At 45.3% G+C, this 72,089-nt stretch overlaps 1 protein-coding gene and 1 long non-coding RNA gene across 3 annotated transcripts; one reads left to right on the plus strand and one right to left on the minus strand.

The window, feature by feature from the left end:
• Positions 1-13,653: 13,653 nt before the first annotated feature.
• LOC125541628 (F-box/LRR-repeat protein 14-like) lies at positions 13,654-17,067 on the plus strand. 2 transcript variants are annotated; one of them, XM_087543449.1, is made up of 2 exons: positions 13,654-13,993; positions 15,297-17,049. In XM_087543449.1, the coding sequence occupies exons 1-2, from the start codon at positions 13,958-13,960 to the stop codon at positions 16,767-16,769; spliced, it is 1,509 nt and encodes a 502-aa protein (XP_087399575.1). In that variant the 5' UTR covers positions 13,654-13,957; the 3' UTR covers positions 16,770-17,049. The 2 variants fall into 2 exon arrangements, with proteins under 2 accessions (XP_087399575.1, XP_087399576.1); XM_087543450.1 differs by lacking the exon at positions 13,654-13,993 and adding an exon at positions 13,997-14,044 and having other exon boundaries at positions 15,297-17,067.
• A 958-nt stretch (positions 17,068-18,025) lies between these two features.
• LOC147988198 (uncharacterized) lies at positions 18,026-20,602 on the minus strand. The gene is made up of 2 exons (XR_015601050.1): positions 19,219-20,602; positions 18,026-18,684 (listed from the first exon to the last, which is right to left on the minus strand). It is a non-coding gene; the product is annotated as an uncharacterized LOC147988198 (long non-coding RNA).
• Positions 20,603-72,089: the final 51,487 nt, after the last annotated feature.

Raw genomic sequence — 72,089 nt, forward strand, 5'->3', positions numbered from 1 at the left:
GAGCCGAGCTTTCCAAGAAGGAGATTTGGTCCTCCGAGTGGATCAACAGAAACCGCACAAGCTTGCTCCTACTTGGGAAGGCCCCTTCATCGTCACCAGAGTCCTCCACAATGGAGTGTATCACCTTTACAATGTCGATCGCCAGATCGATGAGCCACGAGCTTGGAATGCGGAACTACTCCGCCCCTTTTACACCTGAATTCTCACTCGGATGAGATGTAATAAGAAAAACTTCTGTAGTTTATCTATCAAAGATAAGAGTGTTACAATTTTTCCTATAATTGCTGTCACTTTTGTTTGCGCGTGAAATCCCCCAGTGGGTGGCTTAGCTGCGAATCCGTTTCGCCTAAGTTTGTAAAAAAAATCCTACCGAGTGGTGAGCCAGCCTTCCACTCGGGGGCTTAGCTGCAGCCCAGTGCTCGCCTAAGTGTTTGAAATCCTACCGAGTGGGGAGCCAGCCTTCCACTCGGGGGCTTAGCTGCAGCCCAGTGCTCGCCTAAGTGTTTGAAATCCTACCGAGTGGTGAGCCAGACTCCCACTCAGGGGCTTAGCTGCAGCCCAGTGCTCGCCTAAGTGTTTGAAATCCTACCGAGTGCTGAGCCAGCCTTCCACTCGGGGGCTTAGCTGCAGCCCAGTGCTCGCCTAAGTGTTTGAAATCCTACCGAGTGGGGAGCCAGCCTTCCACTCGGGGGCTTAGCTGCAGCCCAGTGCTCGCCTAAGTGTTTGAAATCCTACCGAGTGGTGAGCCAGCCTTCCACTCGGGGGCTTAGCTGCAGCCCAGTGCTCGCCTAAGTGTTTGAAATCCTACCGAGTGGTGAGCCAGACTCCCACTCGGAGGCTTAGCTGCAGCCCAGTGCTCGCCTAAGTGTTTGAAATCCTACCGAGTGGTGAGCCAGACTCCCACTCGGAGGCTTAGCTGCAGCCCAGTGCTCGCCTAAGTGTTTGAAATCCTACCGAGTGGTGAGCCAGCCTTCCACTCGGAGGCTTAGCTGCAGCCCAGTGCTCGCCTAAGTGTTTGAAATCCTACCGAGTGGTGAGCCAGCCTTCCACTCCGGGGCTTAGCTGCAGCCCAGTGCTCGCCTAAGTGTTTGAAATCCTACCGAGTGGTGAGCAAACCCCCCACTCGGGGGCTTAGCTGCAGCCCAGTGCTCGCCTAAGTTTGAAAAAATCCTACCAAGTGGAGAGAAAACCTCCCACTCGGAGGCTTAGCTGCAGCCCAGTGCTCGCCTATGTGTTTAAAAATCCTACCAAGTGGAGAGCAAACCTCCCACTCGAAAGCTTAGCTGCAGCCCAGTGCTCGCCTAAGTGTTTAAAAATCCTACCGAGTGGAGAGCAAACCTCCCACTCGGAGGCTTAGCTGCAGCCCAGTGCTCGCCTAAGTGTTTAAAAATCCTACCGAGTGGAGAGCAAACCTCCCACTCGGAGGCTTAGCTGCAGCCAAGTGCTCGCCTAAGTATTTAAAAATCCTACCGAGTGGAGAGCAAACCTCCCACTCGGAGGCTTAGCTGCAGCCCAGTGCTCGCCTAAGTGTTTAAAAATCCTACCGAGTGGAGAGCAAACCTCCTACTCGGAGGCTTAGCTGCAGCCCAGTGCTCGCCTAAGTGTTTAAAAATCCTACCGAGTGGAGAGCAAACCTCCCACTCGGAGGCTTAGCTGCAGCCCAGTGCTCGCCTAAGTGTTTAAAAATCCTACCGAGTGGAGCGCAAACCTCCCACTCGGAGGCTTAGCTGCAGCCCAGTGCTCGCCTAAGTGTTTAAAAATCCTACTGAGTGGAGAGCAAACCTCCCATTCGGAGGCTTAGCTGCAGCCCAGTGCTCGCCTAAGTACGGAACACATCCCAATCCGCAAGGACGAGAGGGTGTGAATCGACTGCCACCTTCTCCTTCGGAGCTGCACTATAAATACGAAGTTATTCCGAGTGAAGATCAAGTTCCACTCGATAGATAATCCATGAAGATATTCAACGATAAATCAAGTTCGGATAAGATCCAAAGGTCCCAGACCACAGACTAAAGTACTCGAGCCTCCAGCTCGACAGAGTTTAACGGTTACAAAATCCACTCGGCATTCCGAGGCAAATTTAAAGTGAAGCATAAAAGTTTTCCATTCCTCGGGCGGAGGACTGGAAGGGGCGACGAACTCATCCAAGTCGATCCCGTCTGCAATACAGGTGGCAGCAGCGATGAAAGTCTCCATGAAGTCTTGAAAGCTATGCTTCCTGGTATTGGCGACTTGGATGGCGGCCAACTTTTCCTCTCGCGCCTCCTTGCAGTGGACGCGGACCAGAGACAGAGCAACGTCAGCGCCACATCTAGCAGAGGATTTCTTCCATTCTGCCACTCAACCTGGGACTTCATTCAATCGAGTCATCAGGGACTCGAGATCATTCTGAAGCATCGTCCTAGGCCAGAGTGATGTGTCGATCCGCGACATCGCAACCTTCAGCCGAGCAAGATAGTCAACAACGTTGGCAACACGAGACTCCAGCCGGAGCACGTTCATAGCAGCCTCGTCCTTCACGAGAGAATTGGCGGGGTCCAAGCCTGGCTCCACTCGACTGGTCTCCTCTTCGAAGTTCTGGCAGAATTCTGTAAACACGATTCAAGAATAAGACAGTGGCTCTACACGAGTTTGGTAACTGCAAGACAGTCGGGCTAGAGTAATTACCCTCAAGCATGACGAACAGCTTCTTGGCGAGTCCTCCGAGATAAGCTTCCAGATCGTTCCTCTTCCCCGCCAGCTCACCTGCCTTGTCATTCAGAGCTATCTTGTCGTTCTTCAGTCGGCTGACCTCTTGGTTAGCCGCGTCAAGAGCAGTTTTCAGTCTGGAGTTCTCCTGTTCAAGAGTACCGACTGAAGCCAGCTTATCTTCAGCAAGCTTCGTTTTGTTCAGAGCCTCCTTCTGTGCCTCGGCAAGATCTTGGTCCTTCTTCTTCAAAGCTTCCTCCAGTTTATCTACATAACGTCGAGTGAGATCAACATCAAGAATGGACAAAGAAGAAAAGTCACTCGTCAAGAATGGAGAACCTCACCAGCCATACCTTTTGCTTCTTCTCGCGCCTTCTGCAAGTTCTGTTGAGCAAGCTTCAAGTCAAGGTTGAGCTGGATCTGTTTGTTCTCCAACTCGGTGTAGCGAGCCACAAGTTCGCAGGATTTCTGCAAAAAATCAGTCGACAGACGTCCAAGATAAGTTTCTTCCGAGTAACCAGGAGACAATGATGGCGTTTCTAAGACTACAGCCGAATCAAAAACATTTGACAGTAGTCTCGGGGACTACACCCAGTGGGTGCACTCAGCGTGCCCCCACTGGTTTGAAAAAAAAAAGTCGACTGCCCGCAGTCGATAGGATACAGTTCCATTCGACATGGCCTGACCAAACCGAGTGAAGAAGTACAACTACAGAAACACAATATAAAGACTACAGTCGACTGCCAGCAGTCCACCGTAGTCTCGGGGACTACACCCAGTGGGTGCACTTAGCGTGCCCCCACTCATCCAAGACGTAACAGACACACCCAGTGGGTGTACAGATATAAAGATCTTCGGAAAAGAGATTCTTCAGACAGCATATCCTAACAGAACAAGTGGTGAGTCGACTGACCTGGACGTTGCTCTGAAGAGCTGAACTCGCGTCGTAAGCTGCTTGGCTGGCTTCCCGGACCACCTTGACCTGCTCCATCATGATCCCTGCCTGGCGTATAGCTTCCTTAGCTTCACCCACTTGGTCCTCAGGGACGTGGTGTGTGGCGAAGAGTGAAGGCGGATTTGCAGTCGACGCCGAGGGCCGCACGCTCGTCAGAGGAACGGCGAAAGTCACAGAAGCCCGAGTGGTATCACCACCGTCCCGAGCTACGGCCTCAGGCGTCGGAGTAGATTGTGGGGTCTTGCCAGCCGACACCTTCCTGTTCCTTCTCACTCTCAGCGGCACTTCGTCGTCGTCATCAGGGAGGTTAATAACATGAGGAGGAGCTACAAGAAAAATTCAATCGACCAGAGTTATAAGAAATCGTCAGTCGGCTCAAGGCAGAGCATCAGTGATCGTACCAGGGTTGGAGGTAACAGCGTCTTCCATCTCTTGATCATCGTCCTTAGTGGAGATCTCCGAGGTAGCAGCACTACAAATTTTGAAAGTCAGTCGGCTCGCTCGATGATTCGACCAAGAATCTGTCACGATCAACAAAGGAAAGCAAATCCTACTATTACCCAGAAATGGTGGGGACAGTCATCTTCATCTTGGGCAGAGCCTTGGGCGGTTTGGACGACGTCGCACGTGGGTGATTGGGAGCTTTTTCAGTCGGCGCTGGAGAAGAGGTCCGAGGGCGCTTCGACGACTGCCCAACAGGAGCAGTCGCCTTACCACGTTCCCGCGCAGGGTCATGTGTAAGCTTGGATCGCCTTTTCGAGCGGGGAGGTTCAGCTTCCTCCTCCTCCTCCTCTTCGCTGGAGTCGAAATCGTCGTCTCCCTCTCCTTCGCCGTCAGATTCCCACTCTCCTTGTTCGTCTCCACTTTCGCCTCCGCTCGCCTCCCCTTCCTCGGCCTGCTCCTGTGCTCCATTGGGTGTCGAGTACATCGCAGTAATTGCCTGGAGAACAGCAGACAAGACGAAAGTCAATCGACCGATTCAAAGAGAACAAATGAAGAAAGCAAGATCTCAGTCGGAAACACAAGGTCAAACCTGGTCCACTTCATATGTGTTGTCAAGTGGGGGAATCCTCCTGGCTCCTCGGGGGTTGTCTTTGTTCCCTGTGATGCTCGACAGCCACCCTTACAGCATCTCGTCGGTGACCTCCTCCGGATGAATCCGGGTGGTGTCGTCGAGACCCGAATACATCCACATCGGGTGATCACGAGCCTGAAGCAGTTGAATGCGCCTCCGAAGGAAGACTTCCAGCAAGTCCATGCCAGTCACGCCCTCGCGTACAAGCTGAACCACTCGATCAACCAGCACCTTGACTTGTGCCTTTTCCTCCGGTGCCACTTTCAGAGAGGCAGGTTTTTGCGCTCGGTCCAGAGAGAAAGGGGGAAGCCCAGTCGACTGCCCTGGGGTCACCTGGTCTTGACAGTAAAACCAGGTCGACTGCCAACCACGGACTGACTCGGGAAAAGTGATAGACGGAAAAGAACTCTTTCCCCTCATCTAGATCGCCAGGCCCCCGCCCAGCTGGATCACCTGCGTCCGTTCGTCACTCGACTTGACCTTCTTGACCGACTGGGAGCGACAGGTGAAGATGTGCTTGAAGAGTCCCCAATGGGGGCGGCAACCCAAGAAGTTTTCACACAAGGAAACGAAAGCAGCAAGATACACGATGGAATTGGGAGTGACGTGATGGAGCTGCGCTCCGAAGTTCAAAAAGCTCCGGAAAAAAGGATGAGGAGGTAGAGAAAATTCGCGATCGATATGGGTGGCGAGGAGGACGCACTCACCGTCAAGAGGCTGGGGTTCGACTTCTTTCCCCGGGAGACGCGCAGCTTCATGGGGAATGACTCCCCCCTCGACCATATCATCAAGATCTTCCTGCCGAATCACCGACGGCATCCAGTCGCCCTGGATCCAATCCTTGGGCAGAGCAGTCCTCGAGGAAGATCCGCCTCGAGCGGACTTCTTCCCCTTCCCCTGCACCGCCGCCTTCTTCGCGCGCTCCAGAGCCGAAGTCTTATCCTTCACCATTGTCGCCGGCGAAGCTTGAGCAGACCTACGTCACCAAGGTGGAAGCGGAGGTGGCGGAAGATCTTACGAAGAGAGGGAGAAAAATGAAGGCGCACTGTTAGGGGGTCCCGAGCCGGTGGCTTATAAGAGGCCGCTTCCGAGTGGCTGACTGGTAGGCCCAGGCAATCCCGTCAAATCCCGCAACAGGCGCGCGCGGTACGTGGCGAAAAAGGTGGCGCGGGAATCGAGGAGCTTCCGTCCTATCCCATCCGACTACTGCGGCCGCTCCCGTCCCGCGCGCTTCCCGAAATTCAAATCCCGCAAAATCCGCGGGCTGCAGAACAACTCGTCGAACAGAAGATCCCGTTCACGCCGTCACTCGGAACTTCACAAGTAAAGAAATTCACTCGACAAGAGACCAACAATGGATCAAGGCGACTGAAAGAAGTTGACAACGTCATCCGTGACAATTGATCTAGTACAAGACGTTCATATAACACGAAGAACCAGTCGGAAGGGTCCCCAACTCCTTCCCCACTCAAGCCTCGATCCATTCGGGGGCTAATGATGAAGCTATGTACCTAGGGTAGGGGCATGGACCTGTCCTAAGTGCCCTACCCGAGGACATCCCTAGAAGAAGTCACCTTTAAATCGACTTGAAGATATCCCACTCGACGGATTCAAGACACTCGACCATGAAGCTATCACTCGACCGTAAAGCCAACCACTCGACGGCCAGGAGACCTATAGCCACTCCGCACACAAACGGTCGGTCATTAAGTAGCTTTTATGGTCATCATAGCACTTTATTAGAGGCATTACCAGTAACGCCCAGCCTTAATGTACTTTAAACCCTGTATTACTGAGGGCAGGAGGGGCCAGGCGAACTCTATATAAGCCACCCCCTCCTCAGTATCAAGGGTTCGCACCCCTGTTATTCACACACATATAATCCAATCGACCGCCTCCGGGCACCGAGACGTAGGGCTATTACTTCCTCCGAGAAGGGCCTGAACTCGTAATCCTTGTGTGTTTACAACTGCTCCATAGCTAAGATCTAGCCTCTCCATACATACCCCCTACATTACTGTCAGAGTTAGAACCACGACAGGCGGGGCAGGGCAGGGGCGGCTGGGCGGCACACGGTGCCAGCGCAGGGCAGGGGCGGCGCACGGCAGCCGCGCAGGGCAGGGGCGGCGGCGCGGCGGCCGCGCAGGAGAGGGGCGCGCAGGGGCGCGGGACGGGAGGGGGCGTGCTCACAGGGGGCGGCGGCGACAGCGAAGGCGATCAGCCTGACGGCGTCGGTGGCGGCAGCGACGGCGAAGGCGAGCAGCCTGACGGCGTCGGTGGCGATGGCGACGAGGAGGAGCAGGGGCGTCGGGCGGCGACGGCGACGAGGAGGAGCAGGGGGCGTCGGGGGAGAAGTGCGTGATTTGGTCGAAAACTGCTTAGTGTTTGCTTATATAGAAAAGGCTTTGGTCCCGGTTCATGGCAAAAACTGGGACTAATGACCCCCTTCAGTCACGGTTGGTGCCACCAACCGGGACCAAAGGTCACTTTTCAGCAGCCCAAAGGGCGGGAAGCGGCGGCCTTTGGTCCCGATTGGTGGCACCAACCGGGACTAAAGGGTGGCATTAGTCCCGGGTCGTAGCACCAACCGGGACTAATGCCCCCCTTTAGCACCGGTTGGAGCCACCAACCGGGACCAAAGGCCTGTGTTGCCCCGAACCCAAATATTAGTCCCACCTCGCTAGTTGAGAGGGAGGCGCACCTGTTTATAAGGTGCGGTGCGCCATCCCTCTCGAGCTCCTCTCTAAAGCAGGCTTTTGGGCCTAACACTGCAATCTATGCTTGTGGGCCTACTGGGCCTACCGCGGGCCTGAATCCTGGCCCATGGTAGGGTTTCTAGTCGTATTCAGGCCATGGGGGCCCAGTAGGTGGCACTTTTTTTTGTTTTTTTTGTTTCTACTTAGAACTAAATACTTATTGTTGCTATATTTAATTTTTTTTCCAGTTTTTTTGTTTTGTTTTCTGCATTATTTATTTTCTTTTGTTTCTTGCTTTATTTTTTAATTCTTTTAGCTTTTAGTTTTAGAAAAATTATAAACTTTTTGTTAGTGCCATTAGTTTTCAAATTTGAAAACACTTTTTTAGTTTTTTTGTTTTCTTTGTTGCTTTATTTATTTTATTTTGTTTCTTGCTTTATTTTTTAATTCTTTTTGCTTTTAGGTCAGCAAAATTATTAACTTTCTGTTAGTGCCATTAGTTTTAGAAAAAAGTTGGCATAGCATACTCGTCTGAAAAAGTTTTCAAATGAACTCTGAAAAAGTTGGCATAGCATACTCGTCTGTTACAAATTTGGCATAGTATCATCATAATAGTTGCGGGAGAAAGTCTTCACTTTTTCTTCGCTTGTGTCATTTGCTTATTGCGCCGTAACCATGGATAATCTTCATCGTTTATTAGGATGCTTGGGTCAGCCTTGACATTGAAGGGAGGAATTTCATGAAACCTTTCATAATCTTCAGACATGTCTGTCTTGCCCTCCACTCCCAGGATGTCCCTTTTTCCTGAAAGAACTATGTGGCGCTTTGGCTCATCGTATGATGTATTCATTTCCTTATCTTTTCTTTTTCTCGGTCTGATAGACATGTCCTTCACATAGATAACCTGTGCCACATCATTGGCTAGGACGAACGGTTCGTCAGTGTACCCAAGATTTTTCAGATCGACTGTTGTCATTCCGTACTGTGGGTCTACATGTACCCTGCCTCCTGACAGATTGACCCATTTGCACTTAAACAAAGGGACCTTAAAATCTTGTCCGTAATCAAGTTCCCATATGTCCACTATGTAACCATAATATGTGTCCTTTCCCTTCTCGGTTGTTGCATCAAAGCGGACACCGCTGTTTTTGGTTGGTGCTTTTTTGATCTTGGTCAATCATGTAAAATGTATTCCCATTTATCTCATATCCTTTGTAAATCAATACAGTCAAAGATAGTCCCCTGGACAACAAGTACAACTCATCACAAACAGTGTTGTCACCTCTGAGACGTGCTTCCAACCAACTGCTGAAAGTCCTAATGTGTTCACATGTAATCCATTCGTCGCACTGCTCCGGGTGTTTGGAGCGCAGACTGTTCTTGTGTTCATCGACATACGGGGTCACCAAGGTAGAGTTCTGTAGAACTGTGTAGTGTGCTTGAGACCAAGAATGCCCGTCCCTGCATATTATTGAGTCCGCTCCTAGCGTGCCTTTTCCAGTCAGTCTCCCCTCATACCGCGATTTAGGGAGACCTATCTTCTTAAGGCCAGGAATGAAGTCAACACAAAACCCGATGACATCCTCTGTTTGATGGCCCATGGAGATGCTTCCTTCTGGCCTAGCGTGGTTACGGACATATTTCTTTAGGACTCCCATGAACCTCTCAAAGGGGAACATATTGTGTAGAAATACGGGCCCCAGAACGACAATCTCGTCGACTAGATGAACTAGGACATGCGTCATGATGTTGAAGAAGGATGGTGGGAACACCAGCTCGAAACTGACAAGACATTGCGCCACATCACTCCTTAGCCTTGGTACCATTTCTGGATCGATCACCTTCTGAGAGATTGCATTGAGAAATGCACATAGCTTCACAATGGCTAATCGGACGTTTTCCGGTAGAAGCCCCCTCAATGCAACCGGAAGCAGTTGCGTCATAATCACGTGGCAGTCATGAGACTTTAGGTTCTGGAACTTTTTCTCTGGGATATTTATTATTCCCTTTACATTCGACGAGAAGCCAATCGGGACCTTCATACTGAGCAGGCATTCAAAGAAGATTTCTTTCTCATCTTTCGTAAGAGCGTAGCTGGCAGGACCTTCATACTGCTTCTGAGGCATGCCGTCCTTTTCGTGCAAACGTTGCAGGTCCTCCCATGCCTCAGGTGTATCTTTTGTCTTTCCATACACGCCCAAGAAGCCTAGCAGGTTCACGCAAAGGTTCTTCGTCACGTGCATCACGTCGATTGAAGAGCGGACCTCTAGGTCTTTCCAGTAGGGTAGGTCCCAAATTATAGATTTCTTCTTCCACATGGGTGCGTGTCCCTCAGCGTCATTCGGAACAGCTACTGCGCCGGGACCCTTTCCAAAGATTACGTGTAAATCATTGACCATAGCAAGTACGTGATCACTGGTACGCATGGCGGGCTTCTTCCGGTGATCTGCCTCGCCTTTGAAATGCTTGCCTTTCTTTCGACATTGATGGTTGGTCGGAAGAAATCGACGATGGCCCAGGTACACATTCTTCCTGCATTTGTCCAGGTATATACTTTCAGTGTCATCTAAACAGTGTGTGCATGCGTGGTATCCTTTGTTTGTCTGTCCTGAAAGGTTACTGAGAGCGGGCCAATCGTTGATGGTCACGAACAGCAACGCCTTTAGGTTAAATTCCTCCTGTCCATGCTCATCCCACGTACGTACACCGTTTCCATTCCACAACTGTAAAAGTTCTTCAACTAATGGCCTTAGGTACACATCAATGTCGTTGCCGGGTTGCTTAGGGCCTTGGATGAGAATTGGCATCATAATGAACTTCCGCTTCATGCACATCCAAGGAGGAAGGTTATACATACATAGAGTGACCGGCCAGGTGCTGTGATTGCTGCTCTGCTCCCCGAAAGGATTAATGCCATCCGCGCTTAAAGCAAACCATACGTTTCTTGGGTCCTTTGCAAACTCATCCCAGTACTTTCTCACGATTTTTCTCCACTGCGACCCGTCAGCGGGTGCTCTCAACTTCCCGTCTTTCTTACGGTCCTCACTGTGCCATCGCATCGACTTGGCATGCTTTCCGTTTCTAAACAGACGTTTCAACCGTGGTATTATAGGAGCATACCACATCACCTTCGCAGGAACCCTCTTCCTGTGGGGCTCGCCGTGAACATCACCAGGGGCATCTCGTCTGATCTTATACCGCAATGCACCGCATACGGGGCATGCGTTCAGATCCTTATATGCACCGCGGTATAGGATGCAGTCATTAGGGCATGCATGTATCTTCTCCACCTCCAATCCTAGAGGGCATACGACCTTCTTTGCTGCGTATGTACTGTCGGGCAATTCATTATCCTTTGGAAGCTTCTTCTTCAATATTTTCAGTAGCTTCTCAAATCCTTTGTCAGGCACAGCATTCTCTGCCTTCCACTGCAGCAATTCCAGTACGGTACTGAGCTTTGTGTTGCCATCTTCGCAATTGGGGTACAACCCTTTTTTGTGATCCTCTATCATGCGATCGAACTTCAGCTTCTCCTTTTGACTTTCGCATTGCGTCCTTGCATCGACAATGACCCGGCGGAGATCATCATCATCGGGCACATCGTCTGGTTCCCCTTGATCTTCAGCACCTTCACCCGTTGCAGCATCATTGGGCACATCGTCTGGTTCCTCTTGATCTTCACCAGCTCCCCCCATTGCAGCATCACGGTATTCAGGGGGCACGTAGTTGTCATCGTACTCTTCTTCTTCGTCGTCTTCCATCATAACCCCTATTTCTCCGTGCCTCGTCCAAACATTATAGTGTGGCATAAAACCCTTGTAAAGCAGGTGGGTGTGAAGGATTTTCCGGTCAGAGTAAGACTTCGTATTCCCACAATCAGGGCATGGACAACACATAAAACCATTCTGCTTGTTTGCCTCAGCTGCATCGAGAAACTCATGCACGCCCTTAATGTACTCGGAGGTGTGTCTGTCACCGTACATCCATTGCCGGTTCATCTGCGTGCATTATAAATAATTAAGTGTCCAAATTAATAGAAGTTCATCATCACATTAAAAGCAAAGTACATACATAGTTCTCATCTAACAACATATAGCTCTCCAGAGCATCTAATTAATTAAACCATACATTGAAACTATGTAAAACATTTTAATGCGAAAACAAAGGCGATCATAATCGCAACCAAGGTAACAATTGATCCAACGGCATAATGATACCAAGCCTCGGTATGAATGGCATATTTTCTAATCTTTCTAATCTTCAAGCGCATTGCATCCATCTTGATCTTGTGATCATCGATGACATCCGCAACATGCAACTCCAATATCATCTTCTCCTCCTCATTTTTTTTTATTTTTTCCTTCAAGAAATTGTTTTCTTCTTCAACTAAATTTAACCTCTCGACAATAGGGTCGGTTGGAATTTCCGGTTCACATACATCCTAGATAAATAAAATCTATGTCACGTTGGTCCGCATAATTTTCATAAACAATAAATGAACCAATAGTTATAAAGATTAATATATATATACCACATCCGAATCATAGACAGGACGAGGGCCGACGGGGGCGGATACCAAAACCATCGCACTATATAAGATGCAATACTAAAAGTAAGAAAATGATACAAGTATCTATCTAAACATACAAGTAACAATATTTTTCCTTTCAGAAAGAAGATAAGAACAAGAGGCTCACCACGGTGGTGTCGGTGATGAGATCGGTGCGGGTGATCGACGGCGGTGAAGACGGGGGTGGGGCATGACGGACCGCTAAATCTAGACAAATCTCGAGGAAAATGGAGCTTTGAGGTCGAGCTTCGAGAGGAGAAAGCTTAACTAGTGTGGCTCGGGCATTTCATCGAACACCTCATGTGCATAGGAGGTGAGCTAGAGCACCACAAACCCCTCCCCTCGCCGGGCAAGAAAAACAGAGCACTGGAGTGCTCTGCTCGCGGGCGAGGGTATATATAGGCAGCACTATTGGTCCCTGTTCGTGGCATAAACCGGGACTAAAGGGGAGCCTTTGGTCCCGGTTCAGGCCACCAACCGGGACCAATGGTGGTGGGCCAGGAGCCAGGCCCATTGGTCCCGGTTCGTCCCACCAACCGGGACCAAAAGGTCCTGATGAACCGGGACCAATGGCCCACGTGGCCCGGCCGGCCCCCTGGGCTCGCGAACCGGGTCCAATGCCCCCATTGGTCCCGGTTCTAGACTAAACCGGGACTAATGGGCTGACCCGGCCTGAACCATTGCCCCCTTTTCTACTAGTGATTAGAAAAGCTTTAGCATACGAACTACACGATCTTTGTGCTAGGCTTAGGATTGCGTCTTGTCCATCACATGATTCTCCTAATGATGTGATCCCGTTATCAACGACATCCAATGTCCATGGTCAGGAAACCGTAACCATCTATTGATCAACGAGCTAGTCAACTAGAGGCTTACTAGGGACATGGTGTTGTCTATGTATCCACACATGTATCTGAGTTTCCTATCAATACAATTCTAGCATGGATAATAAACGATTATCATGAACAAGGAAATATAATAATAACCAACTTGTTATTGCCTCTAGAGCATATTTCGAACAATGTTTTACTTCTTTCTGTTTCCTTCACATCACCACTTATCCTATGTGACACTCCTAAGATAGCACCATTATTCTACACGCCCTAATATCCTGCAATTACTGTTCATACAATCGCTCGCTTCTCCACCGCACACAAAACATGTCTGCTCAGCGAACCACTCCTAATCCATTTCCCTTCTCTATGCGATATATGGGTCATTTCAGCAACTGGCAGGGCGCGATAACTATGACCATGTTATTTTTTCCTTATTCTTTTATTATTTTTATTTCTAGATTTCTATTCTCTTATACTCATCTTCACTTTTGTTTTTCATCCTTCATATTTTCTGTTTAGTTTTCTTGTTATTATTTTCCTAGGTAAATAATGAGTATTTGTATGAGATACATGAGCACTTCTTTTTGAACACGTGCCAAAGCATGAGCATCTCTTTAAGATATATGAAAATTTCCTTCACATGTGAGAATCCTTCCGAAATACTCTTATGGATCTACATGAGCATTTATTTTTAAATACAAGAGCATGTATGAAAATATACATGCCCACTTTTTCATAAAGTCAAACATTTATTTTATTTTGATACATGTGAACATTTTTCATCACACATGAACATTTTAAAAAATTGCTACGCATTTTAAAAAGTAGATGGAAATTTGTTTCGTGGACATGGACATATTTTACAATGCCTTAAAAATTTACTCATTTACTGAAACGATTGTATGAACATTCTATATATTTTTTCTTACTTTCAGATTTTTCTGTGTTCATAAAGGCAAAAATGTGTAGAAGGCCGAACATAGCCCTCGTCGGCCCGCAGCCCATTCCGGGTGTAGAAAGCCCATGTGAGTGAGGCCCACATCTTCCTCCGCTCCTCCGCTGGAAATTACAGAGACGAGCGAGGCTAGGGTTTACACTCTGCTCTCTTCCTCCGAATCAAAGAAGCGGGCGGCGGCGATGTCCTCCTCTCCCGGTCGGTCGTGCTCAAAGAAGGTACCCCTCCCTCCCTCTGCGTTGCGTTGCGTTGGTTCCCCGACTTGACATGTACATGACCGCCGTTTTTCGATTCACTTTCTTGTTCTTGACAGGGGTAGTATCATCCCCATCCATCCATAAACTTAGTTAATCTTGTAAAGCCTTTCTCCTAGGTACTACTAGTAGAAAGTAGTAAGCATTTTGCCTAGGGTTGCAGCCAGTAAATACTAGTATTATTTCTAGTTGATGAACAGATATTAGATTGGCCCTGTGAACTCAACTCATCGGCTGTGGCTGGCAAAATGATTGATTGATTTCCCTACTTTCTTTCTTCCCCAACCAAGACCTACAAGTACGTATTAACTAATTTGCATATATGCTCTGCTTTTCGTGTTCAGATTCAGCAATTAGTACTAGTAATTCTTCTTGCAAAATTGCTTGCGTCAATTCCAGAACGTTTCTTTGTGTTCTCTTACAGTACTTAGTTCATTATTCAGGCTCTGCTTGCTTCTTAATTATGGTGGTAGCTTGTTTAATTTAATGATGATGTGGCCCGCCTGTAGCGTCATTTTTTCTTCTTCCTAACAATCCAGACACAGATAAGGTGCTATCTATCTACTTTAATAAATCTCCCTGCGTGCCTGGTTGGACCTAAAATTCGTTAATGTTGTAAAGCCATTCTCCTAGGTACTACTTAGAATGTAAGCTTTTTGCCTAGGGTTGCAGCAAATACTACTGTAGTATTTCTATTTTGAACATATATTAGATTTACGTTATGTATTAATACTAACTGCACCCTATGAACTCATCGTCTCTGTCAAAATGATTAATTTACCTACCTTCTTTCTTTCCCAGGCAAGAGCTACAAGTACCAATTTCAATTTGCATGCTCTGGTTTTCATGTTACTAATTAGGCGCCTCCAAATAAGTTGGTTCAGATTCAGCACGTGGCTCTTCTTGCAGAATTGCTTGCGTCAGATCTAGCTCGTTTCTTTGATTCTCTTAGTTAGTTCATTATTCAGACTCTGCTACTTAATGGTGGTAGCTAGTTTAATTTAATGATGTGGCCTGCCTGTAGCGTCACCTTTTCTTTCTAACAATCTGGACAAAGATAAGGTGCTAGCTATTTTAATAAATCTCCATGCTTGTGAAGAACAAACCAGTTTTGGACGGATACAGAAAATGCTCAAACTTCGTCAGTAACATATTCTTCGTAATGAGTGTCTATCGTCAGTGATATATTCTGATATATCATAAGTTTAAGTCCTGCTCTTCGGTTGTTTTCTGAACCTTGATATATATTTTGTGATGATTGGTACAGCTGAATTGTTCGATGGAGGACCTACCGGAGGCTCTGCTGACAGAGATTCTCAAGAGGATCACCAGGACAAGTGATCTCAATTCTCTTGCCCTTGTTTCAAAGCAGCTCTACAAGATAGAGGGGAGTCAAAGGGGTGCTATCCGTGTTGGTTCCGGTCTTTGCACTGCTACAGAAGCACTGACATCATTGTGCGCCCGGTTCCCAAATCTGCGGAAAGTGGAAATCGATTACTCTGGTGGGATACCTGGACATGGAAAGCAGCTGGACAACAAAGGCATTTCGGTGTTTTCATCTCACTGTTACTCGCTGATTGACCTCACCTTAAGCTTCTGCTCATGCATCGATGACTCTGGGCTTGCTTGTTTAGCGAATTGCAAGAAATTGGTGTCTCTCAGGCTCAACTCCACACCACAAATAACTTCGATTGGGCTTTTCTCGGTTGCAGTTGGTTGCACAAGTCTATCTAATCTCCACCTTATTGATTGCGAAAAAATCGACAGTGTGGAGTGGCTGGAATACCTTGGTAGAGATGGATCGCTGGCAGAGCTTGTAGTGAAAAATTGCCAAAGAATCAATCATCACGACTTCCTAAAGTTTTGTTCAGGATGGATGAAGCTCCAGAAGTTTGAGTTTGAGAGGAAAAGAGGAAAATATGATCTTCTTGATCCAGGTAATGTGGTCTATGACTCCTCGTACGATGCTCACAACATGGCTGTATACGATTTCTGCTGTGAGAGTTTGAAGGATTTAAGGTTGGCTCATATTGAAACTTGGCCAGAAGCAGGACTTCGAGTTCTCCTAGGGAAGTGTAAAGCATTGGAGAAGCTTTGCCTTGAGTATGTTCGTGCCCTAAATGACAATGACATCATTGTATTATCTCGGAGCTGCAGCAACCTTAAAAGCATCACACTTTGGCTTAACCTGCAGCTCTACTTGCGTGATGTCAGCTATTGTGAAAGCAGGATGTCATTTACAGATAACAGCCTTTACGCTCTAGCCCTAAACTGCCGTATGCTTCAGATGGTGGACCTCAGGTTTACAGGATGTTCCCGTGACTGGCCATCAGAAATAGGGTTCACACAAGAGGGTTTTCTGGTGCTCATTCAGTCCTGCCCAATTCGTGTTCTTGTGCTCAACAACGCCAACTTCTTTGATGACGAGGGGATGAAGGCCCTCTCATCCTCGCCTCATCTGGAGACACTCGAGCTTATATTGTGTCATGCGGTAACTGATGCCGGGATGCGCTTCATTGCGCACACCCCATGCTTGAGTAATCTCACACTTCGGATGTGTCATAACGTTACTGATGTTGGAGTGGCTGAACTGGAAGATGCACAGAAGTTAGAGTCTTTGGTCATCGAGTGTTGTGGTGAGGTCTCTCTGCAAGCTGCGCAGCGTGTTGCCAAGTCAGTTCAGTACTCCAGCGAGTGTTCAAATGCCCTTATGAAGAAAATTGGTCTTGGCGGCTATTGATGAATTGGTCTCCAAAAAATTTAGTATGAATTTGCTGCTGAAGCCATTAAGTTGTTCAGTGTGCATCATTGGACAAGGCTGTGCATCATCCGACCTAGATTCACTTGTCTGGACTTTCCATTGCCTTCTACCTTTACTGTATGATATTTCTGTATGACACTCTAATGATGATCTTTGGACGGCATCTGGTGGATGAAACTTTAATAGTAGGCACCACTTGTGTATTACTATCAACCGTACATAATTCTGGTTACTTTATTTCTACTGTCTGTAGCCGTTTCGAAACTGTACATAATTCTGGTTACTTTATTTCTACTGTCTGTAGCAGTTTCGAAACCGGCATAAGTAGGCCCCAAGATTCCCTGTTTTTGCTGTGGAGGCACTATATGACGGGTTGGTGTTATTTATCTTATTTAAGCAAATGTCCTGGACCCCTTGTTTTATTGTGCAAGTGATTTTGAAGACATATATATCTGCCTGCTATTTTCGCGTGGCACTATGTGATTCATTGTAGTAATAATATTATGTCCAAGTTTCACTGGACATGTACAAAGGCGACGCGCTTGTTTTGTTGACATCGACTCAATTGGAAGATGCCTTTGATTGCTTCTCAAAAGAATGGTGCTAGTTACTAGTAGCATAATTGTGGATGTTTAGATTCCAAAATGACCTGAAGTTGTGGAACAACTGAAACTACTGAAGGCCTACAACATAACTATGTGCTAATTACAGGTAGGTAGTCACATCATGTCTTTGCTCTGGGCGTCCAGCACTCAACAACATTTTCTTCTTACCTTTTTGAGGGTGTCTACCTATCAATAGTATATACGGTGGGTGTATGAAAATAGCAGAAATTAAGAGACCATTTGAGGGATGAGATATCGAGATTCTTGTGTTTGCTTGGTTCATCAGTCTAGTACAAAGATCCTGAAATTGCAAATCTTTTGTTTTAGTAACAAGACAGCTCGTTACATCATCAGTTCAGCTCGTAGGAACAACATTTGCCTTGTATTTGTAGCTCCTCAAGATGCCAACTTTGCTGGATACTTTATTAGCTCATGTACTTTGTACTTTGTGTTGTACTACTTGATAAGTACTTGAGCTAAAATGAAATATGCGCCCTTTCCCTTGTTAAAAAAGGGAGAATAGTTTATTTATTTTTTACATTATTAGCTCATGCACGCCCTGATTGTGGAATATTTACTAGTACAAAACAAACACTGGCAAAGAGAGGTTGAAAGAGAGGAAGCAAGAAGTTAATGAGCCACAGGAAGCGACACACAAAGCGCTTTATGCAGCTAAACACACAAATTTCATCGTGGCTAGCTTAACTGAATTAAAGAACAATTACATTGTTCACTAGCTGGCCAAGTAAAAACCCCGGAGGTTCATTAGTCCAACTATCGTCACTCTTATTACAAAAACTGAATTTTGCTAGCTCACGAGCTACAGAGTTTGCATCACTGTCTAGGAAAAATTTCACAGGAGAAAATTAATCTGTCATTTTTCCACGGGATAAAATAGAGGATAGATGGCGACACTGAAGAAGAAAATTTTGGCGTGTCGGATGTTACACGGCAACCGACACATACGCAGGCTGGTAGACGTACAGAAAGCGCCGGTAACCCACTTGAGTTTGTATTTTCTTTAGTTTGTGTGGTCAAGATGCTGCTTGGCTGCACAGGCTTTGAGTTCCAGAAGTTGCAGCCATAGCCTCATATTCCCTCGGACACACGACTTCCAACAAGACTTATGGTCCAGGATTTGTATTAAACAGAATTCAACGCTAAAACCTTTATTTCTACAACAGCTGGTGGATAGAATTCAAGCACGGAATTTCCCCGCAATTTGTAGGTGCATTGCATTGCGCCACCAGTCATGAGTCCTTGATCTAAATGTTTGGTCTATGTATCAGCTGAAAAGCGAAAAGAGAAACATTTTTTAGGATAGCTTAAGACATATATACTGAAGCAGTTTTACATGATCAAATAAACAAGGAAATACTACCCAAAAAATCACAGGGGATACCATCAAAGAAAAACTGTACTGCAATGTTAACTCAAGTCCATTCAGTGCATGAGTTGTTGACGGATGAGAATTGGGTATTGCTTTCTACTCCCTCTGTAAAGAAATAGTATAAGAGCGTTTAGATCATTACTTTAGTGATCTAAATGCTGTGTGTCATTTTTCCATAGAAATGAGGACAGAAAATAGAGGAAGAGATGGCGACACTGAAGAAGGAAAACAGGCGCCCAGCAGCTGCTGCTTAAGGGATGTGCCAGCGTCCCAACAAAGAGCTCGGAACTTCCAGCAGGCAGAGACGGCGAAAAAGGTTTGCAGTCCTATGTGATTTCTTTTAGTAGTAAGATCAAGCCAGGATAATGCACTGCTATAAGTAGGATTAATAACTTGCACAGTTTTAGTTATTCATAAATTACAAAGGGCGCACCTGTGCTGGGAATGTTGTCGTACATGGCAATCAACACGTACATGGCCAGACGTACAGAGAGCGACCGGTACTAGAATTTTACCGATTCAACCCATTTGAGCCTGAAACTTCTCTTCAGTTTGTGTGGCCAAGATGCTGCTGCTTGCTTCTACAGGCCTTGAATTCTCTCCACAAGATGCAGCCAAATACACGACTTCCAACACAAGACTTGCGGTCCTGGATTTGCGCCAACCAAAATTCAGCACAGAAACCTTTTATCCTTACCATCGACAGAATTTCCAGCACGGAATTTTTCCCAGTGATATTTTGTTCTACTACTATGTACGTAGCATCTGAATAGCGAAAAGGGGAACATAAGTACTGCAGAGAATAGCATAAGACAAAACATAATTTCCACCATACTTGCTTTCCCATGATGATTGATGACTTGTTTCATCTAGGTTAGGTGCGTGCCAACATCTCTCTTCGGGAAATTAAGCAGAAAACATAACAGTCTGAACAATTGTCAAGTTTAGAGAACAGCTTCCTTTATCCCTTCCTAATAGAGAAGCAGATAAAAGAAGTGGATACCAGTTCTAAGTTCAGAGTTCAGAAACCATTTCCAACATAAGACAACCATGTAAAGATGTCATGTGGAATCCAACCTCAAAAATCCATCGTAATTCAGCTCAGCTAGTGAGGAACTGAGGATGTACAGTCACCATATGGCAAGCATTATCACTCGCCTTCCTAAATAAATATCCTTCTACCTTGCTCAGTGCCTTCTCAGATTTTCGACGGATGATCGGAGGTTGACAAGTGGATTTGCACCCTTTTGATTACTCATAAATTACAAATTAAGGGGCATACCTAGGAGTATTAACCGGTGGCCGCCAGAGTTGGAGCCGATGCCCGAAACCCTAGACGATGCCCGGTGACATGCTGCTTCTTTTCCTGGGACCTCATGTCCTCACAAGGCCACATCTCGGCGAGGAAGTGCAAGTGGTTGCGTGGCAGATCTAGCCATCGCCATTGGCATCGCTCTGCTGGATCTCCCTCTCCTTCTGGCACCGAAGAAGGAGGAGGAAGGAGGCAAAGGTGAGAGGGCCGTGGTGGGAGAGGTGGTCACCGGATTTGGGGAGATGCCGAGGTGCGAGGCCAGTGGTGGCGGTGGGTGAGGAAGGGCATCGCGGGTGGGAGGGAGAAGGGGAATTAAGAGAGTGTGGGTTCGGGTTTGGGCCTCCGCGCGCTATGTGTACACATGTGTTGGTGGGTTGATAGTAGTGGCGCCGGGTTTATTCCCCACGCTACTACTATGGCCTATGCCGGGGGTACGGTAGAGACCACTTAGTAGTAGCGAGGGGTTTATACCCCTCGCTACCACTAGTAGAAAACAGGGCTATGGTCCAGGCCGGCTCAGCCCATTAGTCCCGGTTCAGTCTAGAACCGGGACTAATGTGAGCATTGGTCCCGGTTCGTGCGGCTAAGGCATTAGTCCCGGTTCATCTAGACCTTTTGGTCCCGGTTGGTGGGATGAACCGGGACCAATGGGCCTCGCTCCTAGCCCACAACCATTGGTCCCGGTTCGTGCCACAAACCGGGACTAAAGATTAGACCTTTAGTCCCGGTTTGAGGCACGAACCGGGACTAATGGGGATGAGACCTTTAGTCCCGGTTCGTGCCACGAACCGGTACTAAAGGTCCCATTTTCAAACTATACCCCCCCTGGATCGCCTTTTCAGTTTTTAAAAAAAATAAAAGAAAATGATGGAAATGTCAAAAAAATAAAATAAAATAAGTTTCACATGTGATATGTGGTCTAGTTGTTGGGAAAATTTACAAATATGAATTTCGACTTTATTTACAAAATCTCTCTGGAATTTGTAAAATGGGCATAACTTTTGCATACGAACTCGGATGAAAAAGTGTTTTATATGAAAAATCATCTACTCGAAAAGTTACATCCGATGGAGACGGCCTACGGCCGGTTTGCAAATTTCTAGAATCCTCAAATTTCAAAAGGAAAAAAAGTTATGCTCAAATTTCAGTTTTTTTAAATTTTCAGTAAATCTGGTCAAACTATGGTCAAACTACTTATTCAAGAAGTATTAGTGTTACTAAATAATTATTCAAGAATATTAGTGTTATTAAATAATTATTTCACCTTTTTTGAATTTTGGTCAAATCTGGTCAAACTATGGTCAAACTGTGGTCAAACAATGGTCAAACTACTTATTCAAAAATATTAGTGTTACTAAAAAATTATTGTTTTTTAGAACAATAGTTTTAAACTCAAACAGTGAAATATGTGACTTCATGCTCAAGCTAAATTCCTGAGGGTTAATAGGATTGACATCTTACTATTGTTAGGAAAACAACAAGTGCAGACTTGGAAACGAGGGAGAATAGAACCCGGAAGTTAAGCGTGCTCAGGCTGGAGTAGTGAAAGGATGGGTGACCGTTCGGGAAGTGAGATGATTTGGAATGATGAGGGGTGATTAGAGATTAAATTGAGCAGTGATGAGGGGTGATTAGAGGTTAAAATAATTCAGAAATTTGAAAAAAAAATTCAAAAAAAAATTCAATCAAAAAAAATCAGGAAATTTCCTTTAGTACCGGTTGGTGTTACCAACCGGGACTAAAGGTGGACCGGCCACGTGGAGGGCCTTTAGTCCTGGTTCTGGATTGAACCGGGACTAAAGGGTCAGGGCATTAGTACCGACACTTTAGTCCCGGTTCCAGAACCGGGACTAAAGGCCCTTACGAACCGGGACTAAAAGCCCTTTTTCTACCAGTGTACTACTATCAACTTAGTAGTAAACCCCTCGCTACTACTATCAACTTAGTGGTAGTGAGGGATTTATACCCCTCGATACTACTATGGCAAGTCCCAGGGGCACGGTGGAGACCACTTAGTAGCAGTGTGGGGTTTATACGCCTCGCTACTACTATCAATTTAGTAGTAGCATGGGTCCTATACCCCTCGCTACTAATAATTACCAGCAGTGTGGCCCATATACCCCTCGCTACTGCTAAGCATCTATCTATAAGGTATTTTCTAGTAGTGCATGGATGGCGGCGAAATCAGTCGTTCTGCTTCTTTTCCCTACTAGCTCTCTGACGTCCAGAACAACTTTACGGTCATCAGGTGCAATGCCCTTGCCTTCGTGAGCGACATGATGACATGGGAACGGGCTTCCAAGCCTATGGTGTCGCATCGTGTCGCGGTCTGCTAGACTTAGTGGACGGATGCTACTCCAATATCGGTTGATCCCATACTACGATGCCAAGGAAGACACGCAACTATTATATATATTTCTTCAAGTCGGTCAACACAAGTAAAATCTGGGAGTTCAACCGGTGCAGCTATGCAATGCTAATGGAGAAAACACAATTCAACTTTAGCACTTCACACATAAGCAACACCACGTTCAATAGCACACACCTTAGAGTGTACCTATGGTGGTTGATTGGGCTATAAGAAATGTGAGTCCATGTGAAGATGCCAAACATAATAACATGGCTAATTACACATGCAGTGGCAGCAGCAACAAGTGCGTGAATTCCACAAATGATCTAGGGTACACATGCAACTATGTCCTTGAGTATGACAACAACCTTTATCTTCTAGACAAATGCATGGTATGCTACTAATTTATTTGCTAAAAATTCCAATGAAATGTGTCCTTTACTTTGTACATACCCAGTTATGATATTTGATTTTGCTAATACAATGTAGCCTTCAATTTAAACCAAGTTTTGCATCCATTAATTATGTTAGGTTCATATGACTTCACTACATAAAATAGGTAGATAATGCATAAGACTGAGATTGTAGCTAGGGATGAAAATCTAAATACGACATGAATCTAACAATTACGAGTAATGTCTTTGTGACAAGAACTTTCTTTGTCTTTTATTCCCATGTTTGAACTAGTATAGGTCGGGGTTACACATTATGGTGCACATCACTTTATTTATCATCGTTACATTGAACGCTCATTGACTAAACAACGATGATCCATCCATCTTGTATTGCAGGTCTTCATTTCATTGGCCACCGATGCTTGTAAGACTAGTCCCATATGGTTGTTGTTGTGGATATGGTTGTTGAGGTTGGTGTGGTTGCTGGGGTTGCTGGGAAATTGTTTGTTCTGGTTGCTGGGATAATTGTTGTTGGGGCTGTAGAAATGGTTGTTGTGGTTGTTGGGGTAATGGTTGTTGTGGTTGCAGGATGGATGGTTGTTGGGGTTGCTGGGGTTGGGGCTGGGGAAATGATTGTTGTGATTGTTGGGGTTGCTGGGGAAATGGTTGTTGCGGTCCTAGGAGGAATGATTGTTGTGGTTGTTGGGGGAATGGTTGTTGTGGTTGTAGAGGGAAAGGTTGTTGTGGTTGTTGGGGGAATGGTTGTTGTGATTGTTGGGGGAATGGTTGTTGCGGTTGCTGGGGAAATGGTTGTTGCGGTTGTTGGGGGAATGGTTGTTGCGGTTGCTGGTGAATTGGTTGTTGGAGTTCAAGAAATAATTGTTGGGGCTGGGGAAAAGGTTGCTGTGATTGTTGGGATTGCTGGGGGAATGGTTGTTGTGGTTGCACGGAGATTGGTTGTTGGGGCTGGGGAAATGGTTGTTGGGGTTGCTGGGGGAATGGTTGTTGCGGTTGCAGGGGGAATGGTTGTTGGGGAATTATTTGTTCTGGTTGCTGGGGGAATGGTAGTTGGGGCTGGGGAAATGGTTGTTGGGGTTGCTGGGGGAATGGCTGTTGTGGTTGCAGAGGGAACGATTGTTGGGTCTGGGGAAATGGTTGTTGTGATTGCTGGGAAAATTGTTGTTGGGGTGTGGGAAATGGTTGTTGCGATGGATATGGTTGCTGTGATGGATATGGTTGTTGTGGATATGGCTGTTGTAGAAATGGTTGTTGTTGATAGGAAAATGATTGTTGAGGTGATTGTAATTCTTTGTTGCTAGGGTTTAGCTGCCTAGCGGCAGTGGCGATGTTCATCGCCATGGCAAGGAGGACAAAGATGAGGAAGGTCTTCATGTTGGATTTGTGGTTACTACTGCTTGCTTGCTTTTGATGCTTGTGGTCTAGGTGTGTGAAGTTTGGATGATGGAATGTGGTCTTGGTGGTGCATGTGTATTTATAGTTTTCATGGCATGGCTTGCTTTCTTCTTTCCACTCGCTTTTTGAAAAAGTGCATCAATGCTTATCCAACTAATCATTTGGTTTGTTATGTTTGGTGCAACTACTTACTAGCAAGATTTTGGATTTTCATGATAGTTGCTTTTTGTTGAAATCATCTGGTTGTAAGGAATGTTGGATAATGACCAATGACTCATCTTCTTCACTTTACACTGCAAACATTGATCTAGATTATATCCTTTTTTGAAATTTAGTTTGTGAAGCTCTACATGTTGTTAGGCTTATCTATATTGGCATAGCTTGAGTGGAATTAAGTTTGTAAGCTTGTGAGCGTCATTATGATGGATCACACTATTAATGTGATGATTGTTCTACAAATTATCTTTCCAAAACTAATTTTATGTTTTTTTCCCAATATGATTCTAAGACGGATAACCAGACATGACTCATCAAATAACAAGATAAACCGAGTAGCAAATTGGGGTTATAAGTTATAACATGGACTTTTCTCTAAGATACACTATCTTGTCTTGCATGCTCTGTGGATTTGAAAAGCATCTACTAATTTATATGCAATTGGAACAAAAGTAGACCAGAAAGATAAGCAATGAAATGAGAATACTATTATGTGAAGCTCTACATGTTTGGCAAGCAATAAGATACTGGGTACATCTATATCTTCAATCCTGACAATTTTTCTCATCCCTATCAACTCTTTATTGGCTGCCTTTACTGTAGTCATCCCTTAAATAAAAATCACTTAAAGATAAGTTTGGGAGCTAGTACCAACATCTATCATGTACAAGATAAAAAACTAAGGCACATATAGTAGTCTATTGACTATATTTAATTTCTTGTGATGTGAAAGAATGTGGAGTATAAGTTGGTTAAATATAAAGTTGTCCTTCATACCAGTAGGGAAAGAATATGCAGTATAAAGATTAGAGCATTGGATTAATATGCTATTAAATGCTACAGGATAATCGATAGTTCAAGTTAAGAACAACAATAGCATTCCAACTTTTGTTTTGTGCAAGTTAAGAACATGCTAACAAAGTAACCTAAGCAAATAAGTGCAATACCCTCACCTATAAGGAAATTTTGAAACTACACAAAATGACCTATTGTAAAGAAGGAAAAAAATCTAAAGGTGAATGAAAAGCATGTTAAGTACATTCAGGATTCGGTTATGCCTTCATGGATAACCTTTTAGATGGTGACTTGTCAACCTTGATGTGTGTCGGCATGGAACGAGGACAAGAAGACATCGTTACGTCGTACTTTGGGAATTTCATCAAACTGGTTGTGTGCGGGAACAAATATTTGTCGCCTCCCTGCTCAAATCTCTCTTCATGTCAGTAAATCCGACACTCCACCTACCAAAATCAGCTGCAAGCCAGGGACAATCAACAGGTTTCTCCGCCCGTAGCATCTATCACCAAAAGAAGTTCAGACTATAGTCTTGTAGTTCAAAATTTTGTAATAACAAGCACTACTAGGTTGCTCTTGTTTGTACGTCTTCATTATGTACAACCCATGGAACTTAAAATGCATGGGTCATTCTTCGGTATATACAACCAATGCAACCAAACATGCATTGGGCTTTTCTTTGTACATCTTCAGGTTCTACAACCAATGCAACAAAAAATCCATTGGGCAGTCTTCCATTCTAGTCGGGCACCAATAGTTAAGCGAGGAGCTAAACAGTGTTGGAGTCTAAAACTACACACAATCATGAAGCAGAGAGATGCGACTTGGAAGTTGTGCTCCTGTGAGCTCGTATTTTTGAAGAAAAAAAAGTAATATTTGTATTTTGAAGTGGGAAAAAGTCCTAAAAAGGGATGTTTTGTGGGTTATAACTTACTATTTTTGAGTCCTGGGCTGCAGGAAGGTCGTCAAAAATCAATGTGTTTTCCCATTCATGCATGTTTCTTGGGTTATAGGTCACGCTTTTGGTGTCCTAGGGAGATCACTTCCCCAGTTGGGAACATTAGGTGATGATTTTTAGCAAAACTCATTGTTTTAGCCTAACTAGTTTCGAGGATTGGTGGACAAGATTATCATGGAACAAAGTGACAACCTTCCTTTTCTTCATGCCTAATATAAACTTAGCAGTCAGCTAAAAGTAACTAGCGATATCACAGAATGTTTTTTTGTCAAAAGTAGATACCACTTCAGGATTCAACTCGGTTAGTTCAATCACAGACATGTTAAGAGCAGGATTTACAACTAACTACATAGGGAACATCTCCTTTTATCACCCACTATCTGTCTATGCACTTTGGTTTTCCCGTAGCAGCACACAAAGCACTTTGTTAGTACCAATAATGTGCTCCAACTCTACACATTAATCATCTTGAATTCTTCTACTGATGTCGAACAATGTTATATCTTGAATTCTTCTAACGAGTTCAGATTATACTACATGGGCAATTTATCTGGTCCCTGAGATGCAAGGTCGATGAACAATCGCTTCGTCTTATGACGAGGTATTGTTTTTGCCTAAGAAACCAATACATGTAACTTCGACGCCAGATTAATAATAGGTAAAACCCAAATAAATTAGATCACGAGCTAAACCATTTAATTTTGTATGCATTTAAACTTTTGATACATATGAGCTTGTTAAGATGTTCGCATAAACACCATGGTGATTTGAAGCAAGACAAAGTAAACTTGAACCGCTTGAGCCACTGACTTAATAAGAACCTCCTTTCCCGTGGCAGAGATCGTTTTTAATACATCCACTCACTTTGGTTCTCTTATGAAATCTAGATTCCTTCGCCAAGGCTATTGCTCCAGTATTGTCACAAAAGATTTTTGTTGGACCCGATGCACTAGGTATGACACCTAGATCGGATATGAACTCCTTCATCCCGACTCCTTCATTTGCTACTTCCGAAGCAGCTATGTACTCCTCTTCACATGTAGATCCCTCCACGACGCTTTGCTTGAAACTGCACCAACTGACAGCTCCACCATTCAATATAAATACGTATCCGGTTTGTGACTTAGAGTCATCCAGATCAGTGTCAAAGCTTGCATCAACGTAACCATTTACAGCGAGCTCTTTGTCACCTCCATAAATGAGAAACATATCCTTAGTCCTTTTCAGGTATTTCAAGATGTTCTTGACCGCTATCCTATGATCCACTCCTGGATTACTTTGGTACCTCCCTGCTAAACTGATAGCAAGGCACACATCTGGTCTGGTACATAGCATTGCATACATGATAGAACCTATTGCTGAAGCATAGGGAATGACTTTCATTTTCTCTCTATCTTCTGCATTGGTCGGGCATTGAGTCGAACTCAACTTCACACCTTGTAACACAGGCAAGAACCCTTTCTTTCCTTGATCCATTTTGAACTTCTTCAAAACTTTATCAAGGTATGTGCTTTGTGAACGTCTAATTAACCGTCTTGACCTATCTTTATAGATCTTGATGCCTAATATATAAGCAGCTTCACCGAGGTCTTTCATTGAAACATTCTTATTCAAGTATCCTTTTATGCTATCCAGAAATTTCGTATCATTTTCGATCAACAATATGTCATCCACATATAATATCAGAAATGCTACAAAGCTCCCACTCACTTTATAAAGGCTTCTCCAAAAGTCTGTATAAAACCATATGCTTTGATCACACTATCAAAGTGTATATTCCAACTCCGAGAGGCTTGCACCAGTCCATAAATGGATCACTGGGCTTGCACACTTTGTTAACACCTTTTGGATCAACAAAACCTTCTGGTTGCATCATATACAACTCTTCTTTAAGATATCCATTAAGAAATGCAGTTTTGACATCCATTTGCCAAATTTCATAATCATAAAATGCGGCAATTGCTAACATGATTTGGACAGACTTAAGCATCGCTACGGGTGAGAAGGTCTCATCATAATCAACTCCTTGAACTTGTCGAAAACCTTTTGCAACAAGTCGAGCTTTGTAGACAGTAACATTACCATCATCGTCAGTCTTCTTCTTGAAGATCCATTTATTCTCTATGGCTTGCCGATCATCGGGAAAGTCAACCAAAGTCCACACTTTGTTCTCATACATGGATCCCATCTCAGATTTCATGGCCTCAAGCCATTTCGAGGAATCTGGGCTCATCATTGCTTCCTCATAGTTTGTAGGTTCATCATGGTTGAGTAACATGACCTCCAGAATAGGATTACCATACCACTCTTGTTGGGAATATGACTACCAGGTATGACCCGCCCAGGAGGGGCCGGGTCAATCCTAATGGCGGGTTACTAAAAGAAGCTCAGTGAATATACAAGGCGATAGTTTATTATAAGACTTGTAGTAGGCCCAAGCCCAAAGGCGGGTTAAGGCCCATAATTGTAAACCGCCATGTATAAGAAAGACTTGTAAAGAAAGGCATGTAAGAGAAGTCACCGAGCCGGGCACATTATATGAGCCGACCGGGACTCTGTAGGCCGCCAGGCGTCAACCCGTGTATATAAGGGGACGACCCGGTGGCGGCTTAGGGCAAGTAACATCAAATCGAGAGCCAGGCATAGCGTATTTGCTCCCTGGTCATCGAAACCTAGCAATACCACATCAACTGGACTAGGCTTTACCTTCACCGTAAGGGGCCGAACCAGTATAAACCTTTCGCGTCCTTTGTCCCGATTAACCCCTTTAAGCTTCCTAGTTGCGATGGCTCCACGACTAAGTCCTTTCAGTAGGACATCTGCCGTGACAATTCCATGACAGTTGGCGCCCACCGTGGGGCCATCGCACGGTGGATTTGAGTTCTTGAAGGGCAATTTCCAAGGGCTCAAGGGATACGCTGTGGGCCGGATGACCAAAAGTCGTCACAGCAAGCTCTACATCGACGACGCAGGCTGGGGCCCCGAGGCTGGCTCAAACGAGTACGGGTACCGGGTCACCTTCGGCGGAATCCACGTCTTCATCAGCCGGATCGGCGAGCCGGGCCCTGAGTCGGACATCTACATCGACCTCATCGAGATGGCTCAGCGAGTGAGACCTGCCCGGGCTCAACCCGCTGTGAGGCGTGCCTTCGTGGGTTGCATCCACGGAGGGGAATTTTCTGAAGGATCGATGGACGGTGGTGAGACAGTCGTTTGCTCTAGCAGTGAGTCATCCACAGGCGAGACAGATTCTTTGTATCAGCCACAAGATGGAGGGCTTGGGGGCTGTTCCGATGGCAGCAGTATTCCGGACCCCTCTGAGCCGCCGAATTGAGCCGGAGTCTTCATGGCTGGCACTCAACCTGGTTAGAATTCTATGGCTGCGGCAGAAATAACCACTGGGTCAGCAGCGGCCGGGTCAGGAGACCCCGCGCGCCCACCGGCTCAGGTACTAATGGACCTCATGGATAGGGTGACGGCCCTGTTGACTGCTGTGGTTGAGCCGGCGGATAAGGCTCAGCATGACGCAGAGGTAGCATAGCTACGCAGAGAGGTAGCACAGGCCAAGGAAAATTTAGTGGCGGAAGATGTCAGGATGGCCGCGGAACGGGCGGCTCTGGATGCACGGGCTCGGCAGCTTCAAGCGAAGACTTTCTGGCTCTCGGTGGATCTGAACGCATCAAACGAGGTCATGAGGAGAAGGCACCAGAAGGCTCAATCATGTGTGCCTCTGACTTACGATCCTAGGAACCTTTTTCACACACCCGGGACTGGTCCCAGTAACCCGCTGAAGGCAAACCGGATCACAACACCCGGGACCGGGACGCCGGTTCAACCGCGGGCCATGGAACCACCGCGTGTGAATACTGCTCTGCCTCACTACACACCGATACCACTGGGTCACTTCTCTAACCCCTTGGAGAACCTTATTGCTGCGTCGGCTCGTCTGGCGGCTCTCCCGATGGAAGGTGACTCTTCGAAGGCGATCGAGACACGACGGGTCAGAGAACTTCTTCAGACGGCTCTGGCACAGCAGGATGCATATTCTTATAGTCGAGATAGAATCCATTCAACCCCTCGCCCAAGCCGGAGCCCAAGCTATAGCAGGAATATGGACTCGGCGGCCATGTCAAGCAACACCCAGCGCCGTAACCATCCATGTGGGCGTGACCCGGCCCCGGGCGGAGCTTGTAACTTGGTAGACCAGGAGAGGATCCGTCAAGAGGCTGAACGGGCGGTTCAACAGGCGGCTGAGCAAGCGGCTCACCAAGCTTTTCCAATTTATACAGTGACCTCTGTTGAAGCAGGGGTGGCCACAAGGACAGGAGGAGTCCCTTGTCTTGTGCAGTCTCTGCGTAATGAGCGTTTACCAAAGGACTTTAAGGGGCCTCGTAAGGTGCCCAATTACACAGCCGACCTGCAGCCCGGAGCATGGATTGAAAGTTACGAGATGGCCATGGAGTTATTAGAAGTCAGTGACGCAGCAATGGCCAAATACTTCACCATGATGTTGGATGGAACAGCTCGTACTTGGTTAAAGGGGTTACCGCCCAACTCCATCGGCTCATGGGCGGAGTTGAAGGCACGGTTCATTCAGAACTTTAAAGATACCTGTAAACAGCCCATGTCAATCGTGGACTTGACTAACTGCAAGCAAGAGGAAGGCAAATCCATGACCCATTGGGTGCGCCGAGTCAAGGAAATAATACATTCATCTGATAAGATGGATGCCAGCTCCGCGGTCTTAATGTTGGAGAAAAATTACCGTTTTGAACCTCTGAAACAGAAGCTGGGGCGGCTCAAGCATGATTGTAATGACATGGGCCAGTTGATGGCGGCTCTGGTCAAATATGCTGACTCTGACAGTACCAAGGATCCCACGTCTGACGAAGAGAAGACGAGGAAGGGAAAGAAGAACGGCAACGGCAAGGGTCACCAGCATAACCCGACAAATCAAGGAGGTAATAAACGCAAGGCTGACGAGTTTGTGGCTAACACCAATGCACATGGCAACAACCAATGGTGCAAGGGGAGGCCACCTCCTCGGTCAGGCGGATCAGGTCCCACCCTCGAGCAACTACTAAATGAACCCTGTCCGGGACACGGCACCCGGGAGAAGCCGGTGTTGGAAATATGCCCTAGAGGCAATAATAAATTAGTTATTATTATATTTCCTTGTTCATGATAATCGTTTATTATCCATGCTAGAATTGTATTGATAGGAAACTCAGATACATGTGTGGATACATAGACAACACCATGTCCCTAGTAAGCCTCTAGTTGACTAGCTCGTTGATCAATAGATGGTTACGGTTTCCTGACCATGGACATTGGATGTCGTTGATAACGGGATCACATCATTAGGAGAATGATGTGATGGACAAGACCCAATCCTAAGCCTAGCACAAGATCATGTAGTTCGTATGCTAAAGCTTTTCTAATGTCAAGTATCATTTCCTTAGACCATGAGATTGTGCAACTCCCGGATACCGTAGGAATGCTTTGGGTGTACCAAACATCACAACGTAACTGGGTGACTATAAAGGTGCACTACGGGTATCTCCGAAAGTGTCTGTTGGGTTGGCACGAATCGAGACTGGGATTTGTCACTCCATGTAAACGGAGAGGTATCTCTGGGCCCACTCGGTAGGACATCATCATAATGTGCACAATGTGATCAAGGAGTTGATCACGGGATGATGTGTTACGGAACGAGTAAAGAGACTTGCCGGTAACGAGATTGAACAAGGTATCGGGATACCGACGATCGAATCTCGGGCAAGTATCGTACCGATAGACAAAGGGAATTGTATACGGGATTGATTAAGTCCTTGACATCGTGGTTCATCCGATGAGATCATCGTGGAACATGTGGGAGCCAACATGGGTATCCAGATCCCGCTGTTGGTTATTGACCGGAGAACGTCTCGGTCATGTCTGCATGTCTCCCGAACCCGTAGGGTCTACACACTTAAGGTTCGATGACGCTAGGGTTATAAAGGAAGCTTGTATGTGGTTACCGAATGTTGTTCGGAGTCCCGGATGAGATCCCGGACGTCACGAGGAGTACCGGAATGGTCCGGAGGTAAAGATTTATATATAGGAAGTCCTATTTCGGCCATCGGGACAAGTTTCGGGGTCATCGGTATTGTACCGGGACCACCGGAAGGGTCCCGGGGGCCCACCGGCTGGGGCCACCTATCCCGGAGGGTCCCATGGGCTGAAGTGGGAAGGGATCCAGCCCAAAGTGGGTTGGGGCGCCACTTCCCTTATGGCCCATGCGCCTAGGGTGAAGGGGGAACCCTAAGGAAGAGTCCCAAGGAGGGAAGGCACCTCCTAGGTGCCTTGGGGGGGGGAGGGAAACCTCCCCTGGCCGCCGCCCCCTAGGAGATTGGATCTCCTAGGGCTGGCGCACCCCCTCCTTGGGCTCCCTATATATAGTGAGGGTAGGAGGGCCTCTTGAGACACCCCTTATGCCTTTGGTGCAGCCCCTCCCTCTCTCCTAAGTCCTTCTCCTCTCCCGTGGTGCTTGGCAAAGCCCTGCAGGATTGCCACGCTCCTCCACCACCACGCCGTTGTGTTGCTGCTGGATGGAGTCTTCCTCAACCTCTCCCTCTCTCCTTGCTGGATCAAGGCATGGGAGACGTCACCGGGCTGTACGTGTGTTGAACGCGGAGGTGCCGTCCGTTCGGCACTTGGTCATCGGTGATTTGGATCACGACGAGTACGACTCCATCAACCCCGTTCACTTGAATGCTTCCGCTCAGCGATCTACAAGGGTATGTAGATGCACTCTCCTTCCCCTCGTTGCTAGTCTCTCCATAGATAGATCTTGGTGACACGTAGGAAAATTTTGAATTTCTGCTACGTTCCCCAACAGTGGTATCAGAGCCAGGTTTATGCGTAGTTACTATGCACGAGTAGAACACAAAGTAGTTGTGGGCGTTGATTTTGTTCAATATGCTTACCGTTACTAGTCCAATCTTGATTCAGCGGTATTGTGGGATGAAGCGGCCCGGACCAACCTTACACGTATGCTTACGTGAGACCGGTTCCACCGACAAACATGCACTAGTTGCATAAGGTGGCTAGCGGGTGTCTATCTCTCCCACTTTAGTCGGATCGGATTCGATGAAAAGGGTCCTTATGAAGGGTAAATAGCAATTGGCATATCACGTTGTGGTTTTGCGTAGGTAAGAAACGTTCTTGCTAGAAACCCATAGCAGCCACGTAAAACATGCAAACAACAATTAGAGGACGTCTAACTTGTTTTTGCAGGGTATGCTATGTGATGTGATATGGCCAAAAGGATGTGATGAATGATATATGTGATGTATGAGATTGATCATGTTCTTGTAATAGATGATCATGGAGCCCCAAGATGGAGATCAAAGGAGCTATATGATATTGGCCATATCATGTCACTATTATTTGATTGCATGTGATGTTTATCATGTTTATACATCTTATTTGCTTAGAACGACGGTAGTAAATAAGATGATCCCTCATTAAAATTTCAAGAAAGTGTTCCCCCTAACTGTGCACCGTTGCGACAGTTCGTAGTTTCGAAGCACCACGTGATGATCGGGTGTATAGATTCTTACGTTCGAATACAATGGGTGTTGACGAGCCTAGCATGTACAGACATGGCCTCGGAACACATGCAAACACTTAGGTTGACTTGACGAGCCTAGCATGTATAGACATGGCCTCGGAACACAGAAGACCGAAAGTTCGAGCATGAGTCGTATGGTAGATACGATCAACATGAAGATGTTCACCGACGTTGGCTAGTCCGTCTCACATGATGATCAGACACGGCCTAGTTGACTCGGATCATGTAATCACTTACATGACTAGAGGGATGTCTATCTGAGTGGGAGTTCATAAGATGAACTTAATTATCCTGAACATAGTCAAAAGATCTTAGCAAATTATGTCGTAGCTCGCGCTTCAGTTCTACTATTTGGATATGTTCCTAGAGAAAATTTAGTTAAAAGTTGATAGTAGCAATTATGCGGACTAGATCCGTAAACTGAGGATTGTCCTCATTGCTTCATAGAAGGCTTATGTCCTTAATGCACCGCTTAGTGTGCTGAACCTCGAACGTCGTCTATGGATGTTGCGAACATCTGACATACACATTTTGATAACTACGTGATAGTTCAGTTAAACGGTTTAGAATTGAGGCACCGAAGACGTTTTTGAAACGTCGCAAAACATATGAGATGTTTTGAGGGCTGAAATTGGGATTTCAGGCTCGTGCCCACGTCAAGAGGTATAAGACCTCCGACGATTTTCTTAGCCTGCAAACTAAGGAGAAAAGCTCAATTGTTGTGCTTGTGCTCAGATTGTCTGAGTACAACAATCGCTTGAATCAAGTGGGAGTTGATCTTCCAGATAATATAGTGATGTTTCTCCGAAGTCATTACCACCAAGCTGCTAGAGCTTCGTGATGAACTATAATGTATCAGGGACATATATGATGATCCTTGAGATATTCGCGATGTTTGACACCGCGATAGTAGAAATCAAGAAGGAGCATCAATTGTTGATGGTTAGTGAAACCACTAGTTTCAAGAAGGGCAGGGGCAAGAAGGGATACTTCATGACATGGCAATTCAGCTGCTGCTCTAGTGAAGAAACCCAAGGTTGAACCCAAACCCGAGACTAAGTGCTTCTTTAATAAGGGGAACAACCACTGGAGCAGAATTACCCTAGATACTTGGTAGATTAGAAGGCTGGCAAGGTCGATAGAAGTATATTGGATATACATTGTGTTGATGTGTACTTTACTAGTACTCCTAGTAGCACCAGGGTATTAGATACCGGTTCGGTTGCTAAGTGTTAGTAACTCGAAACAAAAGGCTACGGAATAAACGGAGACTAGCTAAAGGTGAGCTGACGATATGTGTTGGAAGTGTTTCCAGGTTTGATATGATCAAGCATCGCACGCTCCCTCTACCATCGAGATTGGTATTAAAACCTAAATAATTGTTATTTGGTGTTTGCGTTGAGCATAGACATGATTGAATTATGTCTATCGCAATACGGTTATTCATTTAAGGAGAATAATCGTTACTCTGTTTATTTGAATAATACCTTCAATGGTCTTACGCCTAAAATGAATGGTTTATTGAATCTCGATCATAGTGATACACATGTTCATGCCAAAAGATATAAGATAGTAATGATAGTACCACCTACTTGTGGCACTGCCACTTATGTCATATCGGTATAAAACGCATGAAGAAGCTCCATGTTGATGGATCTTTGGGCTCACTCGTTTTTGAAAGGTTTGAGACATGCGAACCATGTCTATTGGTGTATATGCATGAAGAAACTCCATGCAAATGGACCGTTTGGACTCACTTGATTTTGAATCACTTGAGACATGCAAATCATACCACATGGGCAAGATGACTGAAAGCCTCGTTTTCAGTAAAATGGAACTAGAAAGCAAATTGTTGGAAGTAATACATTTTGATGTGTGCAGTCCAATGAGTGCTGAGGCATGTAGTGGATATCGTTATGTTCTTTCTTCACAGATGATTTGAGTAGATGTTGAGTACATTTACTTGATGAATCACGAGTCTGAATTATTGAAAGGTTCAAGTAATTTCAGTGTGAAGTTGAAAGATCGTCGTGACAAGAGGATAAAAGATCTATGATATGATCATAGAGATGAATATCTGAATTACGAGTTTGGCACAGAATTAAGACATTGTGGAAATTGTTTCACAACTGATACAGCCTGGAACACCATAGTGTGATGGTGTGTCCGAACATCATAACTGCACCCTATTGGATATGATGCATACCATGATGTCTCTTATCGAATTACCACGATAGTTTATGGGTTAGGCATTAGAGACAACCACATTCACTTTAAATAGGGCACCACGTAATTCTGATGAGATGACACCGTATGAACTATGGTTTAGAGAAACCTAAGCTGTCATTTCTTAAAAGTTTGGGGCTGCGACGCTTATGTGAAAAGTTTCAGGCTGATAAGCTCGAACCCAAAGCGGATAAATGCATCTTCATAGGACACCCAAAACAGTTGGGTATACCTCCTGTCTCAGATCCGAAAGCAATAAGGGATTGTTTCTAGAATCGGGTCCTTTCTCGAGGAAAAGTTTCTCTCGAAAGAATTGAGTGAGAAGATGGTGGAGACTTGATGAGGTTATTGAACCGTCTCTTCAACTAGTGTGTGGTAGGGCACAGGAAGTTGTTCCTGTGGCACCTACACTAATTGAAGTGGAAGCTTATGATAGTGATCATGAAACTTCAGATCAAGTCACTACCAAACCTCGTGGGATGACAAGGATGCATACAACTTCAGAGTGGTACGTAATCCTGTCTTGGAAGTCATGTTGCTAGACAACAATGAACCTACGAGCTATGGAGAAGCGATGGTGGGCCCGGATTCCGATAAATGGCTCGAGGCCATAAAATCCGAGATAGGATCCATGTATGAAAACAAAGTATAGACTTTGGAAGAACTACTTGATGGTCGTAAGGCTGTTGAGTGTAGATGGATTTTAAAAGGAAGACGGACAATGATGGTAAATGTCACCATTAAGAAAGCTCGACTTGTCGTTAAGAAGTTTCCCGACAAGTTCAAGGAGTTGACTACGGTGAGACTTTCTCACTCGTAGCGATGCTAAGAGTCTATTGGAATTATATTAGCGATTACTGCATTATTTATGAAATCTTGCAGATAGGATGTCAAAACATTGTTTCCTCGACGATTTTCTTGAGGAAAGGTTGTATGTGATACAACCGGAAGGTTTTGTCAATCCTGAAAGATGCTAATAAGTATGCAAAGCTCTAGAAATCCTTCTGAGGACTGGAGTAAGCATCTCGGAGTTGGAATGTATGCTTTGATGAGATGATCAAAGATTTTGGGTGTATACAAAGTTTATGAGAAACTGGTATTTCCAAAGAAGTGAGTGGGAGCACTATAGAATTTCTGATGAGTATATGTTTTAACATATTGTTGATCGGAAATGACGTAGAATTTCTGGAAAGCATATAGGGTTATTTGGAAAGTGTTTTCAATGGAAAACCTGGATTAAGCTACTTGAGCATTGAGCATCAAGATCTATAAGGATAGATCAAAACGCTTAATGGTACTTTCAAATGAGCACATACCTTGACATGATCTTGAAGGTGTTCAAGATGGATCAGTCAAAGAAGGAGTTCTTGCCTGAGTTGTAAGGTATGAAGTTAAGACTTAAAGCTCGACCACGGCAGAATAGAGAGAAAGGACGAAGGTCATCCCCTATGCTTAAGACATAGGCTCTACAGTATGCTATGCTGTGTACCGCACCTGAAATGTGCCTTGCCATGAGTCAGTCAAGAGGTACAAGAGTGATCTAAAAATGGATCACAGGACAGCGGTCAAAGTTATCCTTAGTAACTAGTGGACTAAGGAATTTTCTCGATTATGGAGGTGATAAAGAGTTCGACGTAAAGAGTTACGTCGATGCAAGCTTAACACCTATCCGGATAGCTCTGAGTAGAGATGCCGGATATGTATAATGGAGCAACAATTTAGAATAGCTCCAAGTAGAACAGTTATTTGGAATAGCTCCAAATAGAACGTGGTAGCTTCATCTACAAAATGACATAAGAAATTTGTGAAGTACATACGGATCTGAAAGATTCAGACCCGTTGACTAAAACCTCTCTCACAAGCAAAACATGGTCAAACCCAGAACTCATCGAGTGTTAATCACATGGTAAATGTGAACTAGATTATTGACTCTAGTAAACTCTTTGGGTGTTAGTCACATGGGGATGTGACCTTGAGTGTTAATCACATATCGATGTGAACTGGATTATTGACTCTAGTGCAAGTGGGAGACTGTTGGAAATATGCCCTAGAGGCAATAATAAATTAGTTACTATTATATTTCCTTGTTCATGATAATCGTTTATTATCCATGCTAGAATTGTATTGATAGGAAACTCAGATACATGTGTGGATACATAGACAACACCATGTCCCTAGTAAGCCTCTAGTTGACTAGCTCGTTGATCAATAGATGGTTACGGTTTCCTGACCATGGACATTGGATGTCGTTGGTAACGGGATCACATCATTAGGAGAATGATGTGATGGACAAGACCCAATCCTAAGCCTAGCACAAGATCATGTAGTTCGTATGCTAAAGCTTTTCTAATGTCAAGTATCATTTCCTTAGACCATGAGATTGTGCAACTCCCGGATACCGTAGGAATGCTTTGGGCGTACCAAACGTCACAACATAACTGGGTGACTATAAAGGTGCACTACGGGTATCTCCGAAAGTGTCTGTTGGGTTGGCACGAATCGAGACTGGGATTTGTCACTCCGTGTAAACGGAGAGGTATCTCTGGGCCCACTCGGTAGGACATCATCATAATGTGCACAATGTGATCAAGGAGTTGATCACGGGATGATGTGTTACGGAACAAGTAAAGAGACTTGCCGGTAACGAGATTGAACAAGGTATCGGGATACCGACGATCGAATCTCGGGCAAGTATCGTACCGATAGACAAAGGGAATTGTATACGGGATTGATTAAGTCCTTGACATCGTGGTTCATCCGATGAGATCATCGTGGAACATGTGGGAGCCAACATGGGTATCCAGATCCCGCTGTTGGTTATTGACCGGAGAACGTCTCGGTCATGTCTGCATGTCTCCCGAACCCGTAGGGTCTACACACTTAAGGTTCGATGACGCTAGGGTTATAAAGGAAGCTTGTATGTGGTTACCGAATGTTGTTCAGAGTCCCGGATGAGATCCCAGATGTCACGAGGAGTACCGGAATGGTCCGGAGGTAAAGATTTATATATAGGAAGTCCTATTTCGGCCATCGGGACAAGTTTCGGGGTCATCGGTATTGTACCGGGACCACCGGAAGGGTCCCGGGGGCCCACCGGGTGGGGCCACCTATCCCGGAGGGTTCCATGGGCTGAAGTGGGAAGGGATCCAGCCCAAAGTGGGCTGGGGCGCCACTTCCCTTATGGACCATGCGCCTAGGGTGAAGGGGGAACCCTAAGGAAGAGTCCCAAGGAGGGAAGGCACCTCCTAGGTGCCTTGGGGGGGAGGGAAACCTCCCCTGGCCGCCGCCCCCTAGGAGATTGGATCTCCTAGGGCTGGCGCACCCCCTCCTTGGGCTCCCTATATATAGTGAGGGTAGGAGGGCCTCTTGAGACACCCCTTATGCCTTTGGTGCAGCCCCTCCCTCTCTCCTAAGTCCTTCTCCTCTCCCGTGGTGCTTGGCGAAGCCCTGCAGGATTGCCACGCTCCTCCACCACCACCACGCCATTGTGCTGCTGCTGGATGGAGTCTTCCTCAACCTCTCCCTCTCTCCTTGCTGGATCAAGGCATGGGAGACGTCACCGGGCTGTACGTGTGTTGAACGCGGAGGTGCCGTCCGTTCGGCACTTGGTCATCGGTGATTTGGATCACGACGAGTATGACTCCATCAACCCCGTTCACTTGAACGCTTCCGCTCAGCGATCTACAAGGGTATGTAGATGCACTCTCCTTCCCCTCGTTGCTAGTCTCTCCATAGATAGATCTTGGTGACACGTAGGAAAATTTTGAATTTCTGCTACGTTCCCCAACAGCCGGCTACCCATCTATGGAAGGATTGTACGATCATGAAGGCTTTTAAGAATTCTAACATGTTTGATGGTAACCACGGGCCTGTCGGCGGCTCAGGCGGTGGCGGTTTTCATGGCCAAGGCCATCCGGGTAGTCAAGGCGATTATAGTCAGCAATCCTGCCAGGGCAGTCAGCAACAGCAGCAACAGCCCGGGTATCAGAGTAACCCAAAATAGCTGAACAGTGGACAGTACCACGTGTTTACCACCAGTTTGTGCAAGAGGGACCAGAAGCTTCAGAAGAGGGCTGTAAATGCTGTTGAGCCGGCGGTTCCACGTTATTTGAGATGGTCTGAACAACCTATTCTGTGGAGTAGGGAAGATCACCCACCCCGGGTTGATAATCCGGGTCATCTGGCTTTGGTGGTGGCGCCTCAGGTTGGTGGATATAAGTTCATTAAAGTGCTCATGGACGGAGGCAGTAGCATCAACGTCCTCTATTATGAGACGTTCTGTCGCATGTGGTTGACTGATAAGAGTCTTAAAACATCCAACACTGTTTTTATGGGGTAGTTCCTGGTAAGTCAGCGTACCCAGTTGGTAAAATTGAGCTGGAAGTGGCCTTTGGAGATGAGTATGATTCTAGGGCTGAGAAGCTAACTTTTGAAGTGGTTAAAATCAAGAGCCCATATCACGCTCTGTTTGGACGGCCGGCTTATGCTAAGTTCATGGCCCGGCCGTGTTATTTGTATTTGCAGCTCAAAATGTTGGGTTATAAGGCACTATCATAGTACATGGAAGCCGCAAAATAGCCCTGGAATGTGAAGAAGGTGATGCTGCATATGCCGAGTCTGTTTGTGCAACAGAGGAATTGAAGTTTTATAAGGATAATGTTGACCCGGCAAACATGGCGTCTTTGAAGAAGCCAACTACGGAGCTTGAGCCGGCATTGAAATTCAAGTCCGCTGATGACACCAAGATGATTGATTTCGTGTCTGGCGACTCATCCAAACACTTCATTATCAGTGCTAACTTGGATCCAAAATAGGAAAGCATGCTCATCAAGTTCATCCGTGAGAACCGGGACATCTTTGCATGGAAGCCTTCTGACATGCCGGGTGTTCCGAGAGAACTCATTGAGCACACTCTCAATATTCATCCAAAGTTTAAGACGGTCGGGCAATTTCTTCGGCGGTTTAACGAGGAAAGGTGCAAGGCCATTGGAGAAGAGGTGGCCCGGCTCTTGGCGGCCGGGTTCATTGTTGAAGTTTTTCACCCAGAGTGGTTGGCTAACCCGATGCTTGTGCTTAAAAAGAATGGCACCTGGCGCATGTGTGTGGATTACACAAATTTAAACAAGGCTCGTCCGGCTGATCCTTTTGCTCTCCCTCGTATTGATCAAATCATTGATGCTACGGAGGGTTGTGAGCGTTTGAGTTTTCTGGATGCTTATTCGGGTTATCATCAGATCAAGATGGCAGTTAAGGACCAGGAGAAAACAGCTTTCATCACTCTGTTTGGATCCTTCTGCTATGTGTCTATGCCTTTTGGGCTCAAGAGTGCCCAGGAGACTTATCAGCGGTGTGTACAAAATTGCCTTCATAATCAGATTGGGTGTAATATTCATGCTTATGTGGATGATATAGTGGTGAAATCCAGAGAGAAGGAAACCTTAGTAGCTGATCTGGAGGAAACCTTTGGTAACCTCCGGGTCTAAAAGATGATGCTTAACCCGGCCAAGTGTGTTTTTGGAGTCCCAGCTTGCAAGCTCTTGGGTTTTTTGGTGTCTAACGGAGGCATTGAGGCTAACTCGGAGAAAATAAAGGCAACCACGTCTTTGGCTAAACCGGCATGCATCAATGACGTTCAGCGGCTGGCGGGCCATGTCGCAGCTTTAAGCCGGTTTATAAGCCGGTTGGGCGAGAAGGCTATGCCATTGTATCAAATGATGAAAAAGGTGGATGAGTTTGTCTGGAGTGACGCTGCTGATTCCGCTTTTGAAGGTTTGAAAAGACAGCTTGCTGGGCCGCCGATTCTTGCTGCCCCCGTTGAGAAGGAGCCGCTATTGTTATATGTGGCTGCTAACTCACAAGCCGTCAGCGTGGCCATTATTGTGGAGCGCAAGGAGGTTGGCAAGGAACATCCGGTTCAATGGCCAGTTTACTACGTCAGTGAGGTGCTCATTGAATCCAAGAAAAGATACCCACATTAGCAAAAACTTGTTTATGGGGTGTTCATGGCAAGCCGGAAGCTTAAGCATTACTTCCAGGGTCATCCTATCATTGTGGTTAGCTCTGCTCCTATAGGAGATATTATTCAGAACAGAGAAGCCACAGGACGAGTCGCCAAGTGGGCCATTGAGCTTGGGTCTCATAATATAAAGTATGTGCCACGTACGGCTATTAAGTCTCAAGCACTGGTGGACTTCATTAATGATTGGACGGAGTTACAGACACCTGAAGAGAAGCCAGACAACACATATTGGACGATTCATTTCGATGGGTCCAGACAGTTGGAAGGCTCGGGGGCTGGAGTTGTGTTAACTTCTCCTCGAGGTGACAAGTTTTGTTATGTGTTGCGATTGATGTTTCCTTGTACTAACAACGCAGCAGAATATGGGGCCTTGCTCCTTGTTCTTCGAATGGCTAAAGAGATGAGTTTAAGCCGGGTACGGTGCCTTGGCGACTCAGATTTGGTGGCTCGGCAGGTGTCAGGCAAGTGGGATTCCAAGGACCCTCTCATGGCGGCTTATCGCCGGGAAGTTGATGATGTTGTTGGACATTTCAAAGGTTATCAGGTGGAGCACATTGACCGCAGAAAAAACAAAGCGGCTGATGCTTTAAGCCGGTTGGGATCACAGCGTAAGCTGGTGCCACCTAACACTTTTCTAGATGTTCTTCAAAACCCTTCTGTCAAACTGCCTACAGAGGAAGATTTGGTCGTTCCAGACCCGGAGGCACAGTTATTAGCGGCTCTTCATGTTATTCCAGATTGGACATTACCGTATTTGGCTTACATGACCCGGGGTGAGTTGCCAGAGGATGAGACCTTGGCTCGACAGATAACCCGACGGTCTAAGTCAATGACAATTTCCAATGGTGAGTTGTATCATCGCAGCGTCACTGGAGCGTTTCAACGTTGTGTCTCTCCCGAAGAAGGTCAAGAAATTCTTCGTGAGATCCATGAAGGGGATTGTGGTCATCACGCTGGTTCAAAGTCTCTTGTGGCTAAAGCTTTTCGTCATTGTTTTTACTGGCTAATGGCTCACGCTGATGCAGAGGATCTGGTCAGTAGGTGTGATGGGTATCAAAAATTTGCACGACGAGCGCACGTGCCGGCTTAAGAATTGCGGATGATTCCAATCACTTGGCCGTTTGCAGTCTAGGGGCTTGACATGGTTGGACCTTTTAAAAGATCCAAGGATAAAAAGACACATCTTTTGGTGGTAGTTCACAAATTTACAAAATGGGTTGAGGCAGAGCCGGTTAGTAAGTGTGATGCAGCCACGATGGTTCAGTTCATGAAAAAGGTGATCTTTCGTTTTGGCTTTCCACATAGCATTATAACTGACAATGGTACTAATCTGTCCAAAGGCGACATGGAGGAGTTTTGTCAACGTGAGCATATCCGGCTTGATGTTTTGTCTGTAGCTCACCCCCAATCCAATGGTCAAGCTGAGAGAGCAAATCAGGAAATCCTAAAAGGTCTCAAGCCCGACTTATGGTTCCTTTACAACGGACGCCGGGTTGTTGGGTAGAGGAATTACCCTCGGTGCTGTGGAGTATCAATACCACTCCTAACAGATCTACAGGTTATACACCTTTCTTCATGGTTTATGGAGCAGAAGCAGTTCTGCCTAGTGACATCCATCATGACTCGCCTCACGTGGCGGCCTATGTTGAAGCTGATAATGAACAAGCCCGACAGGATGCACTTGACTTGTTAGATGAGGAGAGAGATTTGGCAGTGGCTCAATCATCAATTTATCAACAGGACTTGCGCCGTTATCACAGCCGCCGGGTTAAGTCCAGAACCTTTCAAGAAGGTGACCTAGTGCTCCGGCTCATCCAGGATCTGTCTGATGCACACAAGCTATCCCCGCCTTGGGAAGGACCCTTTGTGGTCAGCAAGAACTTAAACAATGGGTCATATTACCTCATTGATGTTCGAGAGCACAAAGACCCACGTAAGTCGGAGGAGGGGACCCGCCGGCCGTGGAACATCGCTCAGCTTTGGCCATACTACACTTAAACCACCGGCTCTCATCATGTACATACTTTGACGTTGTATATAATATGATAAGTAATAAAGTAGGACCTCTGTCCTTTTCCCCTTCAATGATCATATATCTTTATTATTTTCATTATTTAAAATGACCATTAGGGGGCTGATCGTATCCGAATCTAGCTTAACCCTTTTGGTCCGGCTCATGATCGTATTCGAATCTAGCCGTAAAACTCATGGTCACTTGGGGGCTTCCTGTTCAAACATAGGTCGTATTCGAACCAAAGAGAACATAGCTGTCGTAACCCTCTTGATCGGCTCAAAGCCAAACTCACTAGGGGGCTTCTTGATCGTATCCGAATCATAGCTTAACCCCTTTTTGGGTCCAACTTGGATCATATTCGAATCAGGGTCGTTAAAACCTCACAAGGTCATTTGGGGGCTTCCTGTTCAAACATAGGTCGTATTCGAACCAAAGAGAACATAGCTGTCGGTACCCTCTTGATCGGCGCAACGCCAAAGCCACTGGGGGCTATATGATCGTATCCGAATCTTAGCTTAACCCCTTTGGTCCGGTTTACTGATCGTATTCGAATCAGAAGCCTCCAGTTTTTATTTAAATGTTTGATTTACATTGTCTGAAGCCTAGTGTTTTATCTTATTGTTTTTATCGCCTCAAATCTAACTGTTAGTATGGTTTCAAATTAAACCGGCTTGGCTATTTGACAATGTGTTGCCAAGGCATAACAGTCATCAGACATATGGAAGTATTGACTTCTAAAAAAGATTGGGTTATCAACCTCATCATCCGGGTCATGTAAACCGACAGTCCAGATTCAAAAACCACAGGTATGACAGTGTCATTCATGAACAGACTTCCCTGGGTTTTTCGTCAATCAAAGGTTTTTTCAGCCTTGTTTATCTTACATTTGGTTCTATTTTTTCCACTATGATAATTTCATAATCATGTACCGGGTGTTTTGACCCGTCCAGTGCTAAGCCGCCGGGACAGTTTTTTTCATCTTTTACAGGAACAGAGTTAAAACATTACAGATGCAACCACGGATGTAATGCATATATATATTGACATCATGGGTAAAGAGTCATATGAAACATCTTATGCACGATGGCATAGGCAAAATATGCAGTTTTCAAACTAACCTATTACAAGGCATTGAGAGCCCAAAAGGTTAAACGGTTTTCTCTCTTAAGCAGGTCTTAAGCTAAAAACTGGATTGTTCAGATGGTTATGACTCCTCCCTGGCCGGCTCACCTCCCTCCACTGGTTGGAAGCTGGGATTGGACCAGTCAAAGCCGTTCAGAGCAATGAACTCAGCCTCATCGTCAATTAGGCCGGCCGGGTCAATTTCCAGGGCAAAAGTGTGTTGAAGAACCGGCGGGATAAGATCCATCACTTTATAAGAGGGAGTCGCCATCTTTTTATTCTCCATATCAAAACCCGGCTGATATTTTTCGATGTTGGTCTCCTCACCAAGAATGGTAGCCTGAGGACGAACTCCCCTCACACAAGCAATAAAGTCATCTTGCTCAAACGGAATCCCGTCTTCCTTCATGGTAGGGTACCCCTGAGCCACGTCCACCGGGTCTAAATCCGGCACCCAGGCTTTGGAGCGGCTCAGGGCAGTCAGGGCTCCGACTCTGGCACAAGATCGTTTGACCTCTTGAAATCTGGTGGGTAAGATCGATAACTTCTTCAAAACATCACTTAAACGGTTGGGTCCTTGGTTGGCAGGGGATATAGTAGAAAGTGCTCGTTGAGCACCAGTGTACAGTTGCTCCACCAAGGTATAAACCGCCTTCAGTTTTGTCACACTATCTTGACTCAGATATTTTACTTCGTGGACCTGTGAGTACTTTTTAACAAAGGCTCAGCAGGCGGCTTATATTTCTGGTTAAAATAAAGTATAAGTGACCAATGCAAATGACTTACCAAAGATGGCAGAGACCATTTGAGACACACGGTTTTTTAAGCCGGTGAGCTCCGTGGTAACCTCCTCAAGAGCCGCCTCTGCTGTCTTGGCACGTTGTGTCAGCAAGGTCTTCTCATCGGCCCAGGATTTCTTCTTCTCATTCACACTGGTCTTCAATTTTTCAGTTTCAGAGAGACTCAATTGGACTTTGGAGTTAGCAGTCTTTATCTCCGCTTCTTGATCCGCCAGCCGGGTCTTTGCATCCGTCAATTGAGAGCCCAATTCAGTTAGGGCGGTCTACAAACATGCATAGGTGTGTCAAAATTTAAACACAAGTTATATTGATTAAAGTCGCGAGTGCTTTGCAACGCAAGACCACTTGGCACTTGGGGGCTAATGTCTGCCAAAGCAATTTTATGCAAAATGACTCTTCTATGTTTCAAGTCCCAAGTGTTTTACAAAGTAACAACGCTTGGCACTTGGGGGCTAATGCATGATATTCAGAAAGTTTTTCAAGATGAGCCGGATCACACTACTTATTTGGACTAATCTAAGACAGTTATGAAGTTAAGTACCGGGTCATTTATGATAAATTGAGCCGGCCCTTGGGGACTACAGGTGAAGTTTATACTAATCTGTTGAACTTAGGAAAAATCTAAAGACAAGGTATCAACCTATATCATAAGTCTATAGATCATTCAGGTTCATCATAATCTGAAGACTTGGGGGCTGGCAGAGTATATATAAACCGGAGAACGTACCTCATATTCCAGTTGCAATTGCTTGACCATCTCAATTTCCGAGTCACAGCTGGAATGCACAGGACTGAGATAGCCGGACAGCACGTCACTAATGTTCAGATGAGCGTAGTGAGAGATATCAAATTGTACTTTCTATCTTTCCAAGGCCTCCTATTTAGCAGAATGCCTGGCCAGCACAGTTGGATTACCCGACGCAACAAATCTACTGCCAGTGATCAAAACGTCATGGTCAGAAGATGCTGGCAGGTTAGCTGAACCGGACGGTCTGACGGTGGATGGATCGACAATGGTTTCGTCAGCTGACGGCTCAGGAGGGTCCAATTGAGCATGGACAGCTAAATCTTCTGGCGCTTCAGATTGAGTGGGAGGAGTTGATGTTGCCAGTTCAGGTGCAGGATTTTTTGGGTCCTCTGCCGGTTTAATCACCTTGGCTTTCTTGGACTTTGCTTGACCGCTAAGAAAGATTTTTATGAAATAGTTAGTATAATGATGCAGTTTTAAAAATGTAGAGGAAAGATGATTTTCCTTACCCATGGGCAGTCTTGAAAGCCGGAAATTGAGTTTGGGACAAGTCGCCAGAAGAGCGAGAGACCTCCTGCAAAGGTAAAATAAAGTTAAGAATATAAGGAAATAAATTCATGGATAAAAACAAAGGACAAAGGTGAAAGAAACCTCATTCTGGCGTTTTCGAGGAGTTTTTTCTAAGTCGGAAGGTGGTTCATCATCATCATTAGTCCGGGCCAGATGGCGGCTCTCATGTTGCTGCTTTTTCAAAAGAAAATGAGGGTCCAAATAAGCCAAAGGGTGCGAAAACCTTACTTTCCGGGTTACCAGTCGAAGTTTCTGTCTTGGCAAAGGGGCTGAGTCGTAGGAAATAGTTACCTCTTCTTCCACGGCCTGGCTGGCCCCCGTGTCATCCTGGCAATAGTCAGTGTCAGTAAGATAGTTGAAAATTTGGCCAAGGGAGAAAGGGCTACCTCCGACTCAGAAACATCATCAAGCTGGAAGATGTCAGATGCAGTCTTCTTCTTCTTGGGCTTCCGGGTCGTTCTCCTGGCGGCTATGGCAGCGGATCTAGCCTTCTTGGTAGCTTCATGATCATACTTGGCCTTCCAGAAGTCAGATTTGGCCTGTAAACAAATAAACAGGTTAAAAGGTCATGCAAGTATTTAAACTACTGAGGTAAACACAAAAAGAGAAAATGGTCAAGAAGTTACCTCTGGTGTCGGGTTAAGTTTGCAGAAGGGGTTTAATCCAACCTTGCTGCAGTCCTTGTATTTGCCATTCACGAGGATGGTAGACATTGCAACAATGTCTTCTTCAGTTAATTGTACAGAGCTATAACGCAGAGAATCATTTGGGCCTCCGCCATACTTATACATCAACTTGGATCGGCGTCTTAGAGGGATGACCCGCCATGAGATCCAGCAACGGATCAGGTCATCTCCGGTTAAGCCATTTCCCAATAAAGCTTGAATCCTTTTGACAGATGGGATAAGCTTCTTGCGTTCAGCAGTAGTAAGCTTGTCAGGGAGCACAAACTTGGAATCAAGACGCTCCGCACGATAACCCGGCAGTGGTTTTTCATCAGCCGGTGATGTATCTTGGCAGTAGAACCAGGTTTGCTTCCAGTCTTTGGGATGGCTCGGTAGGACCACTAAAGGAAAAACGGCACCTTGTCAGCGTTGAATTGAAATTCTGCCAAGTTCCAAGCTAAGGCCGTTGGTGCACTCATTCTGGCGGTTCAAGTAAAGTACTCTCTAAAGAGCTCCACAGTTGGTTCTTCTTGAAGATATACCTCACAAAGAACTTGAAAATTGCAGATGTTGGATATAGAGTTGGGTCCAATATCTTGTGGATGAAGCTTGAAAAAATGCAGGACATCTCGGAAGAACTTTGAGCCAGGTGGTGAGAAGCCCCGGTTCATGTGATCTGTGAAAACGATAACTTCGCCGTCTTTGGACTGAGGCCGTTCTTCGTCCGGGTCAGGAGCACGATAAGACATAACGCTTTTCTCTGGCAAAAATCCAATGGTGACAAATTATTTCAAGGTATCTTCAGTAACTGTGGAAGGCACCCGGTTGCAGACAATTGGCGCTTTTGACGGCATGATGAAGAAAGGGCAAGCTGAAAAGAAAGTAATTTGCCGGTTCAATTTATTGGTGGAGTTACAGGTTCATGATTATAGTACAGATGAGTAATGGCGGCTTAAGTAAGGGCTAATGACATGTAAAGGAAAAATAAGCCGGAGTCATAAGCCGCCATGACTAAAAAGTATTCGAAGGTTGCCAGAATCAAAATTGACTAAAGTGTTGAGACAAACAGGTTTCCCAAGCTGTGGCTATTATTATGGATCAAAATGGTTCAGAAAAGAAAAATAAAGTTAGACCTAGAAAACGAGCACAGAGGAGTTCGTCAGCTCTAAAGAGGCATTTATACAGGAGAAGGGGATCTGTTAGCTTCGAAAATGGATGAGAAACAGCTACCGCATAAGTTTTGTACTACTTTTAGATCAAAAGAGGGTGCGGTAAGAGAAGTTGCAACGAATCTATGACGAACAACGAAGAACACAAGAAGGAAACCTCCCGAACCCTAATGCAGATCTATGGGGGTGAGAAGGTGAGAGCTTACAGGTGCGGAGCTGCTGCGGAGGATCGCCACCGTTCTCTGGATAGACTCCGGGTGATGCTGCGGCCAAAGTTGAGGACGACGGTGCGCTACGGTGGCGACGGAGCTCGAGCGGCAAAGAAGTTGCAAGAGGAAGAAGAAAGAGGAAGGACTGGCCGAGCCTATTTATAAGGGGGTAAGTGAACGGGCAGACGCAAAAATCGAGGAAGACCAAAGTAATGATTATCCAGCTAAATGGACGCCTCGATCTTCGAAAAACATTTAAGATAAGGATCCGTTGAAGATGAAATCGTGGTGTTTTTCCAAATTTTCTGAAGATGACGTCATGGCGGGTTACAGAGTTTTTACAAACAGCAGAAGATGGATTTCGACTAAGTGTTGGAGGTTGACAAGAACAAAGTTCAAATCAACCTGGGGCCTAATGTTGGGAATATGACTACCAGGTATGACCCACCCAGGAGGGGCCGGGTCAATCCTAATGGTGGGTTAATAAAAGAAGCTCAGTGAATATACAAGGCGATAGTTTATTATAAGACTTGTAGTAGGCCCAAGCCCAAAGGCGGTTTAAGGCCCATAATTGTAAACCGCCATGTATAAGAAAGACTTGTAAAGAAAGGCATGTAAGAGAAGTCACCGAGCCGAACACGTTATATGAGCTGGCCGGGACTCTGTAGGCTGCCAGGCGTCAACCCGTGTATATAATGGGACGACCCGGTGGCTGCTTAGGACAAGTAACATCAAATCAAGAGCCATGCATAGCGTATTTGCTCCCTGGTCATCGAAACCTAGCAATATTACATCAACTGGACTAGGCTTTACCTTCACCATAAGGGGCCGAACCAGTATAAACCTTTCGTGTCCTTTGTCCCGATTAACCCCTTTAAGCTTCCTAGTTGCGATGGCTCCACGGCTAAGTCCTTTCACTAGGACATCAGCCGTGACAATTCCACGACAACTCTGGTGCGGATCTTACTATGGTTGACCTACGAGGTTCAGCGGTAACTTGATCTGAAGTTTCATGATCATCATCATTAGCTTCCTCACTAATTGGTGTAGGAATCACTGGAACTAATTTCTGTGATGAACTACTTTCCAATTCGGGAGCAGGTACAATTGCCTCATCAAGTTCTACTTTCCTCCCACTCACTTCTTTCGAGAGAAAGTCCTTATCTAGAAAGCATCCTTTCTTAGCAACGAATATCTTGCCTTCGGATCTGTGATAGAAGGTGTACCCAACAGTCTCCTTTGGGTATCCTATGAAGACACATTTCTATGATTTGGGTTCGAGCTTATCAGGTTGAAGCTTTTTCACATAAGCATCACAGCCCCAAACTTTAAGAAACGACAACTTAGGTTTCTTGCCAAACCACAGTTCATATGGTATCATCTCAACGGATTTAGATGGTGCCCTATTTAAAGTGAATGCAGTCTGAAAGTGCGTTATATCGACTAGAGGGGGGGTGAATAGGCGATTTTTATGGAAGTCTTCAAAACATGGAAGTTTCGAAGACAAACGATGGAAATAAACCTATTACCATGCAGCGGAAGTTAGACTACACTAGATAAACCATAGTCATGTATTCAATGAAGTGGAAGGACAATGACTAATAGTAGCTAGGTAGTAAGGATCAGGCAGGAAGATATTAAGAAGCCAAACGGATCACACAGTCACTCAGTGAAGACAAAATATAGAGAAAACATACAATGAATTCACACAGAGTAACAGTAAGTAAAGAGAAGGGAAGGATGAAACCAGTGACTCGTTGAAGAAAAAGATTTGTTGGACCAGTTCCAGTTGCTGTGACAACTGTACGTCTGGTTAGGGCGGCTAGGTATTTAAACCAAAGGACACACAGTCCCGGACACCCAGTCCTGAACACGCAGCTCAGGACACCCAGTCCTCACCGTATTCCCCTTGAGCTAAGGTCACACAGACCTCGCCCAATCACTCTGGTAAGTCTTCAAGGTAGACTCCCAAACCTTCACAGACTTCGTTCACCGGCAATCCACAATGTCTCTTGGATGCTCAGAACGCGACGGCTAACCGGCTGGAGGATGCACAGTCCTCAAGTGTAATAAGTCTTCAGATCACTCAGACAAGAAGACTTAAGTGATGCCTAATTCTCTTTGGCTCTGGGTGGTTAGGGCTTTATCCTCGCAAGGAATTCTCTCTCAAAGGCTTTGAGGTGGGTTGCTCTCAAACGACAAAAGCCGTACTCTGAATCTGAGTAGCCAACCGTTTATGGTTGTAGGGGGTGGGCTATTTATAGCCACTAGGCAACCCGACCTGATTTGTCCGAAATGACCCTGGGTCACTAAGGAACTGACACGTGTTCCAACGGTCAGATTTCAAACGCACACAGCAACTTTACTTGGGCTACAAGCAAAGCTGACTTGTCCGACTCTGGACAAGATTTGCTCTCATAGTCTTCACTCGAAGACATAGGTTTTTGTTTAAGCATCACTTCAGTCATTCTGACTGGTTCTCTTGGACCCCACTTAATAGTACGGTGGTTCCTATGACTCAACACAGAAGAAAAAGAACTACGAAAAATCTAAGTCTTCAAGCTCCATAGGCTTCATGCGGTGTCTTCTCTTGTCATAGTCTTCAATGTGAATATCTTCATATACCACCTTTGACATCAATGTCTTCATACATTTTTAGGGGTCATCTCTGGTGGGAAAACCGAATCAATGAGGTACTTCTACCTGTGTTATCCTGCAATTCTCACAAACACATTAGTCCCTCAACTAGGTTTGTCGTCAATACTCCAAAACCAACTAGGGGTGGCACTAGATGCACTTACAATCTCCCCCTTTTTGGTGATTGATGACAAACTAGTTGAAGTTTTCAACGGGGAATATAATGTGTGAAATTGTAAAGGATAAGGAATTGTCTTCATAAGTTACAAGGGCTCCCCCTGAAGATGTGCATATAAGTAATTTGCTTTTGGAATGCAAATGCACATCGCAGGTTGTGCTTGTGGAGATCCACTTCAACTTATGATGACAATCCACTATGCATGTGAAAGTATGTGAAGATAATGACATGCATAATGGAAAATGGACGTCTGCAGAATGATCTAAGTGCGGAATTTATCGTCGCACATGCGGAATTTATCATCACAACACAAGGTAGCAAATAGGTAGCAGACGACCATCAAGTTTAAGTGTTACAACTCAAAGAACCAAATGTTTCAAAACAAGAGTTGTAAGCACGAAGCAAAATATAAAACACCCGCCCATATGGACCCGTATGAAGACTATCAAACTCATATGCTTCTCCCCCTTTTGTCAGTAAGGACCAAAAAGGTTTGAAGACATAGAGCCTCTACTCGTTCTCATGAGGAGTAGGTGAAGCAGCAGGGTCGTTGATGGTGTTTGGCGGTGTAGACGAGCTTGGAGCAGTGTCGACGTGTGCTGAAGGAGGCGGCGAAGAAGTAGCATCGTCTTCATCCTCGATCACTCTGGCATTCACGGTTGCAGCGGAGGAAGAGAACTCAGAGTCTTCAAGTGATGGAGTTGTCGCAGCACAGCCCTGCGAGGAGGTGTGGAGTCAAACTTGAAGCGCTCAGTGAAGCCATCCTCTTGCAGATCATCTTCAGAACACAGCAGCGTCAGCCCTTTCCATGTGCGTCGAGATGTTTCATGAGCAACAAAGGCGTTCTTGGTGGCAAGATTGCGAATGCAATTAACATCCACCAAGAGGCTTTGCATTTGATGATTTAGCCAGTCATGATGCCTATCCTGTTTCTGATGAAGGGCCACCAGAAGCTCTCGGTCATTGAGGACACGAGTGCGCTTCTTGGGTCGTTGAGCAATGGTGCTATCAGTGGCTTCAGTAAGAGCAGGATGCGGGGCACGGGTAGTGCCAGCCAAAGGATACACACGTGTTACTGCTTCAACGCCTTCAACGTTCTGAGAGAAACTTTGATGCTCTGCATTCTGAAGACTTAGAGGTTTCTTGGCAGGCTCAGGATATATGGCTTCAATAGACATATCCACATCAGGCAAAAAGATCCGATGATTGCGGGCAGATGGCTGATATGAGATAGCAGAGTGAAGTTTGATCAGCCGCATCACCCAAGGGGCGTAGAACTTCAACCCGAATAGATCAGAGCCAGATGCAGCAAGTTGGCGAATGAAGAAATCCTGTGTATTGAAGCATTTTCCATGAAGAATATAGAAGACCAAAGTCTTCATTGCACCTTCCAGCTGGGCATGGGGAGAATGTCCTTTGATTGGCCAGAGAGTTCGCCTTATGATATGATAAATGGTCCTTGGCAGATACTCAAGGTCTTCAACAAAGAACTCCGTGGGATAAGCAGCATCTTGGGGCAATGGCTTCATCATACTGAGCATCTGACTCATATTGGGTTCAGTCTTCTGAAAGATGCTCTCAACAGCTTCACTGTGAAGCTGACAGCCATGCTCATAGAGATCGCCAGGAGTGGGCAAGCCAATGAGCTCAATGATGTCAAAGGCTTTGGCTTCGTGATGAACATTTCTAGTCATCCACTCCAGGACCCAAGTCTTTGGATCTCTGTTATACCCGCGGATGTGAAGTGTGGCATAGAACTGGAGCAGCAACTCTTCATTCCAATGCTCTTGGTCAGTGACGAATGGCAGCAGCCCAACTTCCTTGAAGCAATCCAAAGCTTCTTCCAGACAGGCAGACCAGCTATAGCTTCAATGTCAAGGCGCTTGTGTGGGAAGATGCAACCTTTGTTGTAAAGAATGCATGAGTAATAGCTTCGCTGCCGATAGCTCGAGAACCGATCAGATGATATTCTTTCCCTGGAGTAGGGGTTCCTGGAGCTATTGAAGAATGTGTTGTCTGCTCTGAAGCCATTGATGTTGAAGGAGCCAGGTGCTGATGCAGGACCTGGGAACCTGGGCAATCTTGGGATTGGCTTCTGGACCTGAGGCCTGTTCTCAACATGATAGTCGAATTGGGGACCAGCAGCAGACGCAGGAACAGGAGCAGCAGGATCGGTGGCTTCGCTGACTTCTGGTGCTGTTGGGGGTGAGGGCTCCACATTAGCTTCAGACATGACGGTGTCAGTGGCTTCAGTGGTGTTGGTGGTGGCAGCCTCTAGATTTTCAACCTCCACTTGACGAGCTGGAGGGTCGGTCACGATCACGTTCTCCTCGAGAACCACTTCTTGGTGGGGCAGGGGAGTAGCAGCTTGTGGAACTTCTTCTTCCGCGGCTGATGCAGCCGGATTGTCTTCAGCAGAGACTTGAGGCCTTGGACCTTTGCGAAGCCTGCGCAACGCGGGCGATGCCTGTGGAGCTGGAGTGGGCTGGGCCTCATAGTCTTCTTCCTCTTGTGGGCGATCCGCCCATGAAGCATCCTGTGCCATTGGCGTCAGTGGACGACCAATGCTGATGAGTTCGTTGTTTTCAAGCTGAGGAAGAACTGCACCATCTTCTACATGGTCATGTTGACCAATGTCTTCAACAGTGATGGGATCAGCTGCTGGAAAGTCTTTAGCTTTATGAGCCTCTGTGGAAGCAGGCTCATGGATTGTCAGTTGGCGTTCAGCTTCAGGATAGACCATTGAAATAGGTTCAACTATCAAAGGCTCTATGGGAGCAGCCTTTTCCTTCTTGGTCTTTCGTTTCTTCTTGGAGGGGGCAATAGGAGAGGCTTCAGGATGTTTCCTCTTCCTGGCTTCAGCCTCAGCAGTCCTTGTCTTCTTGAGCTCTGAAGCGGTTGACCGGCTTTTTGGCTTCGAGCCAGTCAGTCTAGTTGGGAAGACAATCGGAACTGCTTCCTGCCTTGGTGCGTCGGGTTCAGCCGTAGCAGGCTTCTTCTTCTTCTTTGCGGCCATCCTGGGGTCAATGCCAGGACGCCCAAGGGCCTTGCGCTTCTCAGCCTCATTGTAGGCTTGCACACATCTGTCAGCCAGAGCCTTCATGCGCTCACGCGAATCCTGAGCTTCTGCACGTTTCTTCAGAAAGGCTTCCTTGAGCTCGTGCATCATGATCTTGAAGTTCTTCACTTCTTGCACACTGAGCTTGGCCATATGCTTCTTGAACTGAGCCTTTTCATAGTCAATCTTCTGCTTCAGTTCAACAACGCGCTGGGCGATGGCTAGCTCTGAAGCAATGGCGCCTTGGAAGGCGACACTGAGGCCAATGGGTAGCTGCAGATCATCAAAGCTGATGTTTGGCGTATCAAACCACTCGTCAATGAAGTTGTGGATGATGGTTACATCAAAGAGAGGCAGATCATTGAAGATTTCGGCTTCTTCTTTGCTCTTGATGAGTTGCTCAAGAGCGTCATCTGCAAGATCTTCATCACTTGACAGATCAATGTCATCATTGCGCAGAATGGCAGCAGCTATTAGCTCTTGGCCGGTGTGTGGCAGAGGCATCTTGGCCTTCTGGGGCTTGGAGATGCGTGATAAATCTTCGGACTGCACACTGTCTTCAGGAGGTGCAGTTGCCAGTGGCTTCGCCCTTGAGATTTTTGGTGAAGGGGCAGGCTTTGAAGCTTTGGGCTTCTTCAACTTCTTTGGCGTTGGCGCTGCAGGCGCTTCATCTGATTCAGCGTCAGCTGCAGGCTCATTCACGGCTGTCCCTTGAACCAAGATATGGGTGATGAGTCCTGCAAGGTTGTAGAAAGGACCGACGACATTGGGTTCCGCATCGCGTGTGCCGTCAGCCCTTGGAGCAGAAGGACCAGGGTTGAAGTCTAATCTAAAAGACTTCTTGTTCTGCTTTGCTGAGTTCTTGGCAAACTGGAAGTTGCGCTTGAATAGATTGTCATCACGGCACCATAGTAGTGACGATGGGTGTGCATCTGCAGGCTGTGGCCCACGGACCATGCAGGGATAGAAGCCTTGTTCAATGGTTTCTTCTCTGGACCTGGGTTGAAGATTCTTGTATAGGATGTCTCCCCATGGTCTCTTGATGGCATTTCTCTCAGCATATTCCTGGGTCACAAACCGGTATTTGAACCATTGTTCTGCCCAATATCTTCAAATCCATTGGATTCGGGTCTTGCGCTGATTATAATCCTCTTCAGGATCTGTCTTGTAAAGCTCTGAGAGGTCATCAGGCAAATCTCTTGATGTCCCCCCACGACGCTGTCTGCCACCCTTCCTTACTGATTTCTCTGCAGCCATGAACTTCAAACTGAAAGGCTTCAAAACGTTCAAAGGCTTCAAAGGTTTTCGCTTGCTGGACAAACAGGAACTGGCTTCGGGAGAATTTATATGATGCTGTAAGAATTCTGCAAATGAATGCGGACTATGAGAACCAAGGGATTCTCCCACGGACATGTACCTGTGACAACATTAAGGTGCGAGGGAAGGGGAAGAGGTCATATGCATTCTCAGGAGATTTTGAAGATAAATCAGTTTAGAAGACATTGACCTCATCGTGCGAAGACATTCACTCATAGATAAGGAGTTGGTTCCAGATTTGTACGAATCCAGAGATCAGTACAAGTGAGGAATCTAACTACTTGTGAAGCATAAGTGAATATACTAGGCATGTTATGAGATGCAGTAGGAAAGAGATCCAACTTGTGTGAATAGAAACTTCTTATGGTAGAAAGTGACAAAGCCATAGGATCAAAAGGGGCCGTAAAAAGAAGTTTTATTTACCACACTGGGAACTGCTAGATGGAGTGGAAGAGGAGGCCGAGAAGTTCGATCTTCCATGCCCTAACTTGGCGACGGAGGACACCTACGGCGACGGCGGAGAGGACGATGTCCGTGGTCGGCGTGAAGACGGCGTCAGAGAGGTTGCGGCAGTGAAGCGCTTCGTCGCCGGCATCGTCGAGGGCTAGCAGTGGCGCTAGGGTTCGTGCGAGGGTGGAAGAAGAGATAATGACCGATGTGAAGGGTGTATTTATAGGTACAGGGGCGGCACTGCGTTATTACACAGGTGCCCCTGGCGATTCACATCTAAGGAACACGTGGCCATCATGCAGTATATTGGGGTTTGTTCCACGTCTCACGCACGCCTAGATTGTCGGGTGGTCGTTCCTACTTCTTCGGGTTTCATGTGGAGGAATGGGCATTGAAAACGGACTTAATGTTTGTCTCTGTATCTTCTGCTGACAAGGACGTAGAGAAGACATTCGACAGTTTCAATAGAATGCATATGATTTGGAGAGATAGAGTTTGAGATAGAGAGCACAGAGAGGTTAGGGTCCGATCACATTCACTTAGATCAAAAGATTCAACAAGAAGACATAGCTATAAGTGAATGCTGTAGAGGACAGAACACTAGTATATATATATATATATATATATATAATCAACATAGTGAAGATAATCATGAAAACATGTTGAGATTGAAACCAAACCAAATGTGAAGTCATAGCAAGGTAATGCCATGAGTGAAACACTTCAAATAGAACATTTGGTGGTGGTGTTACCCACCGTATAGGAAGTATTAGACCCAGACACGGCGCACAATTATCATGGCGCTCCGAAGTCAAATTCCACATTAATGTATTCACACTTAGAATGTATGTCTTCATTGATTGAAGATATACTTTACTTCGTGTGTTGCACATCTAAGTCATCAATATGCATAAGGGTTAGGATGTGTGCCTGATCACAGGACATTTGAGGATTCCAGGATATTTAGCTCACACCGTAACTTGCAAAATCTCTTCTCATCCAAGGGCTTGGTGAAGATATCTGCCAATTGCTCTTCAGTGTTGACGTGTATGATATCAATATCTTCCTTCACAACATGATCTCTGAGAAAGTGATGATGAATTTCAATGTGCTTTGTCTTCGAGTGCTGAACAGGGTTGTTGGCAATCTTGATGGCGCTTTCGTTGTCACAGTAGAGTGGCACTTACTTCAGATGAATGCCATAGTCCTTGAGGGTTTGCTTCATCCACAGAAGCTGAGCGCGGCAAGACCCAGCAGCAATGTATTCAGATTCAGCAGTGGAGAGAGATACACAGTTCTGCTTCTTTGAAGACCAACATACAGGTGATCGTCCCAGAAAATGACATGTGCCTGATGTAGACTTGCGATCCACCTTGTCACCAGCATAATCAGCATCCGAGAATCCAACCAGATCAAACTCTGAGCCCTTTGGATACCATAATCCTAGAGTTGGGGTGTGAGCCAAATATCGAAGAATTCGCTTCACAGCTAAGTGATGCGACTCCTTTGGTGCTGCTTGAAATTGAGCACACATGCAAACACTAAGCATAATATCTGGCCTAGATGCACATAGATAAAGCAAAGAACCAATCATGGAGCGGTATACCTTTTGATCGAACTCTTTACCATTGTCGTTAGGACCCAGATGATGCTTGGCTGGCATTGGCGTCGTGAACCCTTTGCAGTCTTGCATACCGAACTTCTTAAGGCAATCCTTGAGATGCTTCTTTTGAGATATGAAGATGCCGTTGCGTTGCTATCGTATTTGAAGACCGAGGAAAAACTTTAGCTCTCCCATCATGGACATCTGATATTGCTCTTGCATCATATATCCAAACTCTTCACTGTACTTCTGATTGGTGCAGCCGAAGATAATGTCATCCACATATATTTGGCACACAAACAGTTCACCATCATATGTCTTCGTGAAGAGAGTGGGGTCGAGGAAACCAGGTATGAAGCCTTTGCTCTTCAGGAAGTATTTGAGTGTGTCATACCAGACCCGAGGGGCTTGTTTGAGGCCATACAGTGCCTTGTTGAGCTTGTATACCATATCAGGATGTTTTGGATCTTCAAAGCCAGGTGGTTGTGCAACATACACTTTTTCTTCAATCTTTCCATTGAGAAAGGCGCTCTTCACATCCATTTGATAAAGAAGTATGTTGTGATGATTTGCATAGGCCAGCAGTATGCGTATGGCTTCAAGTCTAGCCACAGGAGCAAATGTTTCATCGAAGTCAATGCCTTCCACTTGAGTATATCCTTGAGCAACTAGACGAGCTTTGTTTCTGACAACTTGACCATGCTCATCTTGCTTGTTGCGGTATATCCATTTTGTGCCTATTATGTTGTGCTTCCGAGGATCAGGACGCTTAACCAGTTCCCATACATTATTCAGCTCAAACTGTTGAAGCTCTTCTTGCATAGCTTGAATCCATTCAGGTTCCATGAAGGCTTCTTCCACTTTCTTGGGTTCTGTTATTGAGACGAATGCGAAGTGCCCACAGAAATTTGCCAGCTGGGTTGCCCTTGATCGAGTGAGCGGACCAGGTGCATTGATGCTGTCAATTATTCTCTCAATCTGCACTTCATTGGCAACACGAGGATGTACAGGGCGAAGACTTTGCTCTTGCTGATCATTGTCGTTGTTGGAGGGATTGTCTTCAGGTTGAGCATTGTCTTCAGGTTGATCTGGTGCGGAGATGATGAGTTCCTCTTCAGGATGAGCTTCAGAAGGTATGATTTCTCCAGTTCCCATTAGCTTGATTGATTCACTGGATGGAACTTCATCTAGCACATTTGGCAGGTGCTCTCTTTGTGAACCGTTAGTCTCATCGAACCGCACATCCACGGTTTCAACCACTTTATAATGAAAGAGGTTGAAGACTCTGTAGGAGTGCGAATCCTTTCCATATCCAAGCATAAAACCCTCATGTGCTTTTGGGGCAAACTTTGAAGTGTGATGTGGGTCCTTGATCCAGCACCTTGCGCCAAATACTCTGAAGTAACTGACATTTGGCTTCTTGCCAGTGAGGAGCTCATACGATGTCTTGTTCAGAAGCTTGTGAAGATAAACACAATTGATTGTATGGCATGCAGTATCAATGGCTTCAGGCCAGAATTTTCTTGGAGTCTTGTATTCATCTAGCATTGTTCTGGCCATCTCAATGAGTGTTCTGTTCTTGCATTCGACGACGCCATTCTGCTGTGGCGTGTACGGGGCTGAGAATTCATGTGTGATGCCCAAGGTATCAAGATATGTATCAAGGCCAGTGTTCTTGAATTCAGTGCCATTGTCACTTCTGATGTGCTTTATCTTGGCGCCATAGTTGTTCATTTCTCGATTGGCGAAGCGTCTGAAGACATCCTGCACTTCAGTCTTGTAAAGGATTATATGCACCCAAGTGTATCTAGAATAATCATCAATAATGACGAAGCCATAGAGACAAGCAGTAGTAGTAAGAGTTGAGTAATGAGTGGGACCGAAAAGATCCATGTGAAGCAGCTCGAAGGGTCGAGTAGTAGTCATGATTGTCTTCGAGGGATGCTTGGCCCTCGTCATCTTTCCTGCTTCACAGGCACCGCATAAGTGATCTTTCTTGAACTTGACGCCCTCGATGCCTATGACATGCTTCTTATTTGCAAGGGTGTGGAGGTTCCTCATGCCAGCATGCCCAAGCCTCCGATGCCAGAGCCAGCATTCTGAAGCTTTTGCTAGAAGACATACGGCAAGCTGTGGTCCTGCTGAGAAATCTACCACGTACAGATCATCTTTCCGATACCCTTCAAACACTAGAGACTTGTCAGATTCCATTAGAACAAGGCAACAATATTTTCCAAATATTACGATCATGTTCAAATCGCATAGCATTGAGACAGACATTAAGTTGAAGCCAAGGAATTCAACAAGCATGACTTTATCCATGTGTTGATCCTTTGAGATTGCAACTCTACCTAGACCCAATACCTTACTTTTACCAGTGTCAGCAAATGTGATGTGGCTCTTGTCGGAAGGACGTAAGGTTGAGTCCATCAGAAGGCTTCTTTTGCCAGTCATGTGATTTGTACACCCACTATCAATAATCCATTCTATAGACGCTGGTGTCGTACCCTACAGTGCAGTTAGGGGGATAGGCTTCACGAAGAGAGTTGTGAAGCAAAAACATTTGACGAACCAGTGGGTTATGAAAGCTTAGATCCAGATTAGGACTGATAGGGAGAGTAGCAAGCGATTCAGGAACGAAGTACATAGTAAGACCATTCGGGCATTTGATCTTGCGCCCTACAAGATGTTTAAGGTCCCCAGCGATAGCGTCAGAAGATTTTGGTTTTCTGCTGGAGACCTTTCCCTGCAAAAGAGAGTTAAGCCTTCTTAACCACCCACATCTTCAAGGGTGGCTTAGAAGCGATAAGTCTAAGTGCAGCGTCTGAAAACTTTGGCTTTGGGGCTCTAGCAAAAAGTCTTGCAGGTGGACAATAATACTCATAAGAATAAGCAGAATAGTTTTTGGTCTTATGAACATGGCGGTTCGATGAACCGCGCTCATATTCATAGGCCTGAGTATGGTTTCCCTGCAAAACATTTGCATTAGTGCGACTCAGGTGAGTCCTCTGTCTGTATGAAGCCTTTGGGCCATATGAAGCATGTGGTCTGGGGTTTGTCTTCTTCATCTATGGTGTCATGATGACATTCACAGGAAGATTTTCCAAACACCTTTTGGGCACCCAGATCTTCTTCATAGGCGGTCCATTCCTGCAGTTAGTACCAATGTACCTGGCAAACACTTCACCATTCTGATTCTTAAATAGTTTATAGTTTGCATCAAAGGATTCATCAATGACAATGGGGTTAGCACAAGTGAAGCCAGATAGACTGGATGGATCTGCTGAAGGTTCCTTTGCAGCAACCCATGTGGTTTTGGGATACTGCTCGGGTTTCTAGTAAGAGCCATCAGCATTCATTTTCCTTATGAACCCAACACCCTCTTTCCTCGGGTTTCGGTTCAGAATCTGCCTTTTGAGGACATCACATAGTGTCTGATGCCCTTTAAGACTTTTGTACATCCCTGTTTCAAGCAATGTCTTCAACCTAGCATTCTCATCAGCAATCGCAGTAGTATCCTCAGTAGAGGGGTTAGTTACCACATCAACAGTTGAAGATATTGCAACAGTAGCAGCAGTAGAACATTCAGCAACAGAAGCAGCATTATCACGCTCAATGCATTTAAGACATGGTGGTTCAAATCCTTCCTGAGTGGAACTGATCTGTTCGGCACGAAGTGACTTGTTTTCCTTTTGAAGATCTTCATGAGCCGCTCTCAATTTCTCAAGATCTTGCTTCCTTTGAAGATAATCATAGGAAAGCTTTTCATGAGTTGTTGAGAGCGTTTCATGACAACTTTCAAGTTCCTCATACTTAACGTAAAGATTTTTTATGTCTTGAATTAAGGATTCAGATCGAGTCATTTCAGCGCCCAACAGATCATCGCTTTTGTCTAACAGTTTTTGAATATGTTCCATGGCTTTCTGTTGTTCAGTTGCAATTTTAGCAAGTGTTTTGTAGCTGGGTCTTGAATCACAATCAGAGTCATCGTCACTAGATGTTTGATAGTGAGTAGTGCGTGTGTTTACCTTGGCACCGCGTGCCATGAAGCAGTAGGTAGGAGCAGAGTCGTCCTTGTCATTTGCATCGGCGTCGGTAGTGAAGTCATTGTCTTCAGTGTTGAAGATGGACTTGGCAACGTATGCTGTAGCTAGACTTGCAACACCAGAATTGGACTCCTCCTCAGACTCCACCTCCGCCTCCTCAGACGCGGACTCCTCCTCTGAATCCATTTCCTTGCCAACAAACGCACGTGCCTTGCCAGATGAGCTCTTCTTGTGTGATGAAGACTTTGAGGAAGACTTGGAAGAAGACTTTGAGTATTTCTTCTTCTTCTTGTCGTCAGAGTCATATTCCTTGCTCTTCTTCTTCTTTCTGTTCTCATTGTCCCACTGCGGACACTCAGAGATGAAGTGGCTAGTTTTCTTGCACTTGTGACATGTTTTCTTCTTGTAGTCATGAGCAGAAGCTTCATCATTCCTTGAGCTTGATCGTGAAGACTTTCTGAAGCCTTTCTTCTTGGTGAATCTTTGGAACTTCTTTACAAGCATAGCAAGTTCCTTTCCAATGTCTTCAGGATCGTCAGAACTGCTGTCAGATTCTTCTTCAGATGAGGAGACAACTTTTGCCTTCAGGGCACGAGTTCGCCCATAGTTTGGACCGTAGATATCTCTTTTCTCAGAAAGCTGAAACGCATGTGTGTTGAGCCTCTCAAGTATGTCGGACAGATCGAGTGTCTTGAAAACAGGTCGTTCTTGAATCATCAGGGCTAGGGTGTCAAACGAACTGTCAAGTGATCTCAGTAGTGTCTTGACGACTTCATGCTTGGTGATCTCAGTGGCGCCGAGGGCTTGAAGCTCATTTGTGATGTCAGTGAGTCGGTCAAATGTGAGCTGGACATTCTCATTGTCATTTCGCTTGAAGAGGTTGCGAAGAACGCTGATTCTCTGATCTCTCTGGGTTGAGACGCCTTCGTTAACCTTGGAGATCCAGTCCCAGACCAGCTTAGATGTTTTCAAAGCGCTCACACGGCCATACTGTCCTTTGGTCAGATGACCACAGATAATGTTCTTGGCAGTAGAGTCCAGTTGAACGAACTTCTTGACATCAGCAGCAGTGACACCTTCTCCAGCCTTGGGAACGCCGTTCTTGACGACATACCGTAGGTCGACGTCAATGGCTTCAAGATGCATGCGCATCTTATTCTTCCAGTAGGGATATTCAGTTCCATCGAAGATGGGGCACGCAGCGGAGACTTTAACTATCCCTGCAGTCGACATAGCTAAAACTCCAGGTGGTTAAACCGAATCACACAGAACAAGGGAGCACCTTGCTCTGATACCAATTGAAAGTGCGTTATATCGACTAGAGGGGGTGACTAGGCGATTTTTATGAAAGTCTTAAAAACATGGAAGTTTCGAAGACAAACGATAGAAATAAACCTATTACCATGCAGCGGAAGTTAGACTATACTAGATAAATCATAGTCATGTATTCAATGAAGTGAAAGGACAATGACTAATAGTAGCTAGGTAGTAAGGATCAGGCAGGAAAATATTAAGAAGCCAAACGGATCACACAGTCACTCAGTGAAGACAAAAGATAGAGCAAACATACAATGACTTCACATAGAGTAACAATAAGTAAAGAGAAGGGAAGGATGAAACCAGTGACTCGTTGAAGACAAAGATTTGTTGGACCAGTTCCAGTTGCTGTGACAACTGTACGTCTGGTTAGGGGGGCTAGGTATTTAAACCAAAGGACACACAGTCCCGGACACCCAGTCCTGAACACGCAGCTCAGGATACCCAGTCCTCACCGTATTCCCCTTGAGCTAAGGTCACACAGACCTCGCCCAATCACTCTGGTAAGTCTTCAAGGTAGACTCCCAAACCTTCACAGACTTCGTTCACCGGCAATCCACAATGTCTCTTGGATTCTCAGAACGCGACGCCTAACCGGCTGGAGGATGCATAGTCCTCAAGTGTAATAAGTCTTCAGATCACTCAGACAAGAAGACTTAAGTGATGCCTAATTCTCTTTGGCTCTGGGTGGTTAGGGCTTTATCCTCGCAAGGAATTCTCTCTCAAAGGCTTCGAGGTGGGTTGCTCTCAAACGACAAAAGCTGTACTCTGAATCTGAGCAGCCAACCGTTTATGGTTGTAGGGGGTGGGCTATTTATAGCCACTAGGCAACCCGACCTGATTTGTCCGAAATGACCCTGGGTCACTAAGGAACTAACACGTGTTCCAATGGTCAGATTTCAAACTCACACGGCAACTTTACTTGGGCTACAAGCAAAGCTGACTTGTCCGACTCTGGACAAGATTTGCTCTCATAGTCTTCACTCGAAGACATAGGTTTTTGTTTAAGCATCACTTCAGTCATTCTGACTGGTTCTCTTGGACCCCACTTAACAGTACGGTGGTTCCTATGACTCAACACAGAAGAAAAAGAACTACGAAAGATCTAAGTCTTCGAGCTCCATAGGCTTCATGCAGTGTCTTCTCTTGTCATAGTCTTCAATGTGAATATCTTCATATACCACCTTTGACATCAATGTCTTCATACATTTTTAGGGGTCATCTCTGGTGGGAAAACCGAATCAATGAGGTACTTCTACCTGTGTTATCCTGCAATTCTCACAAACACATTAGTCCCTCAACTAGGTTTGTCGTCAATACTCCAAAACCAACTAGTGGTGGCACTAGATGCACTTACACAGTCGTCTCTAAAGCATAACCCCAAAATGATAGCAGTAAATTAGTAAGAGACATCATAGATCGCACCATATCTAATAAAGTGCGGTTACGATGTTCAGACACACCATTATGTTGTGGTGTTCCGTGTGGCGTGAGTTGCGAAACTATTCTGCATTGTTTCAAATGAAGACCAAACTCGTAACTCAAATATTCACCTCCACGATCAGATTGTAGAAACTTTATTTTCTTGTTACGATATTTTTCCTCTTCACTCTGAATTTTTTTGAACTTTTCAAATGTTTCAGACTTATGTTTCATCAAGTAGATATACCCATATCTGCTCAAATCATTTGTGAAGGTCAGAAAATAACAATACCCGCCACGAGCCTCAACACTCATCGGACCGCATACATCCGTATGTATTATTTCCAACAAGTCTGTTGCTCGCTCCATTATTCCGGAGAATGGAGTCTTAGTCATCTTGCCCATGAGGCATGGTTCGCAAGCATCAAGTGATTCATAATCAAGTGATTCCAAAAGTCCATCAGCATGGAGTTTCTTCATGCGCTTTACACCAATATGACCTAAACGGCAGTGCCACAAATAAGTTGCACTATCATTATTAACCTTGCATCTTTTGGCTTCAATATTATGAATATGTGTGTCACTATTGTCGAGATTCAATAAAAATAGATCACTCATCAAGGGTGCATGACCATAAAAGATATTACTCATATAAATAAAACAACCATTATTCTCTGATTTAAATGAATATCCGTCACGCATCAAACAAGATCCAGATATAATGTTCATGCTTAACGTTGGCACCAAATAACAATTATTCAGGTCTAAAACTAATCCCGATGGTAGATGTAGAGGTAGCATGCCGACGGCGATCACATCGACTTTGGAACCATTTCCCACGCGCATCGTCACCTCGTCCTTAGCCAATCTTCGCTTAATCCGTAGCCCATGTTTCGAGTTGCAAATATGAGCAACAGAACCGGTATCAAATACCCAGGCGCTACTACGAGCATTAGTAAGGTACACATCAATAACATGTATATCAAATATACCTTTCACTTTGCCATCCTTCTTATCCGTCAAATACTTGGCGCAGTTCCACTTCCAGTGACCAGTCCCTTTGTAGTAGAAGCATTCAGTCTCAGGCTTAGGTCCAGACTTGGGCTTCTTCACTTGAGCAACAACTTGCTTGTCGTTCTTCTTGAAGTTCCCCTTCTTCCCTTTGCCCTTTTTCTTGATACTGGTGGTCTTGTTGACCATCAACACTTGATGCTCCTTCTTAATTTCTACCTCTACAGCCTTTAGCATTGCGAAGAGCTCAGGAATTGTCTTATCCATCCCTTTCATATTATAGTTCATCACGAAGCTTTTGTAGCTTGGTGGCAGTGATTGAAGAACTCTGTCAATGACACTATCATCAGGAAGATTAACTCCCAGTTGAGTCTAGTGGTTGTGGTACCCGGACATTTTGAGTATATGTTCACTGACAAAACTATTCTCCTCCATCTTACAGCTGTCGAACTTATTGGAGACTTCATATCTCTCAATCCGGGCATTTTCTTGAAAATTTTACTTCGACTCCTGGAACATCTCATATGCTCCACGATGTTCAAAATGTTGTTGAAGTCCCGATTCTAAGCCGTAAAGCATGGCACACTAAACTATCGAGTAGTCACCGGCTTTGCTCTACCAGACGTTCATAATGTCCGATGTTGCTTGATACGTCTCCGTCGTATCTACTTTTCCAAACACTTTTGCCCTTGTTTTGGACTCTAACTTGCATGATTTGAATGGAACTAACCCGGACTGACGCTGTTTTCAGCAGAATTACCATGGTGTTATTTATGTGTAGAAATAAAAGTTCTTGGAATGACCTGAAACTTCAGGGAACGTCTTTTTGGAAATAATAAAAAATCCTTGCAAAAGATGAAGACCAGGGGGCCCACACCCTAGCCACGAGGGTGGGGGCGCGCCTGCCCCCCTAGGCGCGACCCCTACCTTGTGGGCCCCCTGGAGCTCCTCCGACCTCAACTCCAACTCTATATATTTGCTTTCAGGGAGAAAAAAATTAGAGAGAAGGATTCATCACGTTTTACGATACGTAGCCGCCGCCAAGCCCTAAAACCTCTCAGGAGGGCTGATCTGGAGTCCGTTCGGGGCTTCGGAGAGGGGAATCCGTCGCCATCGTCATCATCAACCTTCCTCCATCACCAATTTCATGATGCTCACCGCCGTGCGTGAGTAATTCCATCATAGGCTTGCTGGACGGTGATGGGTTGGATGATATTTATCATGTAATCGAGTTAGTTTTGTTAGGGTTTGATCCCTAGTATCCACTATGTTGTGAGATTGATGTTGCTATGAATTTGCTATGCTTAATGCTTGTCACTAGGGCCCGAGTGCCATGATTTCAGATCTGAACCTATTATGTTTTCATCAATATATGAGTGTTCTTGATCCTATCTTGCAAGTCTATAGTCACCTACTATGTGTTATGATCCGGCAACCCCGAAGTGACAATAATCGGGACCACTCCTGGTGATGACCGTAGTTTGAGGAGTTCATGTATTCACTATGTGTTAATGCTTTGGTCTGGTACTCTATTAAAAGGAGGCCTTAATATCCCTTAGTTTCCGCTAGGACCCCGCTGCCACAGGAGGGTAGGACAAAAGATGTCATGCAAGTTCTTTTCCATAAGCACGTATGACTATATTCGGAATACATGCCTACATTACATTGATGAATTGGACCTAGTTTTGTGTCACCCTAGGTTATGACTGTTACATGATGAACCGCATCCGGCGTAATTCTCTATCACCGATCCATTGCCTACGAGCTTTCCATATATTGTTCTTCGCTTATTTACTTTTCCGTTGCTATTGCTATCATCACTACAAAATACCAAAAACATTACTTTTGCTATTGTTACCTTTTGCTACCGTTACCACTACTATCATATTACGTTGTTACTAAACACTTTACTACAGATATTAAGTTTCTAGGTGTGGTTGAATTGACAACTCAACTGCTAATACTTGATAATATTATTTGGCTCCCCTTGTGTTGAATCAATAAATTTGGGTTGAATACTCTACCCTCGAAAACTGTTGCGATCCCCTATACTTGTGGGTTATCAAGACTATTTTCTGGCGTCGTTGCCGGGGAGCATAGCTCTATTCTTTGAGTCACTTGGGATTTATATCTGTTTATCATTATGAAGAACTTGAGAGATCCAAAAACCAAGATTTGTCGCTCAACTACGAGGGGAGGTAAGGAACTGCCATCTAGCTCTGCACTTGATTCACCTTCTATTTTGAGTAAGCTTGCGACACCTAAACCTGCTTTTGCTATTCATTCTGATATGTCGCATGTTATTGATGATGCCACTTGTGCTATGCATGATACTTATGATGAAACTACTTCTATGCTTGATACTACTGTGCCACTTGGTGAATTTCTTGATGAACAACTTGCTAAGGTTAGAGAGATTGAAATTATTGAAACTGATAATATATATATTTTTGAATATATACTGTAGGGTAAAACCCCCATAGCCCTTTATTGCAGTCTCAAAAAACAAACTGTACAGTGAAAGAAAGAGATAACAAGCCTAAACGAAAAGTTCAGAAGAACTTACAATTACATGAGGGAGTTAACCCAATCTACAAGCCTAGACTTAGAGCTATCCTTAAACCTATGTGACAGGAGAAGAATGTCATGTACAAAACTGCCCCTCCAGGCAACAAAAGTAGCCTGTAGTCCCCTGAAAGTTCTTCCATTTCTCAGAATCCATATATTCCAAGCAGCTGTGAGCATAACGTCAAAGAAGAAAGGATGCCCAAATCGCTGCCTTGCTTGAGACATACATTGCTGAATAGAAGAACCATGTGACCAATCGATCTGCAGGTAATTCCAAACCCTGGCACTGAAATTACAACCAAAGAATAGGTGAGCCCTGTCCTCCCAAACAAAGGCATTACAGATGAGACATAGATGATCAGCCGTAGGGGACCTCCAGTGCCTGCGGACCAGCACGTCCTTTGTGTTGAGTCTGTCAAAGAATAGGAGCCAGCCAAAAACCTTAATTTTCATGGTACATCTGCTCTGCCAAAGCCACCTGCAGGGTTTAATAGTTGGGAGGTGTGTATGCATGATGTCATAGAAGCTCTTTGCAGAAAACTATCCAGATTTACCAGGCCAAATCCAAACATTAGGCAATGTTGGATCTCTCTGGAGATTGAACAACCTTCCTTCCAAGGATTCCAATTCTGCTGCTGCCTGCTGAGAAATTGGCAGATGAAACATTGAGAACAAATCCTGGGTTTGCAAAAACTCCCTGACAGAAACCTTATCATCCAAAACAAAAGAGAAAAGCCTTGGTAATCTGAGGCTTAGTGACCTTGAAGAGCCACCTACATGGCAAGCATCCAGCCAAAAGAGAGCAGAATCACCCATATTAACTTGCACTGAAGCAATTGACCTATAAGTGTCAGCAAGCTTGAGAATGTCCTTCCACCAAAAGGAGCCAGTTAGGACTGTTGCATGGGGCACCACTCCATCATAATAACTATCCCAAATCAACTGGACCCAAGGAATCTGCTGTTTGTTGTAGAACTTATGCATTTGTTTGAGAAGCAGATCTTGATTCTGAACATTGAAGTTGAGAATGCCAAGTCCTCCCTTATCCTTTGGTCTGCAAACTAAATCCCAAGAAGCTAGGGATTGCTTAGGCACATCAGAATTTCCTCTCCACAAACACTGCCTGAAAATCCTATCCAACTGTTTGATAATACCAGGTGGGATATGCAAGCTGCAGAGGAAGTATATGGGCATTGAAGTAAGCACAGATGTGAGAAATTGTAACCTGGATCCTTGGTTGAGCATGGCAGAGCTAACAGACAGTCTTCTTTCAACACTATCCACTAAAGGCATGAAATCAATGATTCTAGGTCTTGTTGTACCAAGAGGCAAACCCAGATATGTGAAAGGTAACTGCTCCAGTTTACATCCCAGGATGGAAGACAACCTATGTGCCTCTGTGGGATCAACATTTAGTGGCACCATTGAAGACTTTCCAAAATTTACCTTTAGGCCAGTAGACTGTTGGAAAATATGGAAGGATAATTATTGTGTCATCTGCATACTGAATGATAGGAAATTCAGGGTCCTGAGATGGGATTGGAAGTGTTAGAACTCCCTTAGCCAGCATGTTATTGACCACTGTTTGAAGAAGATCAGCAGCTATGACAAATAAAAGAGGGGATAGGGGATCCCCCTGCCTGACCCCACATTTACATTTGAACTGTTTGCCAGGCACCCCATTAAGCAAAACAGATGATGATCCTGAGGAGAGAATCTCTTTAATCCAAGAAATCCATTTGGCATCAAAACCTTTGTGCTGTAGAACTTGCAAGATGAAGTCATGCTCCACAGTGTCAAAAGCTTTGGCAAAATCCAATTTCAAAATGATGGTTGGCCTTTTGGATTGATTGCATTGATGTATATATTCAAAAGCCCAAGCCAGGCAGTCCTGAATGGCTCTGCTCTTCAAAAACCCATATTGATTCTTATGGATGCATTGCAGAATGACCTTTTGAAGCCTATTTGCCAAAAGCTTAGTAAGGAACTTGAGGCATGTGTTAGTAAGAGAGATTGGTCTAAAATCCTCAGGTCCTTCAGGAGACAACATCTTTGGAATTAAGGTGATAAGGGATCCATTAATATTTTCCAAAGATAGCCGCCCATCATAAAACCCCTGAATGAGAGCCAAGAAATCCTTCTCAATGATGGGCCAACACTTCTTAACAAAAAGACCATTAAAACCGTGAAAGTGATGATGAAGATTCTCCCCCTAATAAATATGAATTGCCTATTGTGCCTGAGGGCTATGTTATGGATGAAGAAATTGCTAAAGCTATTTTTGCTTGCAAAGATAGATATGATCTTAAGAAGTTATTAGCTAAATGGAAGCAGGAATCTCTTAATGCTAGAATGAAACCTGACCCTGCTTTTGCTACTTCACCTATCTGTGTTACTGATAAGGATTATGAATTCTCTGTTGATCCTGATATAATTACTTTGGTTGAATCTGATCCTTTTCATGGCTATGAATCTAAAAATGTTGTGGCACATCTTACTAAATTAAATGATATAGCCACCCTATTCACTAATGATGAGAGAACTCATTACTTTTATATCCTTAAAATATTTCTGTTCTCATTAAAGGGTGATGCTAAGATATGGTTTAATTCTCTTGATCCTGGTTGTGTGCGTAGTCCCCAGGATATGATTTATTACTTCTCTGCTAAATATTTCACTGCTCATAAGAAACAAGCTGCTTTGAGGGATATATATAATTTTGTGCAAATTGAAGAAGAGAGTCTCCCACAAGCTTGGGGGAGGCTTCTCCAATTACTTAATGCTTTGCCTGATCATCCTCTTAAGAAAAATGAAATACTGGATATCTTTTATAATGGACTAAGTTATGCTTCCAGAGATTACCTGGATAGTTGTGTTGGTTCTGTTTTCAGGGAAAGAACACCGAATGAAGCTGAAATTCTATTGAATAATATGTTGACAAAAGAAAATAATTGGACACTTCCTAAGCCAGCTCCTGAGCCTATTCCTAAACCAACTCCGAAGAAGAGGGGTATTCTATTTCTCAGTCCTGAAGATATGCAAGAGGCAAAGAAATCCATGAAAGAAAAGGGTATTAAAGCTGAAGATGTTAAGAATTTACC

This window comes from Triticum urartu, chromosome 1A (assembly GCF_056163025.1).
Source record: "Triticum urartu cultivar PI428250 chromosome 1A, HENAU_Tu73, whole genome shotgun sequence".
Taxonomy (NCBI): Eukaryota; Viridiplantae; Streptophyta; class Magnoliopsida; order Poales; family Poaceae; genus Triticum; species Triticum urartu.

Coding starts and splice junctions, on each gene's coding strand:
- LOC125541628 (XM_087543449.1), top strand. CDS start 13,958: ATGTCCTCCTCTCCCGGTCGGTCGTGCTCAAAGAAG. Junction 13,994..15,296: donor GTCGGTCGTGCTCAAAGAAG/GTACCCCTCCCT, acceptor TGATTGGTACAG/CTGAATTGTTCGATGGAGGA.